Below are 72089 nucleotides of genomic sequence, written 5' to 3' on the forward strand. Positions count from 1 at the left end.
CTTTCATGCAAGGGGTCAGCTTTTTAAAAAGAAAAGTGTATCTTTCGGTACCCTTTTTTGAGAGAATTAAGCATAAATCTGTCAAATATTTAAAACAGCCTTGTTTCACTGAAATAGCCTCAAAATCACAAATGCCTGCACACTGGAATGTGCTATAACAGATATGGCCCTCTTGGGCACTCTGGAACAAGGTAGCGCTCCATGGAACGAGCAAACCCCCACCCCTCAGCATACAAGCTCTTGGATTTAAAACAGAGGGAGGGCACTGTAAAGACAAAGGATCAAACGTGGAGGGCAAAGAAAATCTAAAAATCGACTTAGTATAAAATAAATCATGTTTGAGTGCAAAACGTTTCATATTTTCCTGCTAACCTTGAATTATCCTGTCCTGTCGTTTTCACTCAGAGCTGTTTCTTACACATGACATGCATTGTTTTACAATTTATTACATAAGGTGAACATGTTTATGTGTTGCACAGGATATAATGGAGCCAAGTACGTATTAATAAAAACAAATGCTAGCTAACTGACTTGCATGAATCAAAAATATATGTAAACCTCTATTTATCAGTCCATCCTTTATGTTCTGTTTTTTATTCCGCTAAAACCATCTTCTGTGTTTTTCTACCCTATTAAGCAAAATAACTCTTAACACTGGAAATGTTATAACATGTTAAAAGGGCTTCTTATGCTATATACACAATTGTCCTTCATTCATTTTGTCACTTAGGTTGCAAATAACCAACATACCCACTGACAATGGGGCATAAAATCAGGTTTTTCCCCTCTTTTGGTGTAAACTGAGCTTGTGTCTAATCCGTTCGAGCCAAACCAAACACGAGTAAAAGGAGAACAAGACTTTTTCACAGGCTGTGGAGAATGCTGCTGAATAAGTCAAACAGACCAACACAGAGCAGAAAGGGGAACATTTGTCGCCACATTAACATACCGACTCCTCTATCAGTTTCTGATTTATAAAGAACCTCTCCAAAACTTTACAGGCCAAATTATTCAAATTTAGACTGATGTTTTCTCAATTGTGACCAAAAAGCATAATTTCACACAAAAGTCCCAGTCAGTCTATTCCAACAGACCAAGTGGAAAATCTCTCAAACTATTTAAACACAAAGCATCAATTTGGAGATTTCTTTCATGATAGCCATATTAAAAGATACCATTGATTTTTTTGTTCAATTTGTTGGTTTGCTCTCAAGTCCTTATGGTCAAGAAAATGACTCCATTTGTGGTGGAGCAAAATCAATGCAAATTAATCCTTTATTAATTTCCCTGTGAATAATTCAATTCTTTGCACTTTTTGTTTGGGGTCCGTGAGCTAAACAAAATCATAAAAAAGTGGAGAATGTGAAAGTTTATTGGCCAGTGGAGGAGAGAGCCGTAATCTTTGCCCATTCTTTAGTGCACATACTGAGGGTCGGGGTGACGGACTGCAGACTGCCTGTCGAAGACACCAACAGATTTATTATAAATGTTTCGTTTACAATACTATTACTATATATGAAAGCAAAAAATAAAACACATTTTCATTTTTGTAATGTGTTTTTATGAAAATGTGTTTTATTTTTTGCTTTCATATATAGTAATAGTATTGTAAACGAAAAATGTAAGCTCTTCTTCTTTAAGCTTTGTCGCTTTTCCATCAATCATTTTCAGCCAAGCAGTCAGAGGCACCCGCAAGGATGTCTGAAAAACCCCGCATGTAGAGTTGAAATACTCCAAAACAAAATCATCAGAGGGGTCCTTCCCCAGCGTCACCATACGGCTTGCGCGGTAATACCATCGCCCCGATGGTCCGCTTTTAGTTTCCCAGACGGTGCTTGTCAGGACTCTTCTCACTTCTGGCGGCGGGGAAATATCTCCTTCTTCTTCCTCCACCTTGAGGGGCAGCGGTGCAAACTCTTCTTTGATCTCGCATGCTGTCTGCGTTTCTTTGCTTTTCTTTGCAAATATCTTGTACACCGCTGGTTCCACGCCTGTTTCTTGATGCACTACTTCTTCCGATACAGTGGTTGCGTGGAGATCTCTGGAGGACACCAGAGTTAACACAGCCCAATCTGTTGAGGTCAGTGTTGCTTTAACACTACGGGGTCCATACGTTTCTCCATTCTTCAGATTGTAGAAATGCAGTTCATTCGCCATATAGTTGAATACATAACCCCAAACATCACCATTTTTCAGAGTCCATTCTTCATGAAGTTCTTCGGCTGGAGGCGTCTGAACCCGGCCCAGATACTGCATTTGTTTCTTGATTGGCGCTCCGGACTGGTGGCGGTAAGTTGTCACTGGCGTCTCACTGATTAAACCCATATCTAGGGTTCTCTTGGCCATTTTTCTTTTTTGAAAAGTGACTGGGTAAATGGAAATGACTGGCTTGTATTTAGTTTGAGCGTATTTATTTTTCATCTATTTCCACCCCCTTACTTTTAAATGATCTGGTGAGGAAAAGGCGGGGCTTGTTATGTTAAGGGCGAGAGGCGGAGCCCTCTGTAAAAAAGTATTTTGCAGTCAAACCGGGGAAAATCTGCCACTTCCTCACAGAGCCCCTCCTCCAACACACATGACCAAAAGAGGCGCGAGATAAGTTTGTGCACAGAGACCCCCGCATTGCTGCTGCTGCATTAGTTTCTTGACTGACGCTCCGGACGGATACGGTAAGCTGTCACAGACTGATTAACCCCCATTCGAGGCATCTCTTGGCCATTTTTCTTTTTTGAAAAGGTGACTGGGTAAATGGAATTGCTGTCTTTTTATTTAGTTTGCGCATATTTCTACCTAATTACACCCCCCACTATCTGCCTGCGTCATAGCCCGGAAGGGGGGGGGGGGGGGGAGAGGCTAGGAGGGGGCTGGTAGACAGTCTCACCTAACTTCAAGAGACACCTAAATTAACATCAGAGGTTTATAACACACCAGTGTGAAGTCACACCGGTCTGTTATATCACCTCATAGATTAGACTTCATAATTAGATTATACAACTCTGAGGGGACAGGGGCCAGACAGCATAAAGAGACTGCTTTAATCAACACCTAAATTAACATCAGAGGCTTACAACACACCGGTGTGAAGTCACACCGGCCTGTTATAACACCTCATAGATTAGACTTCATAATTAGATTATACAACTCTGAGGGGACAGGGGCCAGACAGCATAAAGAGACTTAATCAACACATCAAAGAATTAGACAACAAAAGCGCTAGCCCGGGGGTTTTCACATGACACACTTCAAAAGGATCTCTAACAAAGGCACTACACAGGGGGGCATTTCACACCTACGTGTGATGATACCTCACCCCTCACATCAAAGGATCTCACACCTACGTGTGAATTCACACCTAGGTGGGACATCTACCGAGAACAAAGGGAGGCTGGTCTTAGCTCATTAACATAAGTAGGGAGAGGTGTGACCTGTCACACCACCTGTCACTTTTCTTGCATACTAATGTGATTGAAACAGTATGTGTATAACTACTAACAATGTTCAATTTCTGACGCCGGAGACGCCGGAGTAGCCAGCGCCAGCCAATCAAATCCCGTTTCTGAAAATCTGACAGCTCAAGCCCAAGCCAATCAACAGAGCTCGAGAGGAGCATTTTAGCTGAAGGGCCACATATTCAAAAGAAGCAAAGTTCCCATAAGATGTCTTCCTGCATTGAAGGGAATCATTGAACAAAATAGCAACTCCACCCCCTTTCTTATGCATTCTTTCCTGACTCATAAAACTAAAGTTGGGAGGGGTTGATTCGATAAGAACAGCTGCACTGTTATTTTGTTCAATCCAAGTTTCGTTAAAAACATAACATCGAGATTGTGCTCAGTGATAAAATCATTGATTAAAAATGTTTTTCCTGCCAAAGACCTGACATTTAATAAAGCTAGTTTAAGTTTGTTAAATACACTATCAGTCAGGTTTTTTGTAACAAGCTGTGGCTGACATGGAATCATTTCTAAATTTGATAAACTCAAACAAACGTTTGAGCACTTCCTGTTTCTAAACTGATGCACCGCTCTTAATCTATTACCTATCAACACAGATATCGGCAAAGCTACAGGCAGACAGGGCCCCGGCATGTCCTGGAAAGAGTTGAGAGTGCCATACGCCCTTGAGCCTGGACCCAGCAAATATCAGTTTGCAGCGTTTTGTACACACACATCCCTATCAGGCTTTGAAGGGGAGGGAGGACCCACCACCCTGCTCCTCTCATCATAGGAGGGCAGGGTGAGGGCTACACTGTAGAAAGGGGGGTTTGGAAATCTGCTTCCATCTTCCTTGTATTGTTTTGGTTTGGATGATTGTGGTGACATGGTGATGAAGCCGGGGGAGATGGTGCGTGTCTCTGCTTCGGTGATTTTGGTGGGCGTCGTTGAGGGGCGGGGGTAAAGGACATGCTTTCAACCCTGCGTATCGCGTTCATGCGGTCATCGAACTCCAGGGGGGAGGGCGAGGGTGAAAGGGTGAGTGGAGAGTAGAGAGAGCTGGGGGATGAATGAAGAGTATCCTCAAAGGCGTTGACAGGGGGGCTGACGGGCGGTGGAGACTCCTCCATTTGTGTCATAGGTCTCCCATAATCAGAACATTCCTCCGGCGGGTGCAGTGATACTTCCTCAGGGTTTTCTGCGCGATGTGTTGTGTCTTTCTCCTGTTTTGATTCCTCTTGCCGCTTGTCCTTGGCAGAGGGAACAGATTGATGACGCAGGCAGTTGAATATGTTAGAGATAAACAATGTTACTCCTGACTTGTTCAGGCAAACTCCATTTGCCTTGAAAAGATGTCTGCGGTCCCAGAAAAAGTTAAAATTGTCAATAAAATGGACAGAATGGTCAGTACAGACAGTTGAAAGCCACGTGTTCAGTGCAAACAATCTGCTGAATCTCTCCACTCCTCTTCTGACTGGCGGTAGAGGGCCACTGATGAACACCTCCGCATTTAGAGAGCAGAGAGTTTCCAACAAACATTTAAAGTCTTCTTTCAGCATTTCTGACTGTTGTTTCACAACATCATTTGTTCCAATATGTACTTAGTAATATTAACTTAGACTAAGTTAACTATCTAAACACTAAGAGTCCTTTACCTCACCTGAGCTGAGGTTATCCCGAGCTTGAATGACACACAGTGACCAATCAAGGGCTTTGATTTATGATCTGTATGACAGTGGCCATGTCGGCAGACCACATCATGTAGACAGCCAGTCACCCAAAACATCCTCAGGCCAGCCGGCCACTTAACAGGCCAGGCCATCGGGAAACCCTCCGGTCCTCCCGATGGCCAGTCCGGGACTGGTTACAGGAGGCATAGAGCAAGGGATCATTGTCCACAAGTTAATCGATCGCAAGATGGCGTTGTGGTGAGGGACGAAAAAAAACAAAAAACGAAATGGGTCGTGAAATATACTTGGGCAGCCGTTAATATACCTGGGCGGTCCGCCAAAGTAAAGTCTATGTGTGGGAAACCCTGAAGTCAACGTTCATTTTACAACGTTGATTGAGCAGTCTGTAATTATTCACCGCAAACGATCGTTGCTAGCTAACAGCCCGGTGAGGGCACTGTTTCAGTCTGCAGCTTTATTTTCAGTAACTCACAACTCCATCACATGTACACTCTGCGCATATAGTACATCACAGTCTAAGCCTATGTCAACATGCAGTTTACCAAAGTGCCAACAGGCGTCACTATATAACAGGCATTAAACAGATGCCCATATCTGTAACAGGCACAGCTGCTGATTGTTTTGATCTCTAGGGGCTTTCACCTGGTTAAATAAAGGCTACAAACAGTAATATGAGACAACACTATACAGTCAAAACGTACTCACTCTATAAGTGTTCACAGTACAGTACCTCCAGAAAGTATCTGATTTAGACACAGCATGTCTCTGTCTTTTCTTGTTCCTTACCTTTTTATTTTCTATTAACCTATCTCTGTTACAGTAAAACGTAGTTGCCGTTTAACTGTTAGAACATTTTTCTGTTGTCATTTGTGTTTGTTCCTCAGCATTAATCCCTGATCCCGACTCAGGATCTATCATACCCCACCCCACTCCATGCTCCAGGTGGTCTGTCCTTATTCTTAGCCTTAGAGTTCTTGCTCAGAAACACTCTGCAAACCTTCTGCCTGTCTTCCAGTTCCATGTGTGTTTGCCAGATGTAACCTCTCTGTCTGCTGACAGCTGCTAACAGAGCTTGTCCTCTCAAACAGCCTTTATACTCGCTCTGCTGTGTACTGGTGTCTACTTCCTGATTTCTGGGATACATCTGTTGTAGTAATCTCTATCCCACTTTGGATTTGGGCCCATCATTCAACTTAAATTATTTAAATGGTGCTACGTGTGCTTCTTACAGGTCTGGCCTAATATGGCAGACCTGTAATAATGTATATTTTCTAGAAAGAACCTTCACTAATAGGCCTACTATTTATTGGCTGACCGATATGCTTCAAAGATTGAAAGTGTAATTAGCATCTTTATCAGTATTTGATTGTAGTTCTTATTTATTAATTCAAAAAGAGATGTATTTTAAAAGATTTGGGAAATGGGGAACTTTGACCATTTTATTATAAATCGTTTTAGCATGCTCAGTGCATCACCGTAGACCAGGGGTCTCCAACTTTTCTCCACCTGAGAGCTACTTTGAAAAAATGAAAGTGGCCAAGAGCTACTTGCATCACATCGCTTACATTTATTCACATAGCACTCATCGGTTGAATTAAGCTACTTTTGTACACGTGTGAAATTGCAATACCCAAAGCTTATCAAAAATCTTAACTTCACATCAAGGTCCAAGAAAACGACTATTTCTCACATATTATTATGGCCCACATAGTAAGTACACCACTGAAAATTCACATAAATGTCCAAGATAAAAATAAAATGTTTTCACTTCTTATTATGGCCCACATAGTAAATACATCACCTTAAAGGTATAGGTAATTCACTTCACAGAGTTTTGAGACAAACTTTCCGCCGGTCTCGACCGAAATCTGCTCGTGTCACTCGGTTATTTTCGGAAACCACGTGATGACCTGCTGATAATGACATTTCCAGATTTCAAGGTTTCGAAGTAAGAGCATGATGGTTTGTTTAATGCACTGTTTTTGTATTCTAGTGAACAGCGGAATGTTAGATCCATTCTGTATCACCATCATCATCATGTTATAGTGATACAGTTAGTTTGTGTTAGTTTATTTGTTCAATACAGCATATCGAGCATATTCGTATGCATTGATGTTGAAGTACTTAGGCTACGCCACTTTCGGGGCCCGGTGGGCAGCGAAGTAGAGACAACTCTTTCTTCATATTTTGTTGTGTATTCATTCAAGCGGGTCAAAGTTACAAAGCACTTCCCATCTTATTAATCGGCCTAGTTTTATCTTACCAATGGTTATCTGTTGAAAAGCACCGTATTTAGGTTAGCCTTCACAGTAAGGCTACATTAAATGTTGTAATATTCATCGTGTCCTTTCTACTGTTTATGTATATTCCTGTTTATTGCTTTTATTTGTATTTGTATTTGTATTCTGCCTGCCTGCCTGCCTGCCTGCCTGCCTGCCTGCCTGCCTGCCTGCCTGCCTGCCTGCCTGCCTGCCTGCCTGCCTGCCTGCCTGCCTGCCTGCCTGCCTGCCTGCCTGCCTGCCTGCCTGCCTGCCTGCCTGCCTGCACGAAGTGTATATACCAGAGTTCTCGTTAGCCGGTAATTACCGGACTACGACCGGTAAAATATGAAGACCGGCAAATCTAAATCTCTCCAGTCAGTGTCCGGTCAAAATAATTTCCGTTTAGCGCATTACCACATCAGTTGAGTATGGGCTCAGAACAGTCTCATAATACACACATGTGCACAGAAGGATTCACACTTGTATTTCATGATCCGCAAAAGGATTCACACTTGTATTTCCGGATCCACACTTGTGTTTTTCAATGCACACACAAATGTATTCCGTTTCATATACATGTAAATACAATCCAAATACAGAAAAAAGTTTTACATGTGTATTTTTGATCCTCACATATTTGTTTTCCGTTTAAAACCTCTGAACCTGCAAACACAAACAGCTTTCTGTGCACGGATCGCTGTGCATTCGTGTGTGGGTTTTTTGAGACTCCCCTGACGGTCAGCCGATTCGTACTTGTAATTATTTCTATCTATAGCCAATCAGATGTCTCCTCAATTCTAAGCCAATCACATGAGCGCGCCCCCACGAGGGTAGATTTCTTGCGTTCATGACGTAGCGCTTCATGTACGCATTTTGCTCAGTCCGGAGTTGACAGATCTATGGAGCCTGCCTGCAGGCGCTAATCTCAGGACACCCTCCACTCTCAGTACAGCGCCACTTTCCGAACAGGAAAAGCACGCAAATACAAGCCTTTATATTATTAAGGTACAGCGCCACTTTCCAAACCATTGATGAATGCTTGTGTACACAAAAACGGCAGGCAAACCCGTTTTAAATGTGTGTTTCCTGTATGGCAAATACAGCTGCTTTATTTATGTCTGTATGAAGTTGTTGTGAGTGTGGAGGGAGCAGCTACAGGTTAGCTTAGCCTAATCGATCAGTGCACTACGAAGCCAGTGCTAGACAGTGACCTGTTAACAGGGGGGAGCCCCGCCGGTCATTATCGGCCGATATTCACTCTTAATAGTTTGATCGGTGCTCTCTATAAAGGCCGATCAGGAAAGCTGGATCTGATCGATATGGACATAAACGTGAGTGAAGTATAACCGGACGCAAGAGAGAGATCAGATCAGCTGCTGAGTCTGATGGAGACAAGCTGCTCTGCATGATCACCTGATGCTCCGCCCTCTGTTTAGCGAGCTGACCGGACTGCGCAAAATGCGTATATGAAGTAATCTTACCCTCGTGGGGGCGCGCTCATGTGATTGGCTTAGAATGAAGGAGACATCTGATTGGCTATAGATAGAAAACATTACAAGTACGAATCGGCTGACCGTCAGGGGAGTCTCAAAAAACCCACACACGAATGCAAAGCGATCCGTGCACAAAAAGCGGTTTGTGTTTGCAGGTTCAGGGGATTTAAACGGGAAACTAATAAGTGAGGATCAAAAATACATATGTAAAACTTTTTTCTGTATTTGGATTTTATTTACATGTATATGAAACGGAATACATTTGTGTGTGCATTGAAAAACACAAGTATGGATCCGGAAATACAAGTTTGAATCCTTCTGTGTGCATGTGTGTATTATGAGACTGTTCTTAGCCCATAGTTGCGCAACTTGCACCATTTATGTGACAGACAAAAGAGTATGTGACAGACAAGAATAGTCAATTATAATGTCTAACACGTAATGTGGAGAAAGAGATGTCCTGTATGGGTTGATTGTGCGTTGATCTGTTGGTAATGCCTAGGGGTTCCGGTGGGCATGTAAACAAATGCATAATGCTGCGCTATACTTTGCGGCCTCACCCGGTTGCATATCGACACTTATTGTTTAGGTGTCTTTTAATAAGCAGGTAGTCATATCATTAGCTAGAACTAGCTGGATCTGATCGATATGGACATAAACGCGAGTGAAGTCTAATCTAACGGGAGAGAGAGATCAGCTGCTGCTGACGAGTCGACACGCAGCTCGGCATGATCACATGCAGTGGTGAGCGGAACAAAACACACACACACCGGTGAGTGGAACAAAACACACACACCAGGTTAGAATAGCACACGTAGCTATTTTAATGACCTCTCAAACTACCGTAACTATTTATAGATATGTTTAGTTTTACTATCGGGTCACTCATTACTGGATCCGCGAGCTGCATGATACTGACGGGCTGTCAGGAGAGGGAGAGTGCTCCGTTTATTATTCCCGTGTTATTGTAAGTTACTGTTCACTTTTGAATAATGTAGTTAATCTACTATAATTAGTTTGTTTAATATTGAATCATATCAATTTGTTTTAAAGCACAATAAATAGCAAAGAAGACCTTTGACCGGCACTTTTCAAATTTTGTCCGGAAGATTTAAACTTTAACGGACATGTTGACCGGCGAAAAAATATTCTAACGGTAACTCTGGTATACACAGTATACACAATGAATATGACAACATTTAATGTAGCCTTACTGTGAAGGCTGACCTAAATACGGTGCTTTTCTACAGATTACCTTACCACTGCACTGGTAAGGTAAAACTAGGCCGATTAATAAAATGTGAACTGTTTTGTAACTTTGACCCGCTTGAATGAATACACAAAAGGCTGTGAAGGCTGACCTAAATACAGTGCTTTTCTACAGATTACCTTACCACTGCACTGTTAAAATAAAACTAGGCCGATTAATAAGATCATCTTATTAATCGGCCTAGTTTTACCATAACAGGTAAACAGGTATTTAGGTCAGCCTTCACAGCCTTTTGTGTATTCATTCAAGCGGGTCAAAGTTACAAAACACTTCACATCTTATAACTTTGACCCGCTTGAATGAATACACAAAAAATATGAAGAAAGAGTTTTCTCTGGGGCTACTTCGCTGCCAGCTGCAGCCCCCCGAGCCTCGAAAGTGGCGTAGCCTAAGTACATCAATGCATAAGAATGTATGTGCTCGATATAGGCTGTATTGAACAAATACACTAACACAAACTAACTGTATCACTATAACATGATGGTGATAAAGAATGCACCTAACGTATTGCTGTTCATTATTACATTACATTGCATTTAGCTGACGCTTTTATCCAAAGCGACTTACAATAAGTACATTCGACCAGGAAGACACAACCTTGAAGAAAACAGAATCATATAAGTACATCAGGTTTCATAGAGCCAAACATTTCAAGTGCTACTCAACTGGCTTTAGGTGAGCCAGTCCTTTATTAGTATAAAAGTGCTTCGTTAATAGTTCTAACGCTCGAAGTGGAGTCGAAAGAGATGAGTTTTCAGTTTGCGCCGGAAGATGTGCAAGCTATCTGCCGTCCTGATGTCAACAGGGAGCTCATTCCACCATCTTGGAGCCAGGACAGCAAACCCACATGTTTTCGCCGATGGGAACTTGGATCCCCCTCGCAGCGAGGGCGCAACGAGTCGTTTGGCTGATGCAGATCGTAGTGCACGCGCTGGGGTGTACGGTTTAACCATGTCCTAGATGTAGGAAGGGCCAGATCCATTCGCAGCATGGTAAGCAAGTACCAGTGTTTTGAAGTGGATTCTAGCAGTTACCGGAAGCCAGTTATTATATAGTAATACAAAAACGGCGCATTAACACTCTTGAGTCTTTTTTAGATGTCTCCTTAAATCACCTTTTAAATGTACTTGTTATACATGGCACCCCGTGTGTTACATATCAAAGTGTTCAGGACATTCTCTGTTCTTGGTATACTGTAAAGTCACTCACCTTTAAAGCACTGTGTGATGAGAGAATTAGCTCTAAAGCTGAACATTTGACATCCCATTTTTTTGAAATCTTCAAAACTCTTGTGAAAACACAGACTTACTCATGTCAACCATTTCTCTGGTGTTTTAGATTCGGTTTACCAAAGTCTTAGGTTCACAAAAGTAGTGTAATATATGACTAACACTATACATTTGTAATTCATGTCTAAAATGAAAATGTTTAAATTCGAATTTTGAGTAAAATAATTGTTTGTCAATCTACTTTCCCCACAACAGGGACTGAGATACATCAGGACTTACTTAATATGGCATACCAAGGTTGTGTAATGTGTACAAATACAAATTCAGCATTAGAACTCTGTGTCAACCAACATTTATTATAAATATGTTTTTTTCAACCAACTATTTATAAAAATATAAGAAAGCTGGAAAATATTATTATTTACAATATCAAAACTTGTTCAACCAACTACTCATTATAAATGTAAAGACAGGGGGAGCAGTGGCATGGTCTTTGTCTGTCTTCCAAGACAGTGGGACTGGCTGCTGTGGGGGTGATGGTGGCTGTGTTGGAGGGAGGTACGTTTGATTGTCCCGGGTTGATGCTGGTGGCTGTGTGGGAGGTACGTGTGCTCTACGAGACCTCCTTGCTCGCCGGGTTGATGGTTGTGGATGTGTGGGGGGTACGTGTGTTCTAAGAGACCTCCTTGCTGGCTGAGTTGATGCTGGTGGCTGTGGTGGAGGCCTTTGTGCCGAGGTGTATCTTGACCTGATGGCAGGCACAGATGGAGGTGGAGGCAGCTGTAGTGATGCTGGTCTGCTGGTCCTTGGTGGTGATGTCCTTGGTGGTGATGGCAGTGGTGAAGGCCCTTGAGCCACAGTGTATCTTGACCTGGTGGCAGGCACAGCTGGAGGTTCTGGCTCCTGGATATATGCCGCCTGTGGGCCGCTAGGCCCAGGCAGATGTGAAACCTCTCTGTACAACCAATTAAAATGTAGGACAATAATTACTACTAAGTTCATTGAAATAAAGTTCAAGTGGCATGTTGCTTAAGCACAAATAACAAGGCACAACTAAAAGTAAAGTTTGGGAGGTGGGGCAGGAGTCTCTCTCTCTCTCTCACTCACACACACACACACACACACACACACACACACACACACACACACACACACACACACACACACACACACACACACACACAGGTATTTCCAGTTACTTTACATTCAGTATAAAATCACAGACACACAAATAAATAAATCTATATCAAAGTTCCTCTGTACAAAACAGTATGATAAAATACATGTTTATAGCCACTGTAAATGTCTCCGTTGTAGGACGAATAAAGGATTATTTTTTCATCTACACATGTAACCTCACTTTTACAAATCAAAATAACTTTTACACATAAAAAACGTTTACACAGTGTAAAAGTTTACTATTTGAGAGTCTATTTTGTCCCAAGAAAAAGTTCAATAAACCTATTGTTCATTTTTGCGGTATTCCACACAAAATGAAAGTACACTTACTGTAATATTTACTGTATTCTTCTTCTTCAGAAGAGTCGAAGCCTTCTGGTTCTGATGCTCCATGTTCACGAGTGCTAGCGAAAATAATCTCTGGCGCGTCCGTAACTGTTATGTTTTTTTTAGCCATTTTCTCAGTCTCTCTCTTGTTTCCTCACATACGTTAACTGATGGGAGACACATGGTTTATGTTTTGTTCTTGGTCGGTAGGTCCTTAGTGATTTCTTGAGTGTCCATTTGTCATTTCAGACCAACAAAGCTGCAGCTGCCCCGGCCGAGATTTACTTGACCGACATACGATACAACCAAATCCCACACAGTGTAACGCAAAATCAAGCTGCTTTGAGTTGCCTCATTGGCTGCTGTGAGTCGTCGGGTAAAGTCTCACAATAGGTACCACTGGAAAGCTACAGTTCCAGCGATTCAGTGGTTATCTGCATGATATTTGTACTCCTTATAATCAAAAAGTTGTGATTAAATACGTAGAATATGCGCACTTAGACATGGCGCTGCAAGCGTCGACTCCAGAGGGAAGCCATCATGCTCTTACTTTGAAAACCTTGAAATGTGGAAATGTCGTCATCAGCAGGCCATCACGTGGTTTCCGAAAATAACCGAGTGACACGAGCAGATTTCGGTCGAGACCAGCGGAAAGTTTGTCTCAAAACTCTGTGTGTGTAAAAAAAAAATCCACAAGCAGAGATTTGAGATCCATAAGCGCATTTTTGGTTGACAAATACAAAATGGATTCACAAATGCCTGATCGAAAGTTGTCAATGTTAAAGACATATTCACAAATTCCTTTTGTTTATTTGTATTAGTTATGGTATTCACAGACCTTTTTTCATTTGCAGATCCGTTTTACATTTGCACATTTATTTGTGAGTTTGCAAATCTTTTAAATGCATTTATGGATGGTGTTTTACATTTACAAATCACATATTTACACACAAATTATGTTTATGTTCACACACATTTGTATGAGTCAAATCTAAGCCCATAAAAAAAGGACACTGAATGTGGCATCACAAACATGACTTGAGTCTGAACACAGCAGACAACAGGAGTATTTACAACAGCATGTAAAAACAAAAATACTGCATGTGGGTAGACACTTCCTCTCTGTCTTACTGTTACATAAATCCCATGAATGTATGAGATTAAGTTAGCTTCATCATCTCAATCAGTGATTAAGTGAATAATAAAGTTTATCTAGTTTTTTAATCTCTCAAACTGTATCAGTGTCCTTTGTTGTGAAGCACTTCGACATTTGTCTTGGCAGATGAGAAGTGCTATATAAATTAAATGTATTATTATCAGGTTACTATCAGCCTGTCACTCATTATTTTTAGGGAGGGGGCGGGTTTGGAGGAACAGAGGAGACGGTGACCTCGGAAGCTTTCCTCCTACTTTCACAAACTTTACACAAGTATTTATCAACTGAAAATAGCAAGAGGACATTCATACTCTGCAATCCAAGACTTGATTAAATCCACCAAAAACCTGACATGGTGCTAACGCAAGTATTTTTTAAAACATAAATCCATGTGTGTCTGTGCCGCAGCGACACGGACTGATTCAGGTGCATTTATTGTCGCCGGATTCTTACTACACAGTCTGTGAACCGCGAGCGGCGAGCTACTGAAAAGCTTGACGTGTTGGAGACCTCTGCCGTAGACCAATGATGTAGCCGCCTGCAATACCCAAACTAACAAAAGCAATCACAAAACCTTGTAACCTGTTTAGAGTTCGACCTGCTGTCAGAGCAACATGTGTTGTAAAACCTGGTTTTGAGTCTTAACTAGTCTGGGTGGTCATAAAACAGAAATTCCTTGCTTGTTAAACAGTTCCCCAGTCAAATTACACTTTTACCTCACCTCCTGGACAACCCCCATTTGGTAACACCCCACCCTTAAGGCCCCTACACACCAAGCTGACACCAAAGAACCATGGATGTATAATAAGAACTGGATACAGCGTGGGAGGCGGGGTCTCGTTCTTTCCTATGAGAGCTGCTCGGTTATGGCTAGAAAGGATCCGTCTTGTGTAAAACTCTCGCGAGAGTTTGCAAGTCACGTGGCTGAATGTTTACGTTTGGCAGGCAGCCTTTCAGTTACGATTGTTAACATCAGTGGGCCACAGCAAATGATGGTGAGAAGCTAAACTATCTATTAATTATGTCAATGACAGGGAGTGTGATTGTTGAAATAGGGTGTTAGGGGTCTTCCTGTTCAAAGAAGAATGACAACACTGTAGATCACCAACACTATGGTTTATTTTTTATTCACAGGCAAGTAATGTTGTCGCAGTAAAAGTCCCAAGATAGCTCCTGATGCAATACAATGTTCCCTTTCAGTGTTTTACTATGATGTCTCTATTAATATTGCTGCTGCATTAATGTGTCTGTTGCATGTTACTGCTGTAGATGTGTTTCCATAACCGCCATAACCGAGCTGTTCATTGGCGCATGAAGTCAAAATGGCCCAACTTTTGAGAGAGCGAAACGTCATAGATTACCCGTCATGGCTGCCAGAGCAATTATCTCCTCTGCCTGCAGCTTCTGAAAAGTGCTAACAGAGCTAAGGGTCATGTTAAATAGGGCAATCAAACATTTGTATTGTACTGCATATATAGGGTAATACTGTATAACCAAACATTGTTATTGTACTGGAGGCTGTGGCGCAGTGGACTAGTGCGTTGGTGTTCTGACTGCAGTCAGCATGTGGGCAAGACACTTCACCCCAAGTTGCTCCTGTGGGGATTGTCCACACTATTGAGTATGTAAGTCGCTTTGGATAAAAGTGTCTAACATGTAATGTAATGTAGCCTACTGTGTATATATAGGATAATACTGTATAACCAAACGTTGTACCAGTTTTTAAAATAGAAATGAAGGTGACTTAAGTAAAGGGATTATATTTAAAAAAGAATTATCGTAAGCATTGTAATAACTGCAAAATGTTTAGAGGTTGTTTTTATTATTATTCACTTAAAAATAATTAAACTGCAGAGCAGGTTGGACTCATGGCTCGTTTGTTTTTGTGATAAATGATCCTTCTAGCTGTGTTTAAAGATTTAAGTTTTTTTTTATATTGTTTATCGCACATTATCTCACCTCCATTAACTTTGTGTTTTCTTTGTTGGCATCACCTGTAAAATATCTTACTGCATTGTTTGTTGAAACACAAAGTTTGCCTCTGCACAGTATTTTAGTAAAGTGTTTCCTCCTCTCCACTCTTGCACATGTTTGTGCTTTAGAGGATTTTAAAGTTAAGCTGCTTCACTCCAGTTTGACACTTTGACACCACACAGAATGGTTGACATCATTGCTGCTGTGTATGTTCAGCTAACATCCCCTTGTAGTTACAGTATAACACTTTTTTATTTCACAGGTTTAAACTTACTCATTTGTTAGTTCATATAGAATTGAATGCTCTATTTGTTAGAACAACACTCTCATTTTAGTGTAGAGCATCAGATTACATCAACATCAGATACACAAACACATCCATAGTATATAACCCTATGGTTGATCTGCTCATTGATTATAACCAGGTCTAAAATCTTCCAGGATTTTTAAATATAAACACTCAATCTTTTATGAACAAAAAATACAGGATGTTACAGAGACGACACACTGTTCACACACTCAGTGAGCAGAGACGTCATGGAAAAACACTGCTCTCTCTGTCTCTCGTGCTCTCTCTCTCTCTCTCACATGGCATGGCAGGGAGAGCCAGCTGTATACACGTGTTCACTATACTGGCTGCCAAATCATTTAGATAATATAAAGTTATGCTAGCCTTTGAGTCTCATGTGTTAATCTGAATATGATGCAAATATGTCTTTGTTACCAGATCAATACATACAAACAGATTTTCTGGTTTGCCTATTTTGCTTGCATCCTCTAAAGACCAATAACCTGGTGAGTATCATAGACTGAGGGGTGTGACATTCCATTCACCGATACGACTCATTCATAGACTAGAGGTTAGCACGTTTTTACCAAACACAAGCAAGGAAAATGACGATGAAAAGTAGCGCACAAAGAGAATTTGTCTTGAACCCTAAGCTAGATTTTGACACCTTTTTTTTCAACCAAAAGGCAGGAATGTGTTTATGCTTTTGCTTTGTAGAATCTGGTGACAGATCCACTTGAAAATGTAAGTTTGCTGTGATATCAATGACTACTGTCATATCTGGTCCGACACACACTAGCACAGTGTGTTCCCAAGCTTTAAATGTCATAGTGATCTACTAAACAAACAGCAGGGGGCTGATTACATGGTTTAATGTAAATACACATTGTATTACATAAGATAAGAAGATGTTTCGATATTTGGCCATCAAGCTCTTTGATTACAGTCATAGGCTAACAGGTTTTTCGAATATGGTTCTCTTTGTTTTTGCGACAGAAGACATATTTATAGGCAGATAAACAAGTCAGGATTATTCTCCTCTACCCCATTTTACTTCCTGCGTCACCCATCTGTTCCCTCTGCCAAGGGCAAGCAGCAAGAAGAATCAAAACGGGCAAAAGAGATAACACAGTGCGAAAAAAAAAACTTGGAGAATGATCTAATCATTCCAGGCCTTGCTTGCCTGTACCTTGCCTATATCTGTGTTGACAGGTAATAGAAAAAGAAACTGCAAAGACACAGAAAGCTCTCAACCGTTTGTGCACATTTAGCAGCCATTCCACATCAGCTACACTCATTGGCAGCTAGTGTTGTTGACAAAATTAAACTAGCTTGGCAAGAAAACTTTTTTGCAGCAGCAGTTCTTATTGCATCTGCCCTACTAGGTGTGTCATGGACAGCCTACAATTGCCTGGTTCAGAAACATACAGAGATCAGAGGGAATTGAGCATCGGTCCATGTCGGCGGCAGTTAAAGGCAATGTGAGCGTCCATTCCCATTGGATAACGGAGAATTTTATACTAGGAAGTAAGTATTCTCCTTACTGTCGATTTTACAGTGATATCTGCACTACTCATCAACTCAAAAACACCGGATTATCCATTGATTGGTTTAAATTGTGTACAATGCTTTTGTATTTTTCCCCTTTGATTCGGGGAAACACATATTTTTTCGGAGTTTAGGATGGCAGAAGACACTACACTACCCATAATCCTCAGCTATCGTTTAGGACTACACCAGCTGCTTTGCTTGACAAACCCCGTGAATAGTCTTCAAGCTCTGTGATTGGATGTTGGAGTGGCAGTGCGCAAAGTTTACGCCGAGCGTCAAACAGCACTTTGAAATGGAATGAAACCCATCGACGGCACACTATCCTAAACTGGATTCGAACGTGTCCTACCCACCGGAACTACACATGCTGGCTATATGTGTTTTTTGCAACATGTTCTATGGTACGTCTCTACTGGGAATTGTAGTTTTAAAAGACGTGTTCGTATTTCCCATAATTAGAAGTTGCCAGTATTAAACTGTATACATCCCTGGAGGTTTACGGGATGGGAAACACATTGGTGTCTATAGTGATTGGAATATGATATATTAGATACATCATTGCTAAGTAGCAGCCAGATTAATGTTGTGGATGTTGTTTCAAAGTTCAGGTGTTTAATAGTCTTCTGGCCTGTGGGATGAAACTGTCCCTGAGTCTGGTGGTTTTAGTCCGGATGCTGCGGTACCGCCTGCCAAACGGCAGCAGACAGAACAGTTTGTGGCTGGGGTGATTGGGGGTCTTTTGTAATCCTGAGGGCTTTCTTTAAGGTTAACCTGGTATTTTTACTTAATTACATTTATTTTACTTTACAGATTTGGATTAATGATGTGAAATATAAACAACCCTTAAATCAGACTTTAGTTACACCTGAGTAAAATTCAGGGAAAGGTGATTGTCAAGTGCCAACAATCAGGAGAGATATTTGATAGTTGGTGCTTGAGAAGACAAAACATTTATCTGAAGATCTCTATAAAGCATATTCATTACTCGTTATTCTCTAATAGTTAATTAAAGACTGTATATAATTGCTATTTTGCACATCCCTTTCAAGATTTTCTAAGGTTTATTGACATATCATATACACAACTACGGTGTAGTTATGCAATGAATGAAAAACTTGTGTCACAGGTTCCTCAAGTGCATTACAAGACATCTATCAATATATGTGTGTATACTTCCACCATTAAACTGTCATATTCTGCACATTTCTTATTCTATCTACATACATCTTATAAGAGTATAATAAATATGTATAATATCGGTTAAAATAAGTACTTCAACCAGTGGCGAGCCGTGACTTTTATAACTAACACACTGTAACCCATGAAATGGACTCTTTGTTTGTAGTGTGGAAAACAAAAGTGTTGCTATCTCTTAAGAATATACACACAAAACCCAATACTGGATTAAATCAACATTTCTCTGCTGTTAACATACTGGTTGAGAGGCCCAGAGGACAGTGCACATACCTAGCCTAGTGTTATTCCAGTAATTATATGTTTGGTTTGGGTCATGTATCCAGTGACATTGGCTGCAAAACGTTTTTGTAATTTTCCCAGAAAATAAATGCATTTCTGTCGCTGTGAATAGTTTGGCACACCTTATCTGGCCCAGGTCTAGAGCCCAAGGCAGCATGGTTTGGTATATTTCAAAAGCAGCATTAACTGAATGGCTTCTTGATTGCATTATATTGTGTCAGTGTTGTAGGCATTTGACTAGGTGTCATGGTGCATACATACAAGTAAAACAACAATTAAAAGACAGATCGAGAACTAGATTTAAAAAAAAAAAAATTATTAAAAATATAAATATAACAGTATTTACATTGCAATGAAATGGAATAAAAAGCAATACAAAAAATTGGCAGGAATAAGAAAAGTAAACAGATATTGTTGTATATTGTGTGCATTTAATGTAATGCATAGAGTCTATGATGTGGCTGAGGTAAAGTGTCAGTGGGGGGGCGGGCCTTATTGATGAGGCCTGTAGCGGAGGGGAAGAAACTGTTCAGGTGGCGAGGTTCCCTTATTCAAAGTTGTGTATGTCGACCACACATATATTGTTTTGATATTTGTAACACAAAAGCGATGGGAAAAACCCACAGCAACACAGCAAAGATGGTCTTAACATGACCCAGCTGTCTAATTAATAAAAAATTATAATATCAAACAAAATATAACTATTAACTTTATTGTGAAATTAAAACAGAACGGTAAAAGAATAGTTTCCGGTCTATTCTGAGGCCCAATCTCTGTAGATAAATAAAGAACTAAGCCAGATGTGTAATAGTTATTGCAGCCGAACCATTTATTACAATGCATTTATGTGATGACTTTAAAAGAGTAAAGCAAGCACTAGCTGAATAAAGTATGATTTTATCTTTTACGAAACGTTTTTTTTCATATGGAATGCAGTCGGAGGTCAACAGATCACAGAGGTTGAGGACTAATCACGGGTTTGTGGAGCAAAGCGCATGGTGTAGTCTCAAACGATAGCTGAGGATTATGGGTAGTGTAGTGTCTTCGGCCATCACTCCGATACAACTATTTGTTTCTCAGAGTCGAAGGGGAAAAACACAAAACCATTGTACACAATTTAAACCAATCAATGTTGTGTAATCAACAAAGGTAATCTGGTGTGTTTGAGTTGATGAGTAGTGCAGATATCACTGTAAAATCAATCGACAGTAAGGAGAATACTTATTTCCAGGTGTAAAATTCTCCGTTATCCAATGGGAATGGACGCTCACATTGCCTTTAACTCCCGCCGACATGGACCGATGCGGTGCTTCCCTGAGCGTCAAATACCGCCGCCCATGGGAATACATTGCAATCAGTTGAAAGCTCTTTGCGTCCGTTTATGAAGCTGAAGGAGACTCAGCGCGTCACAACTGGACGCCACGGGACCCTGACCAAGCGTCGCTATTGGACTATCAGGGAGTGAGACTGTGTTGGTCTGGCAGGTGCTGTCAGCTATTCGGTTTCGTCTGAAAAGAGAGGGGTTGTTGTTGGCTCTGACAATATGTTGTTTACATTTGTTTATAGATGACGTTGATGGGGAATTCTACCGAATTAGTGCAAAGTGCGGTCCCACAACAAGAAAAACTATTTAAAAAGAAATAGGGAAAACAATAAAATATTTGTATCGTTTATTTATTGTATGTTTTATATGTATATATATTAGCTTTAAGTCAATACCTTGTGTTCTTCTCAAATAACAGTCTACTTAAACTTCATACAATGCAGTTTGGTACACTGTGATATATGTGCATGCCAATACAAAGCAGACTGCTGCTGCCAATCTCACCTCGGCTTTAGAGCAGATCACTAGCTGGCTAAACCGCTCCTGCCTTCAACTCAATGTAAATACAAAAGTAGGAATGTTTTTCACAAAGACAATGTAACATTGTGTCAAATATAACCATCTCAGGTAAGAAATATTGCTATTGTACCGCAAGTTACTGTAAGTATCTGGGAATCATAATGTACCCTTTACAAGCAAGCCCTAAAAGTAACCAGCAGTTCCCATCATTGTACCATCCTCAACAAGCATAACATTGAGTTGGGAAGATTTAATAAAATATAGGAACGCTCTACCGACTCAAATCAAAGACATACATACAAATACCAACTTTATAGCTCGCTTAAAAACATGGTTCACTGATAACTACACCTGCACACACTAGTCTGTGTATGTCTGTATATGTGTAATAATCATGGATGTTTCTGCTAACTTCCCCTATGTGATTGTGATATGCTATGTGACATGTCCTGTATGTAGTAACGTGTGCTGTTTGTATGCTGTTTCTGTGTTGCTTGTGGTCATGTATTTAGAGTGCTGCTATGCTGTTGTTTTATGCCTTTTATTCTACATTTTATAGTTGTACTGTGAATTGTGTCCTGTGTACAGCACTGTAAAGCACTTTGTACATTCGTGTTGAGAAGAGTGCTATATAAATAAAGTTGTACTTACTTACTTACTGCATGTGCTCATACATGTGTTGCTTCTGTGCTGCACTTTATTGTCCTGCAAACTATATTGGTGCTAATGCCTTTCTGTGCTTGTTTGTCCTGTATTGTATCTGTGGTTTCACAATTGCATTTTAATGTTCTCTTTTATCTTCTTGTCTTACCTCCTTTCTTTTTAATTAATGCTTGTGATGTAGTGTGCTTTTAGGGTGTCTATAATCATCTGGCCGGGGACAACAGCTGCAAATTAGCCATGTGGGCCAAAGCTGCCCCATTTACTGTTTTTATTACAGTTCATTAATTGGGTTTTTCCATGGAACCATAAACTAATAAACTATACTAAATTAAACTGAACTGAACTTAACTAAATTATCATGTTTATCAGGGGGAAGGGGTAGAATGTATGGAGAGGGAAAGGGTTCTTTTAAATCAGGTAGAGAGCAAAACTGGGTAATCAAGTAGCCAACTACTCAAGTTTAAGTTTTTAACAAAATAATTTATTCAGCAGAACATAAGAACTTTACTAAGAAACTAAAATCAGAGCTATCTAAAATATAATTTCAGTAAAAAGATAGTCTAAAACTATTTAAAAATACAATTAAACCCACTTAAAACAATACAAACAATTAAAATGCTAAAAGGGCTAAAAGTCTTTCCGGGGCTGCAAAGGTGCTCCGTCGACACTCCTGGACTGCCGTGGTCTCTTATGGCGCATTTCCACTGCAGCGCGTAGCATGGTTTAAGCGTGCCGTGCCAAACCCGGCCCATTTTTTTGTTGCATTTCCACTAAGGGTAGTTCGGGCTAACGGGTACTTTTTCACAGCTTTTCTGGCCCTCCAAAATCGTGGTTCTTTCCGGGCCAACAACCGGGCTGAATATGCTAAACTAGTGACGTGAGTGGCTACAACTACAACACAATGAACATATTTGACCGTGATTTAATTGTAATACACGTTTCAAAAGGATGCCGAAGTAACAACATACTGATACCGGTTAGTAAAAACCATGAATTAATGCTTTGACAAGTTTGCAGACAAGAAGGCAGGCGAAAAACCTTTTAAAATGTGTGTATACTATCTACATACATAAGAGTATAATTAATGTGTATAATATCAGTTAAAATAAGTTCTTCAACATAGTTAACATTGCAGGAAAGCAATATATTAGACGTTAAGTACTTTGTCAGGCTTAATATTTATCTGTAGATACCCCCAAAGCTTTTTTCTTATTTAAAAGAAGACCTTAATCTAAAGTATTCTTAAATGTGTTAATAAAGGTTAATTAGTTTGTCTGTTTTGCACATCCTCATATTAATATCTTTGTACATCCTGCACTAAACTGTTTTATTGTAGAGATCACTTACAGTATCTTCTTGATTTTTGATATTCTATATTCCTATCATTGACCTTCTACTTTCCCCCTATGAAAGTATGTACTCTTAATATTTTTTTCATCAAATAACTATATTCAACAAAAATAACATTATTCAACAAAAATAATTCAATAACGTGCTTTAACCACTAGGCGGTGCACACAAGGTACACACAGCATACTAATAATAACTTTGTATTATTAGTGTAGGACACTTATGTATGTATAACATCTGAAGATGTGTAGTTTACTAGTTTTATTCATGTTTTTACATAATTTTACAGGATATTGCTTTACTATTTCTCATGTTTTACTTCTACAAATTAATATCTGATTTGTAAAACATCACAGACAGAAAGGTATATCCGTCATTTAAAGGTGGGGTAGGTAAGTTTGAGAAACCGGCTCGAGATACACTTTTTGTTATATTCTATGGAATGCTCTTAACATCCCGATAGCAATGAATGTCTTAAGTGCTTTGACAACAAATCCATAAAAAAATGTCATCTGTGGAAGCCATAGTACTGTAAAAAGCACGACCAATCATTTTAGCCGGCCCGGCTATAATAACTGGATGGCCTACCTGCCTGTCAGCCTTCCATCTGTGCACAAACTTATTTCGTGCCCTCATTGGTCATGTGCGCGTTCGTGTGTGTTGGAGGAGGGGCTCTGTAAGGAAGTGGCAGGTTTTCTCCGGCTGTGTATTTTCAAATTCTAGCGCACTCTCGCTGGTTTCTCCAGAATTACCTACCCCACCTTTAATGGTAAGCTATTGAAATTGTGATTCCAAAGATGTGTCTCCCATCACTCAAATCCCCTGACTATTCTCTCAACTCAGTATTTACATTCTTATATTCAAAGAAAATCAGTAATATCTTTAAAAATTACAAGTCCTTTTCTATCAGCTGTGCACCGTTATGGTGTAAATATTACCGATTGGATCAAATATAAAAGTCAGCTGAATTACTATTGATACTGCAAGTAGACGTATTTGGTGAAAAGAAATGCAGGATGTTGTTTAATTGTTGATATATTTATGATCCCCGTCACATATTCAGTTTTGGCAGCAGTTCTCCTGTTTGTCCAGAAGTCTTCTCATCAGTGCTCTATAAATAAAGAACTACGGCAGATGTGTAATATTTAATGCAGCCGTACCGTGTATTACAATGCAGTTATGTGATGACTTCCAAAGAGAAAAGCAAGAACACTCGGAATAAAGTATTTTTTTTTTTTCTTTTTAATGTTTTCGGATATCATATCGCATTAACATCATATCCCAACATGCATTGCGGCTAAAACATCCAATCAACGAGCTTTAAGCTGAGGATCTTGGGTAGTCTGTTCAGTGGGTTGTTTGTGGTGTGTATCGCTCAAAATGTCCCTTATAGGCCTACGTCTGTTTCCGGTGATTTTATTTACGGCTAAAAAGCATGCTAAAAAGCCCAAGATTATAGAATTAAATGAATAAATAAAAACAAGGATAATTGTGTGTTATTGTTGAGTAAATAACAGTGTGTTATTTAGAAAATAATAACAAATTAGAAGGAAAAAAAGATTTAAAAAACTATAAACATGCATGTTATATATATTGCACATGTAAACATATAATACATATGTTTACATGTGCAATATATCCATTATTACAGCTCCGTGGGATGGCAGTAAAGGCGATATGGGTCCGTTGTTATTGTGCATCCATGGGTTAAGATAAACGCATGTAGTGCTGAACACGTAACATGAACGTGCCGGGCGGCGCGGTCCCGTGGGTTGGATAATGCAGAGGGAAAATAACTCTCAGAATAACGTTATTAGCACATTTTTTAAACTTGAGGAACAAATGTTTTTAATAAGGGCTATACAAGTGTTCATACTGGGTAGTTTATTTAGTTTAAAAAAAATTATCCAACGATTTACAGACCACTCTTTCCCCATGTAAGTCAATGGGAATAAGTGCTTCCGGGCTCAGCAACCTAACGGAAGTGTAGTACCGCCGTTTGGCCGCCAGGAATATTTTCATCTGAGTCCGGCGCACTTCCTGGGGGCTTGGTGCGAGGCAGTGGAAATGCGCCATTAGTGCCTCTGCTCCTGCTCCTACTGTGTTGTGCCGCTGCTGTGTCTCTCAGTCTCTCCCAGTCTCAGTCTGTGTCCCGCTCAGTGGCGATTGGTCATTAGGGGCAGGTGCACAGCCCCACCTAGTGTCAGCAGAAAGTATTAAAATAATAATTACAAAAAAATGCTAAAGAAATACATCTTAAAATATATTTTACGATCATGTTTAATCTAGGGCTGTCAAGTTAAAGCGTTAATAACGCGTTAACGCAAAAAAAAAATCAACGCCACTAATTATTTTAACGCGATTAACGTATGTTTTGTCCTCGGCCACCCCGTAGTTTCAGAGCTCATCGAGTTTAAAATACCATCTACAAGCTGATGCTGACAGCCCCGCTCCTGCCGTCCGCTTGCAGCAGACCGCACTTCCATGCTCACCGGCAGGCCCTGACTGGCCATCGGGAGGACCGGGAGGGTGTGTGTATGTGTGGCGTGAGCGAGCGAGAGAGAGACCTTACGTGTATTGTTGTTGTTAGCATCTGGTGCTAGCTAGCTGCGCTAACGGATATAAGGAGCTGTTTCAATGAAAACAGAGGAGCGACATTTCGCCGACAACTGCGCCGAGCACTTGACTTTATGCAGGCAGCCAGACAGTGGGACATTGTACGAAAAGTCAGCACACTCGGCACGGATAGTGCGCGCAACATGATTGCAGCGTCCAGGCAGCTCCCGTTCGAGCATATGCCTTGAGGAGGGGACAATTGAGTATTGGGAAACCTCTACTGTCCTTATTGTGTGGGAAAAACTTTGGGATTTTGGCCTTTGTAGACCATTCATATGCACAAACATCTATATAATACACCACAGGAAAGGGAAACCCTCTTAAAAAGAATACTTTTACGTATTTATTGTAATGACTACAGAGGAGCTACAGTGTATCCTTTGGCTTGTCACTAAAGCAGGTGTACTGTGAGGAACAGTCTCAAATGAAGGCATGCAGGTATATCTCAATACAGCTGTAAGTCAGTAACACTTCTCCAGAGATGCATGGTTGGCGGCTGCTTGGAAGCAGTAACTGTCCCGCGAGAGGAAGCTTATGGTTTTGCATGCTTTCCAAAAGAAAACCCATGAAAGCAACATTACAGCTATTGCTACTAAGCTTGGCAATGTAAGCACCAAGAGCATCTTGCTGCGATCACATTTTTCAAATAAGCCAATAAAACATTTTAGCTATGTTTCCAGTGACAGTGACATTTAGCCAGGAATCGCATGATGCAGATTTCTTTCAATATTATTGCAGATCTGCTGTAAGCTAGAGCTAGAAGTAGCTAACCAAGTCATTTCAAATATACTGACAAAACACTTGAAACAGACTATTATTGGCCAATTTTATAATCCTCGAATGTCAACAAGTGTTTATAACTGTGTGCATCACTTTTTACTGTCCCCGTTTCCGTTGTGTTTTGTATTTGCAGTGTTTTCTTTATTTTCGTTTATGCAGCACATGTTTCGTGAAGTGTATGAATATTTTCTAAATGCAGCACATTCTTCATTTCTTCATGTGGTTTGGCACATTTTAGTTTTTGTCATCATTGTTTTTGAAAGTGCAGTGCGTTTCTCCAAATGGAAATGTATTGGGCCGTGTTTGCACATGTTTAAAAAATGACTCCTATAAGATTTGCATGGGCCACAGAAACGCACACACACACACACACAGTCATAGCGGGGAGTTCCTGTGCTCTTCTTGTTACAGGAAGAGGGAGCGTGGCAGCGTTGATCTCAAAGTTGATCTCTCTGTTGATTCAAGCGGAGGAAAGGAAAGCAGAGGAGGAAAAACTCTGAATTAAGATACTAAATGTTTGTAACTGAGGATGAGAGTGTTTGCCAGACAGGAGATGAGGGTGGTGGATGGTTTTTAAATGATCATTTAATTTGATTCACCATTATCCTTATAGTTGTTCTTAAATGAAGGCAAACTGCAAACACAGAGCACAACGCTTAGTTTTTGGGTGTACTTTTGTAAAACTCCACTTTACTGCAACTTTTGCTACTTTCTGTCTGTCTTCACATTTACGAAATGCTTCATATTACTAACTGCATGGGCAGAACAAGCACCTCTTTGTGGAAGTCATGGACAAGGAGGCACTTTTACACGCCCACATACCACAACCCACCACTCCCCCTCCCTGTCAAACGAGAGATGTTTTTCTATGTATTGTGGGTGTGTGAGGAACCTGTTGGCTGTGCATTCACTGTGAAACCCAGCAGGTAAGTGAGAGATAAACAGATGCACTTATCCCTTTCTGATAGACTTAAGAATGGGGAAATAGAAAAGGAGTTGCAAAAAAAAGAATTTGAAGACCTGAGGAAAAAATGAAAGATGCTTGAGTAAGATAAAGTCAAACAAAGAAAGGAGAGGAGGGGGGGTTGTTAATGGGCTGCTGGAGGTGCCAGAGCAGCCCTGCAGTTAAAGTCATCATCATGTGGAGGAGGGGGGGCCTCCCCGGCATTCTGAACACAGCTAATTGGCTGCAGACAGGAGCACTGATGCATCAACCAATCGGGTGCAAGGAGTGGCAGCGTCCCCCTTCCTGTCATTGGTGCTTGGCCCCTCCCACCCTGTGAGGTTTAAAAGCAGGGGAAGGCTGTGTGCTGTTTCTAGAATGTTCCACTTCCTCCTCTGAATCCTCTCCCTCTTTGCTGCCTTTTTTAAAAACAGCTTTGAAATAGACAACCTATTCCATTTTTGTGTTGCCCTTCATCTCTTGGCAAACTGTTTCACTCCCCAACACTGTGGATGAGTGTTGCATGACTCGATCTCCTGCTGGACTGACTTTATCACCTGGTCTGCTCTCTGTCCAGTGAGAATAGCATCTGTTCCCTCTTCACATCATCACACAGAACTGACTCTCACTGTTAACACTAGGTATGTATCCAGCCATGAATTGTTCACCTGTGCCTCCTGTGCTCAGGTCTTTCCTAGGGTGTCGTGTTGGAAACATTTTTGACTTTGTGTTAATGTTTTTGCAGGACAGAAGTGTCCTATGTGTGTGTGCTTATTGTTCAGCTAGGTCAAGTTCGGACACACTCAGTGAAGGTGCATGCCTGTCCTAGAAATAGCCCGTAGGGCACTACTGTTGTGCCACATAGACTCTTGAGGTTATCTTCTGTTGTATCTGTTTTCTGCATTCATTCCATCAATGGTTTTAAAACTGTAGTCTTCCACGGCAGTAAAGAGTAGCATGGACTGAGACAAGCTGACAAAACTATATATAATACATATATATATATGTATCAGACTGACTTGGAATAATCAACAGTAATTTATATAATGATTACATTTTGTTTTAAAATAAATGTGTGTTGAAATCTAGTGAAAAGTCTGTTTTTACTGAGACTTAAATTAAAGCATATTCCCGAGTGACTAGAAAGCAGTGACTGGGCATTTATTTTGAATGTCCTTGAGGATGCATAACCAGTTCTCAAATTTGTATTTTTCACCCAGTATTTCCTGGCAGTCCTCACTAGTAGAACAATATCTCTTCTCGACTTACTTCCTCACTGTCACCACGTGTTTCCTTCTGTCAGCCATTTAGTTGATCCAATCATCTGTCAGTCTTTATGAGGTCTGTCAGTTTTCTGTCATGATCTCTCATTAGTCCTCTCACTTACTTCCTCTCTTGGTGAAACACAAAATACTTGTGTGTGTAGCCTGCAAGGTCACATTTCACTGGTGCTTTATATTACCCAGAAGTCTTAAAGCCTTATAGCATGTGTGAAAGTGCATGTGCACACACACATACACACTCTAGGCTTTCGGTGAAAGTTACTGTTAACACTCAGTTCAGTGCTACCCGCTAATAGCAGATGATGGTGTCCGTAAACACTCTCCACATTGCCAAATTGCAGGGGGTTGAGAAGGAGAAGTGGGAGGCGACAAACACACAGTTGTCAGATTAGTTGGTCAGAGCGGAAAAGTACTGAGAGGCAGTGATATGAAGAGGTGTGAGTGTGGGGAGGCTTTCGTAGTGATATGGGTTGTAGCTGAGCCTGTCCCAAGATGCTCTTCTGCATCTGTATGAAAGAGAATAACACATGTAATATTTATATTATTTAGTGTGTATAGGAAACATACAGAAGTTCAAATGAAATGTCCAACTTATAAATGCACCATAAAGGCTTAGTACAATCTTAAGGGCTAATAAACGAGTGCAGGCAATTTAAAAAGTAAATGGGAATAATATTTCCCTATTTTTGGGGTACATATTATATGGCGTCTTCCTGATGGGGATTTGTGTGTTTGGTTTGCATCAAAATTACATTCAATTGCAAAAGAGTTATGGAAAGTTACCAGATGCTGAGTAAGCACATTGCAGACGTTACATTTTTGGGAAATTACTTTGTGCTGATGCCTTCAGTTGATAAGTTCTTGCATGACGACAGGGAGATGATAGCTTTCTCAAAAACCTTGATGCCTTGCCTGTGTGTCTGTACACAGAGATAGGCGTGTGCTTATCCAACTGATAATGTAGCCAGGAAGTGTGACACCAATTGACAGAGCCAGGACAATGAAGTGTGCTTCATGCACACTCCAATTTACCAAAAGTATACCTCAAGAAGTTTGGGGAATCATTTGGGTGACATTAGGTGCTGGGGGTGGTATGCTTGTTTTGTCCGTGTTGATCAACTAGTAACATGGAAGTCAATGGAGAAACTCTTCAGACTTGAACAATCTTCATGCGACTTCAACTGCTAACTGCTCCTTCTTCAACTGCTAACTGCTCCTTCATACTTTCACTCAGAAACCTCATTCCAACTTTAAAATGTTACACATCTTTCTGACATTATTCGTGTAACACAACTTTTAAATCTGATGCGTACTTTTAGAGATATTAAACATTGTTCAGACCTTGGTAAAGAGGCCTTCTTCAGATTTAGAGTGCGTGATGTCACAGCTAGAGTGGAGGACAGATTTAATTTTGCCTTCATATTTTCTTTTAAACCTGCCATAATTCCCAAACCCTACATTCCTGAGACATAATCTTTCATGAGAAATGTAGGAAAATATCTCGTAGCTTGAAAAATAAAAAAAATTAAGCAAAATAATTAAACAAAATGCCTCTTGAGGGCATGAAGTGATAAAAACGTTCAAAAAGTGCTCAAACTTCACATGTGTGCTAACAGTCCAGCCGTGAAGACATCTACGGGACAGTTTTGAGATTTCTTCAAATGCCGTTGTCATGGCAACACAATGCTCACCATGAAACACGGTTTTCTCATAACTTCAGTGAAAATGCTCCAAACGGCCCAAAACTTCACAGGTTTGTAACGATGCAGCCATCAACGCATCTAAGCGTATTATGGGATGTTATCAAATGCCGTTGGCATGGCGACAGATCATTCGCCATCAAGTTAGTTAAAAAGTTTGCAGTTCAAATATTCTGCTGCTTTTCCAAGCCTTTTTACTTTATTTTCTTCTCTCATCACACATTCAAGCCCCCAGTGTTCATGTATCATTTCAATCTAAATTCTTCACTTTCTTCTTACACATTACATTTCAGCATAGCAGTTTAGCGTCAGCTTTTCAGCATAAAGCATTCCCACTAGCAATTTTTTCAGGAATTGCATTCTCTAGTTCTAATTGTTTTCCCAATACTGTGAAATCTTAGAAAATTGCTATTGCTTCTCTTTTCCACATAAATATCACATTTGCAAACCAAATTAATAACAAAGACCTCTCAACCAAGTCTACATTGTTAATGCTCTGGTACAGACCATGATAGATAAACAATGTATTTGTGAATGTGAGAGCGAGATCCTTATGGAAACACTTTCATCACATTGAAAATAGAGGGCAAGGGAAGTGTGTTTACGTGAGTGTGGTGAGGGGGAAATATAATGGGGTGTTTTTTTAGACTTCGCAATAGGTCAATAGGCATGCATATGCATTTGGAAGGACTCCAGGTCTCCATGCGCTCTATGAAATATATTGAATACTGTTACAGAGTGAATCGGAGGCTCACCGAAATAGCCTGGACTTTGAAGTGCTGCCAAGCTGAGAATAACTGAGCAAACAGTTGAGCAGAAGGAGGAAGGCATTTACAAACTGTACTGTAAAGCTTCATAAATGATAAGATGTACCTTCAGCAAGAAATACAATGATTACTTATACTGTTAATGTTGAATGGTGACTCATACTAACAAACCGAGTGAACAGTCGTCCGTCTCGGTAATGCTACAGAGCCTTTTAGCTTGTCATTTTAATGATATTGAACATTAAATATATGGTTAAGTCTTGCTGTTCTCATTTATCTCTGTTCCAGCAACACCAGGAAGCTTTTTTTTAAAGGAGAAAAGCGATTATAAGCTAGCTGCTCAGCACCAGACATCAGAAAGACAAAGTTAGCAATTAGCTAGCAGACATAAGCTAGAGGTTAGCTAGAAAGCCTATCATCATTATTATTATTAGCAGACGCGTAACATTTTTGTATCGTAGGAATGTAAATGATAAAAGGCAAACTTGATATACAAGTTTTCTCAGAAGCAGCACTAGCAGAATTGGTGTGGACACCGCGCTCGTGCGACCCGCAGCTGTTCAGTGGGGTAGCTATCACGTGCTGGCTCGAGCGTCAGGCAGCAATATGTCCTGTGTCCTCCATTATTCAGAACACTTCGTTACTAAAAAGGGCAAATATCACAGGTGCAAATCATGACAAAATTCAAAGGACTTTCATGGGAATTTCTATTTGAACAGTTCCTTTGTTTTACAAGAGGACATACATATTCCAGCATTCCATAGTGAATTGTGCCAACCATGTGTTGCATAAGGCCCATACAAATGTTCCTGGAATCATTAGTTATTTTCTAGAAATGTAATTTGAGTTATGGCTCGGCCTACACAAAACAAACATTCCTGCCAGTGTCTTGAGTCTTGCTTGTTTGGATGTTCTCCCGGTCTAGCAAGCAGTCAACTAATTGGTTGAGCATTAGACTGTCCTTTTTTTGCTTTTTGTTTTTAAAGGGTTGCTTGTACTTGCATCACAGTGAGAATCAAATGTGTACTGCTTTTCTGCTGCTATAAAAGCAAATGTGATGTTTCATTGCATGAAAAACATTGTCCTGCAAAGTATATTGTATCTACAACTGTCAAATCAATGTGTGAGTGGAGTAAAAAGTTCAAAAAGTAAATTAAATATTGTGTCGAAAGTGTATGATTTTTCAAAATGAAGAGTGTAGTACTGTAACGCTCGTGAAGTATTAACTATAGCCTGCAGTACACTTTGTAGAACCAAAACAATAGAGTATCAGTGTTGTAACCGTAAAAATAAGGATTGAGCTCGAACTCTGCAGGGTATGCTATACAGAGTCTGAATGTGCACAAATCATAAAAAACTAAAAAACATGGAACATTTTAGGTTTTCAAGCGTTTATTGACTTTGGCTTCGAGCCACCCCTCACCCATTCCTTCCCAGCCCTCAGATAACACATACAGTACTACACACACACACACACACACACACACACACATTAATTTGCCTCCCACCCGTGTGTTCCTTTAACAAACATTTCCTTTTTTCCCCTCTCCCTTTCTCCCAAGTGTATACGCATTATTTTCTTCTCGGGTTGTATGACTCGAGCCAAAGCATTTTGTATAACAAATGTTTTTCACCACTTTGGGCAGGGGCCCAATATCTTTTCCTAGAAAATGATATGTTTTATTTGTTTCTGTTTATAATAAAGAAAACACGTTTTTCTAAGAAACTGCCTTATTGTGATATTTTATACAGAAAACTTGTCTCAAGTCCTTTACTTTTTCTGGACAGCATCAACACTTAACATGATCCATGTCAACGTAGAGATGTGGGTGCAAACCATAAGTTAGATAAGATAGACGCTTCTTTTGAAACGCAAAGGCATATCTCATATTCTCTTGAAGACCATCTGTCCAATGCACACTTACAGTAAATGCACAGACATAGACACACATATGTACACACTAACGCCACTCTGAGTTGTGTTCATTTACGATGTTTGGGTGGAAACTGGGGCCGCCCAACCACTGAGGACGGGGGACAACATCTGTCCGCCATCTTTGTCAGTGCTGCCAAGTATTATGGTGAGATCCCTTTCGCCTCTCCGACTCTATCCCTCACACCTTCTATTTTTCCCCTCCTACTCCACCCCACCCCTTTTCATCACCTCATCTCCACCCATTTGCAAAGCAAGCGGAGGTTATTTGCGATACTGCTGCCCCCCCTACCCCTCCCACTACAGCCTATTCTTTCTTCACTTTTTTTTTTTTAAGAAGACGTACATGTATATAGTTCCTTTTCCACCTCACTCACCCTCCGCTGTGCGTCGACCTGAATACGAGCTACTGTCTTTTATTCATTAGTGTTTATCATTTGTTTTTGCATTTTAAGCTGTATTTTTGTATTGACATAAACAAGCATAAGACAATCTTTTTTTGCATATTTAATGTTCTATCTATTAGCAACTAATCCTCATGTTTCTTCTTTCCCACAGGAAACGCGTACAGGAGTAGTTTACGATGACTCTCAATGTGCCGGGTCTGGTGGTGATGGCAGGATTCTACCTGCTGATCTTGGGAACAGGCATCTGGGCCTCCTTTCGCTCCAAGAAGCAGGAAAAGAAGTGCACAGGAAATGGCATGGAGATAACGCTACTGGCCGGGCGCAACATCAACTTGCTTGTTGGCATCTTCACTCTCACTGGTAAAGCAGTCCGGGTTTATTTCCCAGTTCCCGGTTTTCAGACGCAATTATGACATAAGATAGTAGAATTAATAAAGAGGACCTATTATGCTTTTATGGGTTTTCCCTTTCCTGTAATGTGTTCTATAGGTTTCTGTGCATGTCAATGGTTTACAAAGGCTAAAATCTCAAAGTTCCCTCCAGAGGGAGTCTACTCCCACACACTCCCTCCATTGGAGACCTTTTTTTTACTTTTGCAACACTACGTAACACTCGCACTCCTATTGCCTAGCACTCCGACATATTGTACAAGATAGGCTAAGGGGCAGGATATCTCTGAAAAGGTTGACCAATCACAACAGAGCTGGCCAGCTAACCAATCAGAGCAGACTGGGCTCTGGTTTCAGACAGAGGGTGAAAAGAGGTGCTGTAGCACAGGCAGTATGAGAAAAATAAAGACCTTTTTTGAACATTAAAGCATGGAGACATGTGACAGTAGAGGCACTAAATATAAATATGAACCTAAACATTTGAAAAATAGGGCCCCTTTAAAGTTTTGAGGAAAGAAGTGGATAACTGACATCTTGGGTGCTTTGTTTAGAAAAAGTGTTTGCGTGGTGTGTATTACAAAGTCAGTAGAAAGCACAAGCATGTGTGGCGTATATGTAATGTTTCCCTTTTAATGTGTGTGTTCACAGCTACATGGGTGGGTGGAGGCTTCATACTCGGTATAGCTGAGGCGGCATACAACCCCACACTAGGCGCAGTGTGGGCTCTGATGCCTGTGCCTTATGTCCTGACCTTCTTCTTAGGTGAGTTGCACCACTGACCATCAAAGTTTATAACTACCATCTTCGTCTTCCCTGCTATTTTATTTTGAGTCCGTCAGCTGATTGCAATCTGGGCCAAAGTAATTGGATACAACTGTGCTGATGACATTTATATAATGGTGCATCATATTGCAAATTAAATATTTAAATGGAACTTTATACAATCTAGCATTAATAGATAGTACACAAGGAGTGAATTGGCTTCCATGCAGGGTTTGAAATGAAGCACTTGTAACTTGCCACAGGCTGGTAACTATCACACACTAGGAAGCCCCACGTGAATATAGATTTACCTCTTTTACCAGTATAATCCTTTTAGGGTATATTATATTACATTTGAGTAGTCAGTAATCCAATTTGGAAGAAAAAAGATTGTCCTTGTCAACATTTAACTTTCAATGCATCTCTTGTTTTAGACTTATAAAAGTCATGTGGGGTAATGACACCTGGATACTAACCAAGCGACAATGTCATTTTCTCGGTTTCTATTTTAATACCAAGCACAAGCATGTGAAGGTTAATATTTCCATCATTATTGATCAATTCAGGAAATCTCTAAAATGAAGTTTCCTGAAGTTTGTACACACATTTAGTAAAATACAATACTAAAATCAACTTGTGTCTTAAGCTGAGGCGTTGTTGACATAACGTTGACATATGGTAACTCCCATCTGATATGCACAAATAAAAGTGTCGCTCAAAGTAAAAATAGGAGCATGAGAAAATCTGTTCAGCATTGTAACTTGAGGCAACAGGTGCAAAGGGAGAGTTCACCCAGAGATATAAGCCCCGTTCCCAAATAGTTCCAGGAAAATTATGGGATAATCATTCAGGCACCGCTAGTGATTTTCATTCAGGCACTACATTCAGAAACATTTCCATCTCACACCATAGCACACATACCATGGCAACAGAAAAGACAGCCAATCGGATAGTAATGCAACACTACTAGATGCCAACTGTCATAAAAGTCAGCACCAAAAGAAGAAGATGATGCCACTCCGGATGTACGTGTATGTTGGTTTGCAGATGCCCTTGGGCCATCAAGACTTTTCCCCATTAGGCGCGTTCACACCGCAGTACTTTTCCCACTTTAGTTCCGATATAGTTCCGAAATGTTGCGTTCACACCAAAAAGAGCCGGAACTAAAATTAGTTCATGAGAACCTTTTCACCCCCTTTTCCGTCCCTGCTAGAGAGCAGGGACTTTCGTGGGAGGAAAAGGTTCCTATGTCTGATTGGCTGGGCGGATTGCAAACCACGCCCCGTAAAACTCCCAAAACGTTTTGTGAAGCCGCCATTTTATTATCCTCGCATTAGCATTATTAGCATTAGCCCAGCGCAGAAACGCAGAGAGACTAACTTATGGCAACACAAAATAAAACATGGGAGCGGTGGAGATGAGGAGGTGTCGGCGTTCTGGCGATTTACTCGGAAGGCTTCAGTAGAATCTGCTGGGAGTCCCAGCAGCTTCTACTGAAGCCAGTCCCCAACTCCGGGGACTTCCGGCCCGGGACTTTGGGCAGCAGAATACGCCGTGAAGTGGTTTGCGGCCTGCCAGTAAACCCAAAGCAGAAGAAGAAGAAGTGACGTCAGCGGCTTCATTTGCCTAATCCTCCCCCAGGGACTTATTCCGGTGTGAACGCGATCTGTACTTAGTTCATGAGAACTAAAGAGTTCTCATGAACTAAGTTCTCATGAACCTTTGTGGGAAAAGTACTGCGGTGTGAATGCTATGGAAATACTTGGAAAACAGACATCTAATCAAATAAATAAACTCCCCAGTTAAAACATTTGCCATTATTTAAAATATTAAGTCCCAAAGTTGTAAAATGCTTTAATAGCCGAATCCAGAATTAGTTTCCCCCTTCCAATCATTTGACTGATCAGACACCAGAGTAAGGTAGCCTCTGGGAGGTGGGGTTTAAGGAAAATGCTAGTCTACAACCTCGATGAGCCACATGCGTATACAGTTGTTTGAATACATCAATGGGCGGATGAGGTCTCTTGTTTTTGTCAGAAACATGGCCGAAAGCTGTTTTTGTCTATCGGCAATGTTCCTGTCATATATACATTTACTATTAAAGAAATGCTAAACCTTAAACAAGTCGCCGAGTAAAATGTCTGCAGAGTCTTGTGATTGGGTCACTCGTTCCAAGTGAAAGCATTCCAATTATATTAAGGGTTAATAGTTATGCATGATTAAGGCGCAGCTGCTTTGAGTGACAGGTGGCTGCCTAACAAGACACTAGTCAACAGTTGTCTGCTCTGAATCATCACCCGTTTTTTGGATTGGTCAGAAGTTTGTCTGAGTTGTCACTGTCAAGATGGCGACAGCCAGAGCCACCCAAATTGAGCTCAGAACAGCTCTTCATGACGTCACGGAGACTAGCTCCGTATTTTGTACATTCTTTATTTACTACACAGTAATACCGACAAGGTCTTGGGGTGGGAAATTTGCGGTACATCATTCTGGCCTTCTTTCACACATGACCTTAAGCTGGAAATGTTCTTAAACATTTCAGGGATTGACTGCATGTGCGAAAGGACCTTAATATCGTCCAGTCCTGAATTCATAGAGCTGAAAAACTTTCGGTAAACATTTGCAACAGGTGAAATCATCAGCCCTCTGTGAGAGTAACAAGAAATGGAAACTCCAAAGTCCCCGATCAGGAAAGCATTCCACAATGTTGGCCAAGTGGATCCATGAGATCAGCTGTAGGTCTTCATTGTGTTATCTGGAAGGAACAGTTGTTTTCTTATTGTACACAACCATTCACCCTCTTCCTTTGTCATTCAATTAGGTTTTGAAACAATAGACATGTTTGGCTTCATCTTTTCATTAATCTATCGTAATTCCTTCCCTCCTTCTCCAGGTGGGTTTTTCTTTGCCAGGCCAATGAGGGAGAACAGATATCTGACAATGATGGACCCTTTCCAGCAGAAGTATGGGAACTTTATGAGCAGTTTGCTGATCCTTCCCGCTCTAGTGGCCGATGTTCTATGGGTGGCGCGCACACTCGTCAGCCTGGGTAAGTTACCTCAAACAGTACAAATGTGTGACACTATAATGTGTGCACACAAATACTTACACCCACACTTATGTAGGCACCCACAGATCTGGGTACACCATGTCCACAAACATAGTAGAAAAAACAGTCAGTTGCTTATGGCTGGTGCTGTTTGGCCCTGAGCTGTAGATAACTGCAGGTGAAAACCAAAAACTAAGCCCTTACAACCTCATAAAATCATCACCACAAACTACAGCTTTGTAAATAAATGCCATTGACAGTCCAAACTGTTTTATTACCCAGCTAATATAATGGAGGACATTTTATTGCCAGGTTGCTCAGTTATTTGGCCCCCACATATTCAGCTGCTCTAGTTTAAGACATGACAAGTTACATAAGAGGTATTTATGAAGTTTAACCAACACTACATAAAAGACATATTTGTGAAGATTACTAATCGTACGGTTAACTCTTTGACGCAAACATTTTATACGCAGATGCTGTTTGCTTTAATTAATTAAAGATGCAGTAGTTGACCATATCATTGATATTACAATGAGGGTACTTCACAAAAAATAATAACTAACTGCTTAATTGGTGTATTTATTATTATCATTATTCATATTTTATTTTTTGATTATTATATTGCATTTTTCCTATTACTTTTTGAAAATGGCAATACTTTTTTTAATAAGTGATAATTGCAGTGTGTGTGTGTGTGTGTGTGTGTGTGTGTGTGTGTGTGTGTGTGTGTGTGTGTGCGCGTGTGTGTGTGCACCTATTGTGTATGTATGTGCGGTTTTATAGTAGATACACATTTACATGTGCTCTGCAGTGTGTGTGTGTGTGTGTTGGTGTGTATGTGTGCGTGTTGGTGTGTGCTTGTGTGTGTGTTGGTGCGTGTGTGCGTGTTGTGTGTGCGTGTTGGTGTGTGTGCGCGTGTTGGTGTGTGCGTGTTGGTGTGTGCGTGTTGGTGTGCAGGAGTGCAGATAATGTTTTCTTATGTGTGTTTTTAATGCTGTGTTCTTTTCCAGCGTTATTTGAAAAAGGGGTTAAACATCGAGCAGCTTGTTGATTGTGAGAGGTGATCAATCATTCAAACCAGATTATTGTGTCATGAGACTTTTTTTTCCAATTGTGTGTGCAAGGGCTCTGTGTGATTGATAGAGGGCAAATGTTCCATGCGCAATCATGTCATTTATTTGTGTTTGCTTCAAAAGACATCAGTGAAATCCATTGACAGTGTTTGAGTCACCAAGGTAGCACTGCACGCTGTGCTGACGCTCCTCAAAAGGTCTGGTAGGGAGGCAGGAATGTTCCAGGCACCACTCTGTCCAAACCTATAAAACCAATATAGAGTGGGGGACCCCTCACTCCTCAGTAAAACCTCCTGTCGTTGTCTTCGGGACATTAATCAAACACACACACACACTCACATAAACACTTGACACTTGAGTGCGCTGAGCATTTTACCCACAGGAGTTTTGTGTGTGTGTGTGTTGTGTGTGTGTGTGTGTGTGTGTGTGTGTGTGTGTGTGTGTGTGTGTGTGTGTGTGTGTGTGTGTGTGTGTGTGGTGTGTGTGTGTGTGTGTGTGTGTGTGTGTGTGTGTGTGTGTGTGTGTGTGTGTGTGTGTGTGTGTGTGTGTGTGTGTGTGTGTGTGTGTGTGTGTGTGTGTGTGTGTGTGTGTGTGTGTGTGTGTGTGTGTGTGTGTGTGTGTGTGTGTGTGTGTGTGTGTGTGTGGATGTGTGGTGGTGTGTGGTGTGTGTGTGTTGTGTGTGTGATGTGTGTGTGTGTGTGTGTAGTGTGTGTGTGTGTGGTGTGTGTGTGTGTGTGTGTGTGTGTGTGTCATGAGCAAGCGTGTATGTGTGGTGGATCAGTTCCAGAGAAGATTCATCTTTTAAAACACACTTCCCATGTGCTGTCAGTTAGCTGTGCATTATCCACAAAACACAGGCAGGGTATAGTTAATGCCGGGAAGCAATCGGGGAAAGGACAGTAAGTAAGGTGTGTGTTTGTGCTGGTTGAGCACACACATGCATGAGTTTTAAAAATGGGACATGGGTCTAAAAACAACACGAGGGGGTATTAAGGCAACTCTTTCCCCCCTGTCTAACTCTGGTGCGGCTCATTAAGTCCCTAAGGCCCCTAAATCTCATTCCACCTTTCTTCTTCCTAAATGTGGCACTGGGTGGGGGGGACAGGTCAGCACAGAACCGATGACAGATGTTGAATATTGGTGTTTATCCAGGGATAACCAGATCGGGGTTACATTTTGTTGAGATGGATTTCAGTTCACACGTGGCATCAGAATGCATTTGGACTGACTGCTTGTGGTTAAGAGTATAAAAACAAATCAGTTACACAGAAAAGCTATACAGAAAATGTCTAATGAGAAGATCAAAATTAAAGCCGTTAATAAACTTAAAAGCAAAGAAAAAAATACTGTAACTTCCATTTGATGTTCTGAAGTCGGAAACTGTTTACAAATTCTATTTCTGTTTCCCAAAGAGAGTAAAGACTGAAAATACTCACATTAAAAACAAAAAAGTACTCAAACTAATAGTTGATGATTAATTAAAGTACTAATAAATACATAGATTTATCTTTGTGTCTTTAGTTGTCATGTATACATTTGCGTCACCACCTATATTTAGGTCTTACACAACAAAATGCATTTTTGTGCCAAGTGTGAACAGCTGGTTAATAACTTAAGTATTCTATCTTGTTTTAATGCCAGTTAAGTGACAAGTTAGTCTGTTTGTACAGTAAATACACAGTCATTATTTAAGATAATATGATAAAGCAGCTGCAGAAAAAAAAAAAGTTTCCAGGATAAGAGATCAGATTTGAAAAACTTCAAGCACATGTGGTTAAAGGGTAAAAGGGTGACAGTAAAGCTGGTGCAAAGACGGGGTGGTTTAGAGGGTTGGGGGCTCAGCAGGGTGGTGAGTAGCCATCGATGGTGCCGGTCTGACACTTCTCTGTTTAAGGGCATTGTTGTGGTGTGGCTGCAGGCTGCGGCTGGGGGGACCCTGGCAATGAGGAGAGACGGTGAAGGTAGTCACGTTTTGCTTGCCTTGTTTGAGTAACAAGATGTCTTTTTATTTATTTTGTACTTTCTGTTTACAATCACTTATATATTTTTTTACACATTTGTTTCAATACTTGAAGACAATTCTCTTCACCTTCTGCTTGATTAATTAAGAATTATCAGTATTAGGGTGATAATTCATCCAAGAGGGTGAAAAGGGCATATTTTGGAGTCACAATCAATAGGCTGATTCTGCTATGTGTTTCTGTACAGTTTGTTATAATTTTATCATTATCACTTTTATGTTGACTTGTTGCTTAATCTTAGCCCATGTATGCTTCTTGAAGGTACAGCCCACCCCAAAATCAAAAATGTACATGTAGGGCTATTTATCAATCTAGTTTTGGTGCGAGTTGCCAAGTGTTCAAGAAATCGGCTTTAGAGATGTTTGTCTTTCCTCTAAACTAGATGGCACTTGGCTCTTAGTGCTCAACGTGTGATTTACTTTGGCAATTCTTTCTGGAGAGATACATTACTGTTGATTTTAACAAGTGCCATTTAGTTCCTTTTATATAGGCGAGAAAGCAGACATTTCTACAGCTGATACCTTCCATGCTTGGAAAGTCAAACTTATACATTCAAGATTGATCATTAACACTACAGGTTAAAGGTAACATGCATTTTTGATTGTGGGGTAAACTGCCCCTTTAAAAGTTTAAACCAAAGCGGCCCACACTGAAGTGTAACCTTATTCTCGACCTTATACCTAGAAACATAATGTTTTTCTTTTGTTGGATAAAGTTTAATGTTCACTTTTCTTTGGAAAATAATGCACTGAGATATATGAACTGTATAGACAATGCCATTGCCTAGCTTCTAAGTACATCTTTAGAGTAAGTACAAGTGGATGTATATGTTTGTGTCTGTGTGTGAGGGAAGATAGTTAAAAACAAAAGAGAGACTTAGCACCTTGATTCTACTATCAAAGCAAGGCATTTGCATGTATCTGTAGAAACCAACAACTGTACATTAGACAAGTTGCTGTCAGTCCTCTCAGCTTACCGCTCTGCTGTGTTACTTCAGGTGGAACAATGAGTGTGATCCTGGACCTGCCCTACTTATACTCCATCATCATCTCCTCAGTGGTGGCCATAGTCTACACACTGATGGGGGGGCTCTACTCTGTGGCCTACACAGATGTAATCCAGCTCATCCTCATCTTTGTCAGTCTGGTGAGTAACAGTAAAACAGCCTTTTTGAGCTGTCAAATCAAAGAGTTTCAGCTCCATTTTTGTATTAAATGAGCAACATCATTCATATCAGTTTAAACTGTTGAACTCAAGCAGGACATTTGCGTGACACAGTCTTCCAAAAGCAAATCAATGTTAGGATTCTCGTTCTGTCGTCACTCACATATTGTTTTGTTGACTAAGAAAACCAAACATCTGCTATTAACTGTGAGAAATGGAACACAGAGCCCTACTGTAACTCATAGTTGTGTATAGAGCGGAATATAAAAAGAAGAAGATATACTTCATTCATTGCCAAGGGGGAAATTACTTTTATCATTAACATTACACACACTGGTTGATATACATGAGCACACAGGACCACATGCAGGATTAGAGAGGGAGAGTAAAGGGGCAGCCAGTTCACCGGCGCCCAGAGCATTTGGGGGTTAGGTGCCTTGCTCAAGGGCACCTTTGCAGAGCCCAGGAGGTGAACTGGCACCTCTCCAGGTACAAGTCCACGCTCTGTATCTGGATAGCAGGTTGTCCATTTATATCTCCATTCGATTATTTCACATGATCTTCATCAGTTTGCCACATTGCTGATAATCTGACCAGATGTATCCTTGTGTTTGTGTATACAGTGGTTGTGTGTCCCTTTCCTGATGACAAACCCTCACTCTTTGGACATCTCACTGACAGCCTACAACCAGACCTTTCAGGCTCCCTGGGTTGGCACGGTGGAGCTTGATCAGGCCGGAAAGTGGTTTGACGACTTCATGCTGCTGGTGAGTGGAGTGGGGGAGGCTATTATACGAAAGCCAGAAAAATGATATGCCGTCTAGAACACAGTTTATGCAGTAGTTGTATTACTCTTGTTGTCACCACAGTTCAATTAAATTGACCCAAGCATGATGCCAGTTAAATGAATTGGGCTTAATCCATTAGATCAGCAAACAGCCAAGCATAACAGCAAAATCATGAGAGGATTGTTCCGTCTTACCCTGTCCTGCTGTACAAACTGACTCCTGTCATCATGTCTGAACTGTGTGTTTGTGCCAGGCTCTGGGTGGTCTTGCCTACCAGGCGTTCTACCAACGAATCCTGTCCGCCTCATCTTACACCCAGGCTCAAGTGACCTGCTTCGCCTCTTCAGGTTTCTGCCTGGTGCTTGGTATCCCTTCCATTCTGGTGGGGGCTGTGGCTGCATCTACAGGTTAACACCACTGGAAAATTATTATGTCAGCTTTCCTTAGCTTACAGTCTGCAATGATGTATTTCGCATTTCAAACAGAATTCATAATTTTCGTTAAATAATTTATACTGAATGATCAACTTTTCAAAGATTCCTTTGGTTTTAATCCAAATATTTATCTGTCATTCCACCCAGACTGGAACTCAACCGCCTATGGATTGCCCACCCCATATGAGCGCAACCAGGCAGGTTCCATCCTCCCCATCGCCCTGCAGTACCTCACACCCCCATACATCTCCATCATTGGCATTGGAGCAGTAGCTGCTGCCGTCATGTCTTCCATGGACTCAGCTCTTCTGTCCTCTGCATCATTGTTTTCCTCAAATATCTACAAGAACATCCTCAGAAAACAGGTGAGAATTGGAGAAAGATATCAACGGTGTGCATGTCCATAACGCAATATTGGACATGCAGTTGAGAAAAGTATTGTCTAAAGTTTGAAGGCTCTGTAACAAAATCAAAATTTGAGCTATAGTTGTATATCGTTTGCCAGAAGACAGCAGTCTTGGCAGGGTGTTGATAGGTTGAGTTTCGTCTTTTAGGCTCACTTCTCACCAATATTGCTGATGCGAGGTATATGGGCACAAATTCAGTTCTGGGTAGTTTTAACTACCTTCTGCATTTAACAATAACTTGGCAGGAGAATTTAGCCTTACTTAGTTTCCTTTTTATACTGTACTCTCTGTTTGGACAATCACAATGTTAAGAGCCAGTTTGAATAATACTTGTTCACCAGAGGCTGCAGAGAAGGTAGTTACTACTAGTCTGTGTTAGATAGACTCGTTAGCTTAAAGCAGGACTTTCTATCATTCTTTGATTGGTCCTTGCCTTTTTTTATGCGTTATAACAAATGTAGTCACTAAGATGTTTGTTTATTTGTTGCACACTTCCACAGCATGGTAATGACAGATTATTGTCTTAATGTTGTCTCAATTTAAACATTTTTCAGACATTTGCATTTCTACAGACATTTACAGTCCACAGACTGCATCACACTACTGTACACATCTGGAGGCAGCACAGAGAAGCAATTGACTTCCAATTCTGTAGATACTTGACATAGAATGTGGGCATTGCTGTACATACTGTACACTGTGACAACTCCTCCACATGTTTGCTCTCTTGCAACAATGATCTCATTATTACACCACCAAAGAATGTTCCATGTAATGGGGCCCTTCACTTTTGTAGTGCTGTAACTTCGAGGTACTTTGACTTTGTAAGGGGATCTGAAGACCAGATGATCATAGATCCCTAATGTAACAAGGTGGAATGTGAAACTCATAGGGGGTGTATTGAATATTTCAAATCTTTGAAGCTTCATTCATACTGTTGACATTCAATCATTCACTCTGTTCAGTGCTGGCATTTCTGCAAGTAAAAGTAGATTCCAGTGGAGGTTGCGTAACATTGTTTCCGACTTTCATGATCCAAACATTTCGTATAACTCCAGAGGGTTAAGTCCAAAAGTCAACTTTTATTTAAAAAAGGGAGATGCAATAATATACAAGATTCACATCTTTGTTTAATAGTCTAATCACATATTCCGCTTTAATCTACATTTGTTGCCAGGGCTGCCCCCTTTTAGCCCCACGCAAAGGTGTGTCATGAGGCCCCCCGGGTCTGTACACAAGTCGTCACTCATCGTTGAACGCTCATGAACTGTTAGTGCCGGAGCCTCCCTCAGGAAACTGCGGAGTGCCGCATTTGCGCATTAGATGATTTCCCCCGCATTTCCACATAAGATGAGGCCCCCTACGCAACATGAGGCCCCCTACGCAACATGAGGCCCCCTACGCAACATGAGGCCCCACGCAGTCTGCGTTATCTGCCTGTAGGGAGGGGCAGCCCTGTTTGTTGCATTTAGCCTTTCAAATACTTCAATCAAAAAACTTTTAGCTTTGTGCACACAAATCAACAAAACATCTTTTAAGGATGATGGATGACATATTTTCTAGGTTTCATTTCATAACAACAGTAGCAGTTACAAAGACAAAAAAGACACAACCCCTCAAAACTTTCATTGTGTTTCTTGTTGTTCTCTCCACCCCTCCAGGCGTCGGACCGTGAGATGCAGTGGGTGATCCGTATCTCGGTGGTGGTGGTGGGTCTGGCCGGCACTGGCCTCACCTTTCTGGACAGCAGCGTCCTGGTCTTCTGGCTGGTGGGCGTAGATATGTCCTACACCATCATGTTCCCACAGCTGGTCTGCGTCCTCTTCTTCAAGGTGTCGAATGCATATGGAGCCCTCATTGGCTTCATGATGGGAATCATCTTAAGGTTCATGAGTGGTGAGCCCCTCATTGGCCTCCCTCCTCTCATCGAGTTCCCCGGCTACCGACCGGACGCTGAAGGAAAGCCAACCCAGTACTTCCCCTTTCGCACCGCTATCATGATGTTGTCGCTATTTTCCATCCTGCTCTTCTCCTGGCTTGCAGCCATCATCATCAACAAAGGTCTGCTGCCCGAGAAATGGGATGTATTCAAGATCAATCGCAAGCGAAAACCATCAGCCGGAGCTGCTGAGGCCGAGAAGGCCAAGCAGGCTAAGGAAGGATTCTCTGAGGCAAAGCAGCTACTGGACAATACCACCAGTTTCTGAACTGGCTAACGAGAATGGAGAGAGGATGGACATAGGCTGAAGGCGGACATGTTTGTGAGCCTGCTAAACAGGAGTTCACAGAGGGGGAACAACAACAACGGCTAGACAATACGTACACATTGTGTGCAGTATAACAGTGAATATGCGATGACATTTACATTAGTAGAGGTTGATCTAAGCACCTTATTTCATCAGTTGCCTTATTGTCTTGTACAGAGAATACTGTAAAACTAGGCTCTGATTTGTTCAGTTCATCGCGCTGCGGCAAAACAAAATACAGAGTCAACCCAACAAATTATGATAGATTTAAATTCTTAAACAAAAGAACACAACAAGCCACCTGCCTCTGTATTTACTGAATTATCATGAATCAGTTTGACTCGAGTGTGACCGCCAGGGAACGCTGTACTGTACTGAAAAAGCCTCTTCCTCAGTTTGAAACTCTGTCCAATCCAAAGAAAGTGAGTGCCCTCCGCACTGTTGCGGTGCATTTTCTTTTAGAAAGATGTATTATTATTTACCCATTTATGTGACTAAATATATCTACCTTTCTCTAGCTCGAGCTCGACTTAACAGCACCTTTAACAGCACCTTTACTTAGTTAGTATTATATTTTCTATATTTACCACCTAAAATGATACACACAAGTTTAGTTTATTTACACCCATTTTAGGCACATCTCTTTCGCAGCAGTTCATACTCCTAAAAAGTGCTTCTCAATATTTGTAAAAATGCATCTATTCAGGGAGAGGATAACCATATATTACATGATAAGATATATTTAAGCTTTTCGAGCAACTTTTACCTCCATCCCTCAAATGCTACTCCATAGACACTAGCAAGTTTAAGAATGTCGTTTTTTAACTGCCCAGGTATGGATTAAATAGAACCCCCCTGCCTGACCGCTGAACTGCCCCGCAGTGCAAATGCTGTCGACCTTGCCATGCAAGAAATAACAATAATTTTAAAAACAGCAACCAAACATATCGACGATATATATATATATATATATATATCTTATAACTATTTATATTAATAATAATACCGGTTTTGCCAGAAATATACCTCACTTTTCTCCTCCTGAAGTTTCTTCTCCGTCTTTTAGTACGTGTGGAGGGATGTGTCTTTTAGTTTGTCCATGACTTTGTAATCTATTGGGTTTTTTTTTTCTTTTAAAGCTGTAGTTTACAGTGGGATCATATTGTTTTTCTGAGGTGGTGAAAATATTTGCAGCTTATATCCTGAAAATGTACATTAATGTTTCCCAATAGTACAAATTGAACTGACTTTAAATGATTGAGTTTTGTTAAAGAGCAAATTGTTCAAAGACACTCGTGTTTATTAATGTATTGTTCTGTTTTACTGAGCATACATTGTGGCCTGCAGTCAGAGGGCCTGTTGCTCAACATATCACTGGAAGCTGCTTTCGATTGGCTGTCAGTGGCCTATACTAGTCGTCCTAAAAGGGGTGTATACTCTTGTCACTATGCAAATGCCTCATGGAGTGGTTATGTTGGCTCTAAGTATACAAAACGTGAACCTAATATTCTGACTTCTATCCTAAGCATACGGTATGAATACCATTTCCAAAAACTGATTGCACAGAACGAACTGTTCTAAAAAAAAAGGACGCGTTCAGACACGATGCATCCATGTTTTTCTGCGTGATTTTGATCTTATTAACTGTACAGTTTAATCATGATATGTATATTACACATTACATGTTGTATCAAAGTTGATTGCAAAAACGTGTTTTATTTTAAGTTAGCAACATTTAAAAAGAAAAAAATTCACTTTGACTTTGCAGAACATTACATGTCATTTTACCCTCATAATCTTCTAAATCAAAAGGAGGCAGATTTATTTGTTTTACCAGTGATTCTGAACAGTATTTTCCATGTCACAGAAGTAGCATATTACAAACGTCATAGCCATTTACAATGCACACACCTACCTAACCGTTTCTCCTGACATAATGTGGAAGAAAAAAAACAGCGGTTCTCAGCAAGCTTTAGTTGTAAGGAATGACAAAGCCTTATTAATGATGTGCATGTGCTGTCTATTGTCATCTGTGCATTTCATTACAATTTGTGGAGAAGTGTTTATTTCTGAACAGTTTTCTAATAATTAATATACAACTGAACAGTTTTATAATAAACCATGAATAGGTGGTGAGTTCTATATTGTATTTTCCCCTATTATGTATTTGGTTTTATACTATCATGCATGTTGACTTTCAATAACAGAGTTGTTTGTATATTGAACTTTGGTCATGTCTGTTTTACCATGTAGCGATTGATCCTACTTTGTAATCCATTATTGTAAATCCCCATGTGATGTTCTGTCAGAATAAAGGCTAAAACCAAACTACTGTTTCTTTGCTTTTTTAAATAGTCTTAGTGGCTTATGCAACATGTTGGAGCCTTCACATTAAGTGTTTTTGTAAATGCTGTTGTAAATATAAATTTGCCAAATGGTCAATACATGCCCAAAATTGCTTTACAAAAAAGCAATGCTTCAAGAGGCACATAGTATTCCTTAAATGTTTTCAGGTTAAGTTGCGGCCCTTGTGTTATGGCCTGCCCTCTTACTAGATTGAAGTGCTGTATTCATAACCGTCATATTATTTTACAAAACTTGGAACATTTAGTTTGCAGTTTAAGAACCACGCTAAGATAATTAAAGTCTTATTTATCTAAACAGTCTCAGTTTGTGCATGTTAACAACATGGAGTCTTGCAAGGTTATGTACTTTGACATTTTCAATTCACCTCATAAATACTTCATTTAGGCAATGTTATCAGAAAACACTCAATAAACTTTCATTACTACAGTATGCAGATGATACGCAATAATATCTATTGATCAGGCCAACTCAAACCAGTCAGCCTAGTCAGTTAGCTGAACATCTAGCATGCCTAAAGGACATGAAAACTTGTCATATCTGACAGACTAAACTGGATTCATTATACTGTACAAAAAGACAAGACGATAGTCAAAAGGTCAAAGCTAATTCTCTAATTAGGCCAATTCGCTGGTTATTGAAAGCCACATAGGATACAAGGAGGTAAACAATATTACGAGATCAACATGTTATAATCTTTTTTTAGCATGGTCGTATTTCTAACACATAACATTAGCATGCTGACATTAGCATTTAGCTCAAATAAATGCTTTTCCTATAATAACTAGCTAGCTGTAGACTTGTCCACACAGTGTAGGTCCATAAAGGACCAATGTAACATACCTAGTAAATATTAAGTTTGGTTTATACAGCAGGGGTCGGCAACAGGCGGACCGCGGTCCGGATCCGGATCCGGACGCCGATCTATATGGACTCGGACCTATAATCAATACATTAATAAGGGATTTCAATTTTGACGGGGCGATTCTATTTTAACCGCCGCCGACAGGGGGCGAAAGAGACGAGTGAGCGATACAGGGTGAGAAACACAGAAGAGATGAGAGAGCGGAAGAGATGAGAGAGCGACAGAGAGAAGCGGAGAGGAAAGTGAGTGAAGAGAATAATTAGCGATACAGGGAGAGAAGCGGAGAGGAGAGTGAACAGGCGTGACAGGAGAGACAAATAATTACACATGGCACTCTCCAAGAAGAGGAAAGTGGACAGTGAGAACAGAGCTTTTAACCCTGAGTGGACTCATTCATGTTCATCCTGCCCACTGGGAGCACAGAACCAGTGTGTCTCATTTGTTCAGAGACCGTGGTGCTCATTAAAAGTGCCAAAACGCCACTATGAGACAAAACACAAAGTGTTTGACCAAACATTCCCTCTCAAGTCAGAACTGAGGTCACACAAAATAAGGGCAGGCTAACCAATGAGCACCTGCATGTGTGAATGAGAATGGCCCTGACACCATTTCAGCCCAGATTTAAACTCCTGGCAGGACAAGCTGGAGCTCAATTCTCGCACTGAACAAAACAAAGTGAGTGAGGGGCTGCAATATAAGAGGGAAAGAAAGAGAAACTGTAAAACTGTTCAATTGCTATGATGTGTAAAGACTGATATTGTTCTATAATCGTCTGAAACTGTTAAGTCATGATGTGAAACGGTTAACAAAGAAAAAGGGAAACTCAAGCTGCTGCTACACTTTATTTTATTTATCTAAAATTAAGCACTTTTAAGATGCACATATTTTCAAAAGCTATTTTATTTATTTTCTCTATTTTATTTTGAAATGCAGCCCGAGAGGAACATTGCCTTAGGCAAGGCAAGGCAAGGCAAGGCAAGGCAAGGCAAGGCAAGGCAAGGCAAGGCAAGGCAAGTTTATTTATATAGCACTTTTCAACACAACACAGTAAGGTTTTAGTGCTGACTTTTAGCCAAAAGAGTAGAGAGACATGTTTGGAAATACACTTACTCTCCATCCTACAGCGATTGAAGTGAGAAGATCATGAGCTACTGTAGCTAACTATTTTAACTGTTCCTCTCCTACTTTTACTGTACATAAGAGTTTATTTTATACTTTAAGCTATTTATATATATATATATATATATATAAATAGCAACGCAGAGATGTGTTACTGTTCAGCGTTATGATTAATTATGATTTGTTCAGGAGATCTATGTACAAGCGTGTCTCACCTGCCAGTGTTTCTCTTTCACATTGTTAAACTGTGAGGTCATGTTGTCTGGACTTGATATTTAGCTGCCGAGTGTGTGTGTTCTTCCAAGCACTAAAAAGAGTGTTTGGTTGGTTATCAATGTGCCTTTCTGGTCTGTTGCACCAAAAGTTTCTGAATGTTTTGAACCTGTGTGTAACTTGAGTTTTGAAAGTGTTAAGGTATGTGCCCGAATCTAATTTGTAACTTTTTGTTTTGTTTAACCTTGTCACTTTCTTTCGTTGCCGAAGGTTGTCTCATTTCTCTTTTGTATTGGCTAGTGAGCCCTGCTTATTTTAGAGGTTCAATGTTTGGTTAAACAATTCAGCTATTTCTCTTCCTTTTCCCCTTGGTAATTTAATCAGTTGTGGCCCCTTATCCCCCAGAGCTTTGGGGAACATAACAACAATATTATTGTTAGATATAGATTTGTGACCTTCTACATTTCCAGTAAAGTTCCTGCCAACCTTAAACCTAATCTGAGTTTCAATCAAACGTAATAACTGACACCTGTGAGGGGGTTGGGAGGCTCAGACACAAGGCTGAGTTTTATTATTGTATTATATCTGCAGCTTTTGGTCACTCCAAAGCTGCACTAATTGACATGTTCATCTGTTCATTACTGACAAATGTAAAACGACATTGCAGATTGCTTTAGGCTGTTCTTTGTGTGTAAAACAGTTCCAAATAAATATGTTCCTTCAGAAGAAGTGACCTCTAGTGGAGATGATTTATTTAGGGTGCAGTACATCTTGTCTATATGGTAAAGAATAAGCCACAGCTCTATAATGGAACCCCCCCCCCCCCTCCCCCCAACACTTTGACTGTTGGTCATAAACACCAAAACAGAACTATTAATACAGGGTGCTTAAGTCCAATTTATGTCATGCGACTACGTTTCATTTTAACACTTCTGGTCCAACAGTTAGCCATTTAGACGAAATTCGAGCTTGGGGCTAAACAAGCGTATGAGTTGGAAAGGTTTTAACATACATTGGCTACATGAGGTCCAGCCTGGTACTCACTCTGTGGGATGGATATTGGTTTTTCCAAAATGTACATCATTGCAGATAGCTTCCCTGAAAAACAAATGTTAAACCACATTTAAAGATTCTTTTCTAGGAACAGTCGAGGTTATGTATTGACTAGAAATCTCAATAAATGTAAACTATAACGTTAACTAAACGAGTCACAGCTCTGGAATGTAAGTCATTGACGTTGTCATTATTCTGCCAGCATAAAGCATTAGGTCTGTGTGATGCAGGTGGTGAATTGCTCACTATCAAGTTATGGGAGTCATTAAGCTGGCTAAATGTTTTTTAGCTAACTAGAAAAGTCTACTCTTATCTTCCTGCTTTTTGGTTTTACAGTATGCAATTTACCTCTCCACCCTTCTCTTCTGAGAAACATTTTTCTTTTATTTCTTTAGTAACCTATCCTAGTGATAACCCAGTACCACTGTTAACTGGTCTCCAGCAGCTGGTCTGACATGTCATCCACCCCAGTCATTTGAGAACTGACATCCAAGACTTAAGGCAATGGCCAGGAGAGAGAAACACACTGATGCCATCTACCTCCCCTTTAGGGGAAATTAATCCCTATTGAAACTATTTTAAAAGCAGCCCCTCGCATATCAACAGAGGTCAAAGAGCCCTCAGGTGAAATGATCAGTAGTGCCTGTTTGCAAACATCCAGGTGTGATTTTTAAAAAATAAAAATAAACTGCTTCTGCTTACGCAGAGAAACTATACATAGATGTGACCAGAATATATCACGCTCCTGTTCTCTCATAGCTGTTGCAGTTTCCCATAGCAAACAAACAAACTAGACCAGATTACACGTACCTTACAAAGAGACAGAGAGACAATGGTTATGGTAGATACTTTGCACCCTGCTCTTATGGTGTTGTTCTATGCAGCTTTATGAACCTGGACAACAGTGAAAAAATATACTCTTCATTAGGTTGGACTTGAAATAAAAAAGTGAAGTGAATCCAAATTCCTATGATTGTATGAAAACATTTAAAAATAAATATAATTGTATTTATTATAAACTTGTTAGGCCTTAATCTATCACTGTGTATATCACCATTCAAACATGTTTAAAACACTTTAATAAACCCCACACAACTCAATAAACACTGTGAAATGTTCACTTTATTTGATCATTTAATTTCGTTCATATTTCATTTTTGATTATTATTATAGTGTTGAACGTTCAAAACAAAGACGTATAGTAACCTAAAGCTCTTACAGAATCCAAGTAGTGAGCTATAAACACTGCGCTGTAGTCGCTGCAACACGTTTGATCTCACACAGCATTCTTTTGTGACAATCCATAGAACGGATTGCAGTCTCTGATGGTGTTCATGAACTGCCTATCACTTGCATACCCCATCACAAGGTTCTATACATGAAAGATATTGTAGTAATGATATTACACTGCCAGCTGCCGTGCAATGTCCATGGGAATCTGTGGCAGCTGCTTCGATCCCAGCAGCTTCAATTCAGTACAAAGAAACCAAATTAAACTCCTTGCAGCCAAACAGTAAACAGAATCCTCCGACACAATCTATGTTTCATATAACTTCTTCCCATCTTGAAAATGAAGCCAACATAAATGAAGGGAAACATATTTTGGTTGACCTCAGCAGTATTGTGGCACACATAAAGCCAAACGTTTGCCAGCCCCCGGTGTGAATTCAGCAAACCCTTTGCTACCAAATGTCTGAAGCTGGTATCAGTTTCACTGTTTATTGCATCTTTGTGAATGGATGTATTTGCAGTGAGTCTCATTTACAAAAGGTATGCATCCAGCCAAATATGTGCAAATAGCAGATGAGCACGGGGAGACTCTTTGCTCGTCAGTGGAGTTAGTGGTGCATTTCTCTGAGGATTGTAATACTCTTGTTTGTGCAGGTACAGCAGCTGAAAAATCTGCGCATTCCTTCGCCAGTGAGTAAGCAGTAGACAGGTTTCTGTCTGTCGACTGTTGGCATTGATACAGGTTTGTTTGTGTGCCGTAACTGCTTCCAGTACTTTTCCACTGACGGAGCTGCCAACAAGGCCGGCTTAGTACCTCCAGAGGCCTCTGGGCACTGAGAGCTCAGGGCACCTCAACCCACGTTCCAACACGTAACAACACGCCTAGCGAACATGACCAATATTTAAAATGTTCATTCAATCTGGCATGTCAACCGCACACCTATTTGTCACGCAGCCACATAGTTCAACCAAAGTAGGTCTAGCCTTTTGCCCTTTCAGTCAAAAATCACAAGACAAAGATACAATGGATAAAATCTCAAGACAGTGTATGGCTCAAGAAGACCGAGGTAATATCACTCAAAACCTCAGAGCAGCACCCCACTTCAAATGCCAACATATGACTAGCTGGCTGTACACGTACAAGGAGTTCTATTTGTCACAAACATCGAGAGTTACAAAAGTAAAACATGTATTGAAATTATGTGGTTGCTGAACAAAGTGATCAGTATATGTGATAGAAGATATTATTGTATGTGTGTGTGTGTGTGTGTGTGTGTGTGTGTGTGTGTGTGTGTGTGTGTGTGTGTGTGTGTGTGTGTGTGTGTGTGTGTGTGTGTGTGTGGGAGAAAGAGAGTGAGCCGCCACTCAGCCGCCACTCTCTCTTCCTTTTCTTTCTCTTTCTTTCTTTTCGCTGCCCCGCTGGCCGTTTGGCTGCAACCGGCACCATCAATTTTTTCAGCTCATGTGACACAATGTCAATGTGATATGAGTGAAGACCACCGCCACGTGGTAATAAAGTTGAGCGCATACATAGTGAGACCTACAGTATAGAGACGGATTAGAAAATATATGAATTTGACCCTATAGAAAAGCTGAGTTATGTATTGCGGCGGAGAGTGAGTTTCATTTCAAACAATGTATTTTTTTGTTCTTGTCGCTAAGAGCCCTCTCTTGCTCAAAGGCCCCATGGCACCTGCCCAGTGTGCCCTGTGGTTAATCCGGCCTTGGCTGCCAAGCTGCGCGTGTGTGTTTACATAAGTACCTTGTGTTCCTGTTTGAAGAAACTCATCAGCCAATCAGAAGAAAGACACAAAAAAAAGTACATTACATTGTAACAGCAAACGTGGCATAGCAAGAAAAAAAAAAGCATGGAATAATACAGAATAAACTAGCATATTCATATATAGAAGAAAAACACACATTAGTTATACTAGAATACTAAATAAAGACAAATAAGTAGGTAAGTCCACATCCATGGCTAAAAAATAATGCAGCAACTTCAAAACTGAGTGTAAGGTGTTGAGACATACAAATAAATGTAAAAAGTTGGGACAATAACGGAGATTACTGCACAGTATTTCAAGAAAAGTGTCTATATTGCACATTGCCTTTCTCAACAGTCTGTGTGTGTGTGTGTGTGGTGTGTGTGTGTGTGGTGTGTGTGTGTGTGTGTGTGTGTGTGTGTGTGTGTGTGTGTGTGTGTGTGTGTGTGTGTGTGTGTGTGTGTGTGTGTGTGTGTGTGTGTGTTACAGACGCTGCTACCTTGTGCCTTTAACTGTGTGTATGCAAATGAGCTGTGCCTTCTGATGCTGTGAGTGGCCGTCCCGACCTCGCAACATTTGTGTGCTGGGGGGGGGGGTCTACCAGGGGCCGTGGTGTTATAAAGTCCAAAGCCCCAGCAGATCACACCATAGAAAATAGCCACCACAGAGCTGATGCCACCACAGAGTCATGCTCTGTCCCTTCTTGTACAGAGCAGCAGAGTGATCAGACCAGTTCACTTTATTGTTCAGATGAACACCAAGGTACTCCACAATCTCCATTTCCGCTCCCTGGATGTTCACTGGTGTGGTGGGAATGTGTTGGTGCCGTTGGAAGCTGGTGGTGAACCAGGTTTGATATTTGCATAAGAGAGTTTTCTGACTCGATTCCATACAAAATCATTCTCCTGGGATGACACATGTATGATTTTCCAGCCAAATATGAGTCACACAGTACTAATATTTATGGATTAGATATTTTAAGTAATACCTATCTGATAAAACACATTTATTCAAACCTTAAACTTTTTTCATGTTTTGATAATAGATTGTCCCCTTTCATTTCACACAAGAAAACTCCCTCTGGAGGGAACCTAGCCTTTGCAGACCATTAACATGCAACAACCTATAGAACACACTCCAGGAAAGGGAAAACCCCTAAAAAGCTGCTAGGGCCCGTTTAAGTAATTTTTGATCTGGTCCCTATCTGTTATTATATACGAACCTTAGACTTTATACATATGTATTTGATGTTAGACTGTCCTCATGTTAGTAGGCCTTAGGTTACATATCACCATGTGTTATATCTCTCCTTGTGTTAGATCATTCTGTCCGAGATAGAGTGTACTGTGCCGTACGAGGCCGAAAGTGTAAGTATCTGGGATAAATTTAGAGACAATAATGATACGGCTGACTTGCTAATAATGTTTAATGTTTGCCTCAGATTCGTTGGTGGCATTCAATGTGGCTACAATGTTTGTATTCACTTGTTTTGTTTCCTTGTACGGCCTCCTGCAAGCTGCTTCTAATTGCTACTATTAAGATGTTCCTTGGCAGTTTCCAGATACAATTTGCTCAATGTGTTTTACTGTTTGCATTCCTTGGATTGTGCGTCGCACCACCTGTAAGCAATCAGAAGTCCACACACTAGTGAAAACATAGATGCCTATCCCCCTCTACACTCACACACACACATTCACATATTTAAGTACACTATATTCTCTGATGGAGCAGACATGTGTGTTTATGATACATTTCTCTGAAAAGAGTCTAGCTATGACAGCAAAACCATAGCTCTGCCTGTGTGTCATGCTTTTCTAGTGTGTGCACCTAAAATGACAGAGTTTGAGATTGCACAATTTGCAGATTGACTCGGTAGTGTTTTTTGGTGGAATTCCTTGGACAAATGTAGACAATTACCCTGGCCCAGAGCCCTAGAGAGATAAGAGTTACGCCGCCAGCCGGTCACGTGGTTTATGTATGCCGGGATAGTTCCAAACACACTTCCGTTGCAATGCTTCTCTATGGCAAAAACAGCACAAACATGGTCAAAATAGTCATAGATTAAACCAACGCTGTTATTTTTTAAAGATTGCTTTCATATTTACATGATGTGGTTACACTTTGTATGGATTGGCACTATTTATAAGTTTCGTTATTTAACGATATTTTGAGGGGAAAGTGTGGTAGCACAAGCAGGCTATGTTGCTGTCACTGCCAGGGCAGTCACGTCCGTAGTATAGTTGCGCTGCGCTGTCATGTTCTTCTATGGGACAGACAGACAGCAGCGATTGCGTTATTGAATGGTAAATATATAAAAAAAACACACACACCCAAGTACTTTTTCAGCTGTAATTGCATTATTGCATACTTTTTATTGACAGTTTTGCATTTGGAGAGGCAGGGTGACAACAGAAAGCTTGGTAGCCTATTACTTAGATACGTTTTACATTTTTGGAGGGAAACGCTTGTGTTCATGTTAGCATGGGTAGCATGATCATGTTAAGACTATGAATATCATTTTACCACAACAGTGGATAAACAATTGATATATGTGTTTGAACAAGAACAACAGGAAGAACAAAGTAAAATGGACGAACAAGTATTAAGAACAGTGTATGGAAAAAGTGATGTGATGTGTGTTAGAACAACACAAAGTAAAATGAATGAGAAGGAGAACAAAGAGTGGTAGGGTTCAACAGAAAAAGATTAATTCAGCCAAAAAACACAATTTTGATTAATCTAAAGTGTAAAACAATCTTCAACACAGACCAAATTAGTGCCCTTGGACAACAAAACATATGGTGGGGCAAAGAAACGATACATTAAATTGAGAGAGTGGGAGACTAAAAATGATTACTATGATAAATATTCAAACTATTTACAAAACTATTTACAGAAGCTCCTGTTGAAACAGCAACAAAAACAGGTTTGTCAACAATAACGAGGCCACTTTTGCCAGGGGGAGGTGATCCAGCGACGAGACAATAAAGCAATTCATATTAGGTTCTGTTGAGACACTACAGAATATAAAACCTTCCAAGCCCTGACCTCTGCCTGAAATCAGGACCACTCAGAGGAGAGTGCAGCACATCAAACTGGAGTCAGGAGTGTGAATAACACATTTTGGCCAAAACAAATTGTTGCTTACCAATACAGTGACTGAACATTGGACACCAAAAAGTGAAAAACAGAAGCATAATTGTGCTATTTACAAAAAAGCAACTATTTATAAAAAAGCATTACTATTTACAAAAAAGGGTTAGGGTAAGCAACTATTTACAAAAAAGCAATACTATTTACAAAAAAGCAATACAGAACTCTCGGGCATCCTAACCATTTTGAAAAAAACAAAAAGGTTCCTTTGTGAAAGGGACATCCTCTTCATCTGTTTCCTGGGCCCTAAAAAGCAGAGCAAGAATAGGAACAGTGGTGAATAAGGGGAGAGAATACAGTTGGGAGCAGACTGAACAGAGGACATAGCAATATTCATGTTAAAATGTTTGCACAATAAATATTATGGCACTTTCGTTTATATTGCATTTTAATAGATCAGTTGTCATACCATGGTTGGATGTGCAGCATTTGGATGCTCTAATCCAGGGGTGGGGAACCTTTTTCCTCTCAAGGGCCATTTCAATGTTTTCAACATCCTCCGAGGGCCGTACAAATGATTGACCTCTGCTTAAAAATACTAAAATCACAGCCCATTCATTTCACCTTTCTTTCATGCTGTGCAAAGAAACAGCAACCTTTTAATCCAGATATCTTACCATGACTCGCACATGCATTCACGTGCACGGTTGTGGCATGACCACCAAAACAGAAAGATATGGACACAAGATGTGAGCAAATGTATTTAGTTTCCTATTCATGTGGACATGAAGATTTTTGCACTTTGAGAGCAACATTAAGAGATCTATGGATACATTTCTCAACACCCATATGAAACAGAACTGTAAGCAGATTTATTTTTCTTTATGGATATTTTACAAATCACTCCCCTTTCAAACTGTATTCTTGTTTATTAATAACAACTTTTTGTTACCGTCATATAGTATTTTATACCTATTTACTTTATTCAACTATAATGATCATATAAAGATGTGCCTTTACCTCACTGGTTGTAGAAAAAGCTTCTTATATTTGTTAGCATAGCTAGCTAACCAGATGCTAATAACAACAAAGTTATTGAGTGTATGATCAGGATGACAGATGAACAGATCGCCACTGGGCTTTCAACTAAAGACACAGCCACGCAAAAACTGCGGCATGTGTACGGCTCCTTATGGGTAGCCTACTGCAATTTTTGGAAGTGCAGGAGCGGAGCGGCGTTCTAGTGCTCTCCGTCAGAACTGCACCCCTGTCAGACGAGACATATATATATATACATACATATGATGACAGGTAAGGCTCGTGATGTGTTCAAGGACCCTGACCTTGGCCAGGAAAAACAGGCACTCGCTTGTTTAATTTTTTTGCGGTCTAGATTTCTTAATTTTTTTTCTTTTTTGCGTGTGTTTATAAATTACCTCGAGGGCCATACTAAATTGTCTCGCGGGCCGTATACGGCCCGGGGGCCGCAGGTTCCCCACCCCTGCTCTAATCGATCCGAGAAGGGGTTCCGGATGTATGGCTCCCCTAAGGACATACATCAGGCTGAGGTTAAGGATTACATCAAAGTGCATCAGGGCTGAGAGGAAGGATAAACATAAAGGGTATCTTGGCAGCAAGAGTCAGAGTAAGAAGGCAAAGAAGACCCAACAGACCTCTGCACCGAAGATCATAACATCTAGGCCACTGCCAAACACCTTACTCGTTGCCATCGATGTACTTGGCATCTCCATTCCCGGTCCACCGTCAGCAGCCTCCAGCCTCCTCTTCTTTCAGCAGTCATCACCTGCAGCCGTTGCCAGCACCAGCCTCCTTCAGCAGCAGCACCCTCCAGCAGCAGCACCCTCCTCCAGCAGCAGCACCCTCCTTCAGCAGCAGCACCCTCCTCCAGCAACAGCACCCTCCTTCAGCAGCAGCAGCCTCCTCTAGCAGCAGCAGCAACAGCCATATGAGGCTGAATAAAAAAAAGTGCTAATTATTATTTTTTTAAGTGTTTATTTTGTTAAAAATAAACATTTTGGATGCATGACCATGTTTTAGGCTCATCCTTCATTCACTGCTGTAGAGTAGCCTATTCCGTAGGCTATTATTTGTTTAAGACTGAATAATACCTTTGAAGAACAATCATTAAACTAGTGTGTATATTACAATACAAAGGAATCTATCCTAGCATGCCGTCAAGCATTAAAAAGTAGCGCTAGGCTAGTTGTACAGTATAGATGAGTTAACACGGAACAGTACAAAAAAAAACAAAGTACAGTCAACATGTCACATAATGAAATGTTAGTATATCCCAAAATGCAATGAAATATTAAATGAAATATTTATCACAAACGCCACCTCATTTCTACTAGTGCTAGCAGTTAAGTCATATCATACAGAAAAAGCCGACTAAGGATGGCTGACACGGTCAGGTTCAGCGGATAAAAACCAAAATAACAATAAAAACACATAATCAATCTAAATCCTGCTTGTTAGTTACCTAGCATCATTGATATATAAGCTGCTAGCGATTCATTACTGAAATCTTACCTTCAAAGCTGACGAAGTCGCGCTAGCTAACTAGCAGGCAATGCTAGCTAAATTGGTTGTAACAACCAAGATAAAATATAGAAAATTACGCTGTGCATATACAAATGAAGACCAGTATAAGCATCATAAAGGGCCTCTGATACAATATAGACAGTTGACAATTCAAAAGAGTTCGATATTTCAGCAACTTACCTCTGGAACTAATCGACGCGCCGTAATGTAAGTGAATGAGGTTCAACGCCCAAATGACAATATTTTGAACTATTTCGATGTCCATACCCCGGAAGTAGGCACCGCCATTTTTTACAACGGAGGTCTATGGGAGTGTCGTAATTCTTATCTCTCTAGGGCTCTGCCCTGGCCGAAACAATGATGCTAATCTCATTTCTGAGAACATTTCAAACTGTTCCTGAAGCTGCAAGATCTACTTTAAGATACATGGAGCCTTGTCTGATTCAAGTGCCTTTTATTATACCATAGTGAATAACTGTCAACTATTAGATACTTTTTGTAATTATTACTTATTTTATAATTTGGTTTCTACTCTGTTAAACTGTCAGCTAATGCGCACTAGGAGGCTTGAATCTTTGTGGTTGGATGGACCTATTGTATATCGCTTTGGATGAAATATAATATAAAGACACATTATGATGTATGGACTGTGAGAACAAGAGAATCCTCAACCTAACCCACATTTAGGCATTTATTGACATTTGATTCAGCTCAATGACCAAGAAGAACAACCATGAGCAGTGGTGAGCCGTGACTTTTATATCTAGGCCCTCTGACCTATGAATCCATGTATTTATTTATAAATCTATCGATCATAAATCTGTCGATTAGATTTATGATTCGAAATTATTAAAGTAGGGTAGAAATGTGGATATTATCCGGCTGAACAAAACGTGCATTTATTAGACACTCCAGAAAAACGCGATTCTGCGATCACAGAATTTACCGCATAATCAGCAAAATGGCGCATATTTTTAAAAAGCCGCATATTTATCAAAAGGCCGCATAATCCCCGCATTTTTCCACACAAAGTTGAGAAAAAAAAAAGTTAACTCGTTTTGACGATGCGCGACGTCATCAGCTCGCGCATCAAAGAAAGTAAACAACACCGTAGAGTGAACGTGTGGAGCTCACACGAGAGTTTCTCTTCACCAAGATGAAAAAATCTCATTTACCGACGAACATTTCTGCTAAAGACCGGGCAAAGCAGTACCCCGATGTCTTGCATGAAAGTGGGGGGAAACTATTCTGCACCCCGTGCAACTGTGTGTTGGAGCATAAGAGAACATCGACGATGACGACCCACTTTGATTCATTCAAAGATTCGAAAATGCTTTCTGCTGCTGCGGACAAGAAAGCCAAACAACTCACGTTCACCGAGGCATCAACCTCCAAAACCCTTTCGAGGGCTACAAGAAACGAAGTGAGTAGCCTACAAGATCGAAGCTGGTCAGATAACGAACGAGTAAATGAAAACAGAATGAGGCGGAGAAGTGTGTGTGTGTGTGTGTGTGTGTGTGTGTGTGTGTGTGTGGGTGTGTGTGTGTGTGTGTGTGTGTGTGAGAGAGATTAAAATAGCCCAATTGCTTTTACAATAAATAAACATTGAATGTGTTTAATTGAATAGTAAAGGGGTTTAACGTTAGTGGCAGGTTGTGTGTGAGAGAGAATAAATAAATAAGACAGCCCAATATTAATTTTTTTCGCATATTTTGCAACTTTCCGCATATTTCGCAACTTCCCGCAATTTCACCTAGCTCCCTTATTACTTATCCTAGCTGCACATCCAACACATTGTTTATGATCGTAAAGACACAGAATCTAACGGTGCCCACCTCAACACTGAAAGATACAAACTCGCGAGGTTATCAACAAAAACGTACATCAAAACAAGTGGCGCTAGACTGTACTAACATGCGCTAGGCTAACAATGACTTACCTTCCTCTTTGTCTGGTCTAAACTGGTCTTCAATGGCATTAAAACGATAAAAACGATGATGTAGTTACTGTAATCCATAGGTTAATATCCAATGTGACCCCTTTGAAATGTTCTGATAATCTATAAGTAATAAAACTGCAATTCCGTTATCTGCTGTCCGCTCTGTGCTCCGTGTGCTCTGGGTCCTGCTGCAATTCCTGCTTCGTTAGTTGTAAACAATAAATGAAGTCGGCTGCGTAATGTTGTTACGCTGGCTGTCATTCTTTATACTTTACGCAGGACCATATCTCTGGATTCATGTGATTTACACCTTTTTCTTAACCATCAGAACCAATAGAATCGATGGGCAGTTCCCAAATCCACGTAAACATTACCATAGCGGACGTAATAGAGAAGCAAACGAAGCATATCTGAAAGTGCAAGTCTGGACGGCAAAACTTTATACCCAGTATGTTGCCATAAATATGATGATGGATTATCAGTAAAAATGTCTACGTGACACAAAGACATTGGATTAACCTTGAGCGGCGTTTTTATTCCGTTGAACACAACTTTTGATCACAAATCAAAAAAAGGTAAGACGTAATTATTGTAATATTTTTGAAACCGGATGTTGTTTACTTTCTCTTTTCTGGCTGATAGCTCCAGGAATTCGAGGTCGTACAGTGATGACATTACATGTGTGGAATCTGTGGAGTCTCAGCTTTAAATCGTATATCTTGTTTGTGCAGTTAAGATAGTAATAAGGGCATTTCTACCATGAGTTCTGTGTAAAAAAAGCGTTAGCATTAGTTAGCATTTTTTAGCTCAATGCTAATTCAAAGGCTTGGTATTATTCTTGTGGTTTTTTTAGCTAAAAATTGTTCTTATTGTCAGTTAGCGGAGTTTCTTACCTTTAAAAGGGTATGACACATTTATAGTTTCATAAATGTTAAGAAGCCCTGAGACATAGTCTCGAAAAAAAACTGTGGGAGGGGTCCACTGGGGGGACCTTCGGGCTTAAGAGGTTAAGGCCCTGACTCACCAAGCAGTCACCAGAGGACTCGCCGACGCCGGCTGTTGCGTCGCCGTGTTCTCCTGCTTCTTGGCCATGTGTCGCACGGGAACACACCGCAAAGACTTCAGTGCGTGAGTGGCAATAACTCTCCTTACCAGCAGGCGGCGGTAGTGTGTATTCGTCATTCAAAAGAGGCAACAACCGGAAGACAGAGAAGAAGAACAGACCGTGATATAAACAAACAACAAATAGCGTGTGCGTTCCATTTTCACTCTCGTCCATCTAAAACATGTTTCGTGCGGCACTGGAGCTACATTTGGGTTCTGCCCGCTCTGCAGGGGCGGACTGGCCATCTGCAGAATCTGGAGAACCACAGAACGGCCGGTCGTCAATGGCCGTTGACGGCCGGCCGGCCCTTTAAAAAATATAGTTTAACGTCATAATTTAAGTTGCGCTGACGGCCAACAGAGGGCGACAGCGGCCGCTAATGCAGTTGTGTGGTTCTTATCTGTCAAATAATCACACACAAAGAAGAAAAAATACCGGCCACACGAAGAGAAGGGATTAAACGCCGCGGCAGACAAGAGAGGCTTCTCAATACTCAAATGTCCCCTCCTCGACTCCTCGACTCCTCGGTCCTCCGGTAGTGACCCGGAAATGGATTTCAGCGCGCCATGTTGAAGGACATCTAATTTCTCTAAATGCACACCGAGGATCGAGCGTCGAGGAGGCTCTCTGGAGGAGCTCTAACCGAGGATACACTGATGGTTCCTCCACGGCTCCTCCACGGATGTATTTCCGGGAACGGTGGAGGCGTAACGCACGGCCGGACTTATCTCAGCCAATGACAGCTCTGCATGCATCCCCTGGATATTATTTTAGAAACTGCTTTCATCGCGTCGCGATGTTTCCAGAGAGAAGAGAACAGCTGTGAGGTCCGTGCAGAAAGCAGAGCAGTGTGTAAAATATATATCACTCAGTATAACAGGCCTACTGTTAAGGGAAATGTTTACATAATGTCCTCAGTTATTGTATGTATAAAGAGATTGTGTCTATTCTGTACTATAGGGATGTAATACTGTTATTGTACCAGTGTCAGGCACTGTAGTATTGCGTGCTACGTAATGACCAGTCTTGCGTCATGTAAATGATGGTGTGTTCACCTGATGCACGTGTACACTGTCTATGTTTGTTCTCTTATAAGTTAGCTCGGCTGAGCGAAGGAATCACCTGTGAAGCAGAGGAATAAATCATGCTCAAGGGCTAAACAGTTCATCGTCTCCGTCTCCAATATTTCTCTCCGAGTGCAGCGTAGGAAGAAGCTGCCATCCTAAACCTCAACACCTACTCTCTTTATTTGCTTTAGTTTAGTAGATAACTACAAACAAAGAGTCGATATTTTTCTAAAACCATTTAGTGCTTCACATAATAAAATACACAACGGCTGTAGCCTGATTATGCTTTAGGAGCTGTAGGTGTGTGTGGTACAGTGTGTAGGCAGGGCTGCCAAGTTTCAGTAAAAAGTAGGAGTGAGACTTTCGGGGGAAGATGCGTTTTGATTTTTTTTTTTGCCTTTTTTAACGTCGATTTAGAGGAATATCTCAATTTAAATGAACATTAAGACTGTTGTGATGTCTTCACCCCCATGCCAGCTGCTCTCCCTGCACTGTCGGCCTCCTCATGCTTATATAGTGTTAATAATTGACCAGCACAAGTAGAAATGAAAACAATTGTAACAAATAAAAGTTTGACAAATAAAATACATTTATTTATAAAATGTCAATATAAAGAAAACATAGCAGCCTTTTAAGAAACAATAGCAGCCTTTTAAGAACCAATAGCAGCCTTTTCCTTTAGTGCATTTTTTTTTTAAGAGTAACAAAATTAGAACCAGAATAATTAATATAAATATATATATATATATATATATATATATATATAATATATATATTATAAATAAATAAAGTGCATGTCTTTGTTTGTGTGTTTTGGTTTACATGACATGTCTCATGTTGTAGGTGTTGATGCCTTGATGACAGAGGGAGGGGGCTCCCATTTGAAACACTGTGGCTCAAGTTTTGCCATCTTCACAGTCATGATGGATGATAGAGTTCCATCAAGAGCCAAACAGTTTTTCGGGTTTTGTTCAGTCCCACCACAGAGAACACTCGTTCAGCATCAGCATTTGAATGTGGAAGTACCAAAACCAACTTGGCAATACGGGAGAGCCTCCCAAATCTGCTCATACCGGTCACCTTTGAAAAATGTAGGAAGCCTAATTACTCTCAAGTATTTTTGTATAGAATTAAGTTGATTACGTCAATGGGTATTTCAAAGGGTGCAGAATAATTCTTACCTTCTTCTTCATTGATGCCAAGTTCCCCCAAAAGCTCTCAATGTCGAACGTGGCTGGGTCTTCGGGCATGGCAATGTCCATGGACTGGTAGTCCAGAAACTCCTCACTCAGTTTGTCACGCTCGTCAGGTCCGTTGTATGGGAGAAGTTCAGGAAACCTAAAAAGAACACAATGTGCACTGATCTGGTAAAGTAATGTAGCTGAAACACGTTGTTTTTCAGATGTGGTCATTAAACTTTACAATCTATTAAGAAAATGTTAAGAAACTGTGACAAGAGCCAAGAGTCTTTAACCTGCTCTACTTATTAAGTATATTGAGATAACTTGTGTTGTGATTTGGCACTATAGATAAATGTACTTGACTTGATACCCCAACTAACCTGTCGACAAAGTACAAGGCGTCTTCCACTCCACACTCTACCCTCTGCTGGACATCCAGAAACATGGCATGTTTTATCTGGGGCTCTCTCATGGGGAGTTTCTTCATGGCATACTCCACAGCCCTCACCAGAAATGCCACTGCTGCCTGCTGGAACCTCTGCACTTGCTGCGGTGTAATGTCTCCTGCATCAAGGAGCCTGTTGAGTGTAGCTCGAGTAGTGAAGCCGATCACCAGCTTTTCTCCTACGAGAGACACAATAAATCAACAACGTCACAGAGGTCATTAAGGTGCTGTATGCGATTCTGGAGAAAGATTGATGCAATATGTTCTCATTCCCAACACCAACATGTCAGTATGAGACTGGGAATAAGACCGGTGTTGAGTCCCTTTAACAATCATCAACAACCACAATAGCTAACTTGAAAGCACCCCTTTAAGTATCTTCATCACATCAGGTTTTTGTCAGAGTGTAAATAAACCAACCCACTGCTATAATCACACTCTCGACCTTGTTCTGACTTATGGTATTGAAATTGAGCAACTATTAGTCGAACCGCATAATCCTGCTTTATCCGACCATTTCTTAGTAACTTTTGAAGTACTGTTACGAGACTACAAAGCATTAGTCAAAAGCTCCTGCAGCAGAAACCTATCTGTTAGTGCTATAGCCAAATTTAAGGAAGAGATTCCACCAATACTTAACTCGATAGCATGTCTGCATGTAAGGGAGGAAACTTATACAAAATGTACACCACCCCAAATTGATCATGTTGTTGATAGTGCTACAGATGCGCTGCGAATAAAATTAGACTCTGTTGCTCCTTTGAAAAAGAAGAAAATAAAACAACATAGATTAGCTCCATGGCATAATGCCGAAACCCGCAAAATAAAGCAAAAGTCGAGACAACTTGAAAGGATATGGCGTTCCACTAAACTTGAAGAATCTCGTTTAATTTGGCATATTACTCTCAATGAATATAAGAAAGCACTGCGTAAAGCGAGAGCAGCCTACTACTCTTCATTAATAGATGAGAATAAGAATAATGCAAGATTTCTTTTCAGCACTGTAGCCAGGCTGACAGAAAGCCACAGCTCAATTGAGCCTTCTATTCCCATAGCACTCAGTAGTAATGATTTTATGTGCTTTTTTAATGATAAAATTGTTACTCTTAGAAACAAAATTAATGACCTCTTGCCTTTGACCAGTATAGTGTTATCAACAGCTCCCGGAAACGTAAGTTCTAATATTACACTAGATAGTAAACTAGAATGCTTTTCAGCCATAAACCTTGAACAATTAAATTCAATGATTCTCTCTTCTAAACCATCAACGTGTATGTTAGACCCAATTCCAACTAAGCTGTTGAAGGAAGTTTTTCCATTAATTAGCACTTATTTATTAAATATTATGAATATGTCTTTATTATCAGGCTATGTTCCACAATCATTCAAAGTAGCAGTGATAAAAACCGCTTCTTAAAAAGCACAACCTCGATCCAGAGGTTTTAGCCAATTATAGACCTATTTCCAATCTTCCGTTCCTCTCAAAAATTCTTGAGAAAGCGGTCGCAAAACAGTTGTGTGATTACTTAAAAAACAATGATTTATTTGAAGATTTTCAGTCTGGCTTTAGAACACATCATAGCACAGAGACAGCTCTGGTTAAAGTCACAAATGACATTCTAATAGCCTCTGACATGGGACGTGTCTCTATTCTTGTTTTGCTCGATCTCAGTGCTGCATTTGATACTATCGACCATGATATCCTATTGCAAAGACTAGAGCACTTAGTTGGCATACAGGGAACTGCTTTAGACTGGTTTAGGTCCTATCTATCTGAACGCTCTCAGTTTGTACCAGGGTTTCCGTTAGCCGGTAATTACCGGTTTTTAGCTGGTAAAATGTAATAAAAACCGGTCAATTCAAAACTTGCCGGTCAAAATGTCCGATGCTCCTATCGATTGCCCGCCGGTCATTATCGGCCAATATTCACTCTTAATAGTTTGATCGGTGCTCTCTATAAAGGCCGATCAGGAGAGCTGGATCTGATCGATATGGACATAAACGCGAGTGAAGTATAACCGGACGTGAGAGAGAGATCAGATCAGCTGCTCCATAATTACCTGAAGCCCCGCCCACTGTTTAGTGCGCTGCATGAGAAACTGACGGGCTGTCAGGAGAGAAGGGAAAAGAGAGGATCCGTTTCTCCCGTGTTATTCTTCTTAAATTAATGTAAACTTTTGAATAATGTACTTCATCTAGGCTACTACAAGTAGTTTCTTTGAATGTAATAATGATGTTGTTTGTTGTTTGTGGAATCATTTATTGAAAAATGAATCTGAATTTTTCGATCTGTTACGATTATAAACTGAAGCAATATAAAAATGACTCCCATTAACTGAGTTTTAAACCTCAGCATATCCGGTCATAGTCCGGTAATTACCTGCTAACGGAAACTCTGCTACACAACTCTTATTATTATTATTGAAACATGACCGGTAAGTTTCAAATTTGTCCGGTAAAATAAATTCTGTTCGGACATTTGACCGGCGAGAAAAAATCCTAGCGGAAACCCTGGTTTGTACGTGTCAATAATGAATCTTCCACGCAAACCAAAGTTAGCCATGGAGTGCCACAGGGCTCAGTGCTCGGACCTATTTTGTTCACATTATATATGCTTCCGTTAGGCAATATTATAAGGAATCATTCTGTACATTTTCATTGTTATGCGGATGATACTTAACTATATTTATCAATCAAGCCTGATGAAATTAATCATCTAAATACAATTCAAGACTGCCTTAAGGACTTAAAAACGTGGATGACCTTAAACTTTTTGATGTTAAACACGACCAAAACTGAAGTTATTGTACTTGGCCCGAAGAATCTACGAAACAAATTATCTAAGGATATATTAACTATGGATGGCATTAATTTGGCCTCCAGTGAGACTGTAAGGAATCTTGGTGTTATATTTGATCAGGATTTATCCTTTAACGCCCACATAAAATCAATTTCAAGGACCGCCTACTTCCATCTACGTAACATTGCAAAAATCAGGCATATCTTGCCTCAAAACGATGCAGAGAAACTAGTCCATGCATTTGTTACTTCAAGGCTGGATTATTGTAACTCTTTATTATCAGGGTGTACCAATAAGTCAGTCAAGTCGCTTCAGCTGATTCAAAATGCTGCAGCTCGTGTACTAACCAGAGTTAGGAAAAGGGACCACATTACTCTTGTTCTGGCTGCCTTACACTGGCTCCCTATAGAACACAGGATAGAATTTAAAATTCTTCTTCTCGCCTACAAAGCCCTTAATGGGCAGGCGCCATCTTACCTTAAATAACTCATTATACCCTACTGTCCTACTAGGGCATTGCGTTCCAAGAATGCAGGGTTGTTGGTTGTTCCTAGAGTCTCTAAAAGTACAATGGGAGCCAGAGCCTTTTCTTATCAAGCTTCACATTTGTGGAATCAGCTTCCAGTTTGTTTTCGGGCGGCAGACACCCTATCCGTTTTTAAGAGTGCGCTTAAGACCTTCCTTTTTGATAAAGCTTATAGTTAGGGCTGATTAGATTCAGCCCCTAGTTTTGCTGATATAGGCTTAGTTTGTCGGGGGACATCTTACTTCTTCCTTCTCTCTGTCTATACTTGTGTACTCTCATGTTCCGATTAACCCAGCTTCCCCAAATGTCTTTCTTTTTGGTGTCTATATACGCCGGGATCCGGAGTCATGGATGATCCTGCGCTCCTCTGTCCTGGATCTTGAGTCGTGGCTGTGGTCCTGGATCATAGGTCCTGGATGGATATCCTTGTGGATTCATCTTCCTATTATACACACATGCATTTCCAAACATTTGGACTACCTATGTTGCAAATGTATTATCTTTTCAATTTACACACGGCATCTATTGCACGTCTGTCCATCCTGGGAGAGGGATCCCTCCTCTGTTGCTCTCCCTGAGGTTTCTCCCATTTTTCCCTTTAAACTGTGGGTTTTCTTCGGAAGTTTTTCCTTGTACGATGTGAGGGTCTAAGGACAGAGGGTGTCGTATTGTCATACTGATATTTTGTCCACTGAGACAAATGTAACATTTGTGATATTGGGCTATATAAATAAACATTGATTGATTGATTGATCAGTGATTGATTGATTGATTGAATACTTTATTAGACAGAAATGCAAACAGCACAAGGTACAGTCACACATTTGGGCTAAAAGGATAACATAAAAAAGTCCTGTGGACTTGTTTCCATTGTGGTCCTAAGTGTGTGATGAGATGAGATTATCAAACTCATAACTTGTCTGCACAAGCAGCCCTCTAACAAACACAAACAGTATTATGTGAGTGAGATCAGTGAGTGGATAGTGTATGTGCATCTGCTGATGTGAAACTTGGAGGATTACCTATGGCAGTTGGTTTGATGGGTCCTTATAGAGGATTTCATGCAATTCCCGGTGCTGCAGTGCTGCTGGCTTCAGAAACTTCGAGAGCAACTTGCGGATGAAACTCCATATCTACAAATGTGTATTTCAGAAAAGATTTTCAAAATTACATTTAACCTAGAAGTAGAGTGCTAATGAAAAAGGGAACAAACATAGTACATTATTACTAGCATACTGTATTGGTGCTTCCTTTAAACCAGTATCCCACATCCACAGTCAGATCCTCTGGATCAAAATATAGCTACATGTAACTGTTTGATTGATTGAATATTTTATTAGACAGAAATGCAAACAGCACAGGTACAGTACTGTAAATCCCCTTAGCTCATAGTAAGTATCCATTAGCTCACACATGCAAATACGTGATGATTTAACTAACACTGCTATTAGTCACGGTTGTTGTTAAACCCACCGCAGCAACCTGCCACACTGCTCACCAGCAGCCTGTGTAACGTTAAGTCTCACGTAGTCAGACCCACCGTTGACTTCATCAAAATAAAAATATTTGTACAAATAATGTGGTTACCTACCGTTTGACCTCCCGCTTCAGATGAAAATGTCAGTCACGGCATTATTGAGGCGCTGACACAGACGTTTCAAGTTTACTTTTCGATTTCTCCACCATAGAGTTAGGTTGTTCTTCATAGGATAGAGACGCAATGACCCGCCCTAAGCTGCCTCTGATTGGTTTGTATACGTGGTGCCTTTCGTTGGGTTGGTTAGATTTAGCCTCGAGGGCTGATGATTGGTTATCACATATCTCGGTCAGCCAATCGGGGGCAGAATAGGGCGGACTCACCCTGTCCCTGATTCGAACTACGGCAAGCCTCGAGCAACAAGTTATGGAAATATATCATTAAATACAAAAATAATTATAAAGTAGTGAGAGGGGGGAAAAAGCGTGTGAAATGGCAAGTGTGGCGTGAGGCGTGTGAAGAGGTTAAATTGCGTGACTCTCACTCTCAAAGGGTGAGACTTGGCAGCTCTGGTGTAGGTGTGTGTGTGGTACAGTGTGTAGGTGTGTGTTGTACAGTGCGTAGATGCGGCGGACAGACGGGTCTCAGTTGGTTTGGTGTCCTCTGCTTACTTTTAATAGGCCTACTTGTAAATACAACTTTTGGCCCGTAATTTCAATTCCCCATTTCAGCGACCAGAGAGGGGGGGGGGGGGGGGGGGGGGGGGGGGGGGTATATCCAGTCTCTGATTGTGTTACGTTATTATGAGAGTGCTCTCATACTTTAAATTGTATATATTTATATAAATATATTTGTGTGTGTGTGTCCGCATCTGTTGCCTGTTATTGTCTCATTATACCGCACTCTCAATTAATTCAAAGTAAATATGTGGGGGAACAATGTTCAGCTGATCTAATAGAGATTATAAAATACAGTGCTATGACAAAACACTCGACAGCTGATGCAGCTGTTGCCAAGGAATATAGAATGGACGTCGCTTTAATATGACCGCTCAGAGGAGAGGAGTTCTCATTTCTTTAAACGTCTGCTGCTTCCCCTCCTCTCTCCTCGGTTCCCCTCCTCGGTCTTCCGCTCGCATCTCCTGTGGGCGGGACTAAGTCACGAGGAGGGGAGTCGAGGAGGGGAAATTTAAGAATTGAGAAGCCTCTAGGGCAGGGGTGCCCAACCTTTTTTGCTACTTTTAAAGTTGCCAGTCTGCCGAGATCTACCAGTCCAAATAGAGAGGCGTAGCCATTACTACCAGGTAAATACACACTTCTACTTGTATAAAACTGAC

General features: G+C 40.6%; 2 protein-coding genes across 4 annotated transcripts; one reads left to right on the forward strand and one right to left on the reverse strand.

Moving 5' to 3' along the window:
* Positions 1-11790: 11790 nt before the first annotated feature.
* Positions 11791-13351, reverse strand: LOC117551510 (histidine-rich glycoprotein-like). Its single transcript, XM_034224430.1, has 2 exons — positions 12888-13351; positions 11791-12333 (listed from the first exon to the last, which is right to left on the reverse strand). The coding sequence occupies exons 1-2, from the start codon at positions 13012-13014 to the stop codon at positions 11834-11836; spliced, it is 627 nt and encodes a 208-aa protein (XP_034080321.1). The 5' UTR covers positions 13015-13351; the 3' UTR covers positions 11791-11833.
* A 14526-nt stretch (positions 13352-27877) lies between these two features.
* LOC117551509 (high affinity choline transporter 1-like) lies at positions 27878-48279 on the forward strand. 3 transcript variants are annotated; one of them, XM_034224427.1, is made up of 9 exons: positions 27878-28166; positions 33767-33975; positions 34653-34766; positions 37660-37815; positions 41910-42058; positions 42700-42843; positions 43118-43271; positions 43446-43663; positions 45367-48279. In XM_034224427.1, exons 2-9 carry the CDS (start codon positions 33792-33794, stop codon positions 45910-45912), a joined length of 1665 nt encoding a protein of 554 aa, XP_034080318.1. In that variant the 5' UTR covers positions 27878-28166; positions 33767-33791; the 3' UTR covers positions 45913-48279. The 3 variants fall into 3 exon arrangements, with proteins under 3 accessions (XP_034080318.1, XP_034080319.1, XP_034080320.1); XM_034224428.1 differs by lacking the exon at positions 27878-28166 and adding an exon at positions 30759-33356; XM_034224429.1 differs by lacking the exons at positions 27878-28166; positions 33767-33975; positions 34653-34766; positions 37660-37815 and adding an exon at positions 39561-40852.
* The last annotated feature ends 23810 nt before the right edge of the window (positions 48280-72089 follow it).

Source organism: Gymnodraco acuticeps, unplaced genomic scaffold, assembly GCF_902827175.1.
Source record: "Gymnodraco acuticeps unplaced genomic scaffold, fGymAcu1.1, whole genome shotgun sequence".
NCBI classification, from domain to species: domain Eukaryota; kingdom Metazoa; phylum Chordata; class Actinopteri; order Perciformes; family Bathydraconidae; genus Gymnodraco; species Gymnodraco acuticeps.

Bases quoted from the DNA above. Each gene is read 5' to 3' on its own strand.
- LOC117551510 (XM_034224430.1), bottom strand. From the start codon at position 13,014: ATGGCTAAAAAAAACATAACAGTTACGGACGCGCCAGAGATTATTTTC. The intron at 12,334-12,887 runs GTAAGTGTACTT...TTGGTTGTACAG, and splicing joins AGAATACAGTAAATATTACA to AGAGGTTTCACATCTGCCTG.
- LOC117551509 (XM_034224427.1), top strand. From the start codon at position 33,792: ATGACTCTCAATGTGCCGGGTCTGGTGGTGATGGCAGGATTCTACCTG. The intron at 42,844-43,117 runs GTGAGTGGAGTG...TGTTTGTGCCAG, and splicing joins TTGACGACTTCATGCTGCTG to GCTCTGGGTGGTCTTGCCTA. The intron at 43,664-45,366 runs GTGAGAATTGGA...CCACCCCTCCAG, and splicing joins AGAACATCCTCAGAAAACAG to GCGTCGGACCGTGAGATGCA.